Source organism: Sorex fumeus, unplaced genomic scaffold (genome assembly GCF_029834395.1).
Source record: "Sorex fumeus unplaced genomic scaffold, SorFum_2.1 ptg000041l, whole genome shotgun sequence".
Classification (NCBI taxonomy): Eukaryota; Metazoa; Chordata; class Mammalia; order Eulipotyphla; family Soricidae; genus Sorex; species Sorex fumeus.
Genome location: NW_026606098.1, coordinates 11,042,830 through 11,109,303, shown reverse-complemented (window position 1 = coordinate 11,109,303; position 66,474 = coordinate 11,042,830). Strand labels below are relative to the sequence as shown.

The 66,474-nt window shown below is 58.3% G+C and overlaps 6 protein-coding genes across 12 annotated transcripts in view; 1 reads left to right on the top strand and 5 right to left on the bottom strand.

Annotated features, from left to right (window-relative positions):
* The window catches only part of SHD (Src homology 2 domain containing transforming protein D), a 6,567-nt gene extending 409 nt beyond the window's left edge, over positions 1-6,158 (bottom strand). The window contains exons 1-5 of the mRNA XM_056119540.1: positions 5,771-6,158; positions 4,052-4,163; positions 3,777-3,965; positions 2,587-2,710; positions 1,278-1,397 (exon numbers count right to left, since the gene is read on the bottom strand). Of these exons, the coding sequence (XP_055975515.1) occupies positions 1,278-1,397; positions 2,587-2,710; positions 3,777-3,965; positions 4,052-4,163; positions 5,771-6,070 (845 nt within the window). The 5' untranslated portion in view covers positions 6,071-6,158. The remainder of the gene's footprint in view (positions 1-1,277; positions 1,398-2,586; positions 2,711-3,776; positions 3,966-4,051; positions 4,164-5,770) is intronic.
* Positions 6,159-10,515: 4,357 nt separating this feature from the next.
* On the bottom strand, positions 10,516-17,437 carry YJU2 (YJU2 splicing factor homolog). Its single transcript, XM_056119752.1, has 8 exons — positions 17,329-17,437; positions 15,071-15,171; positions 14,581-14,725; positions 13,676-13,810; positions 13,028-13,209; positions 12,759-12,882; positions 11,713-11,857; positions 10,516-10,739 (listed from the first exon to the last, which is right to left on the bottom strand). Exons 1-8 carry the CDS (start codon positions 17,350-17,352, stop codon positions 10,627-10,629), a joined length of 969 nt encoding a protein of 322 aa, XP_055975727.1. The 5' UTR covers positions 17,353-17,437; the 3' UTR covers positions 10,516-10,626.
* A 1,188-nt stretch (positions 17,438-18,625) lies between these two features.
* Positions 18,626-22,898, bottom strand: EBI3 (Epstein-Barr virus induced 3). Its single transcript, XM_056119755.1, has 5 exons — positions 22,831-22,898; positions 21,758-21,880; positions 21,129-21,307; positions 20,094-20,251; positions 18,626-18,817 (listed from the first exon to the last, which is right to left on the bottom strand). Exons 1-5 carry the CDS (start codon positions 22,896-22,898, stop codon positions 18,626-18,628), a joined length of 720 nt encoding a protein of 239 aa, XP_055975730.1.
* Positions 22,899-24,604: 1,706 nt separating this feature from the next.
* ANKRD24 (ankyrin repeat domain 24) lies at positions 24,605-41,564 on the bottom strand. Of its 4 annotated transcripts, none has more exons than XM_056119734.1 (21): positions 41,408-41,564; positions 39,795-39,884; positions 39,558-39,688; positions 39,384-39,472; positions 38,515-38,579; positions 37,762-37,819; positions 35,661-35,731; positions 35,085-35,191; positions 34,754-34,941; positions 34,148-34,176; positions 33,142-33,222; positions 32,891-32,989; positions 32,241-32,285; positions 32,050-32,148; positions 30,606-30,666; positions 30,241-30,359; positions 28,429-30,072; positions 26,540-26,707; positions 25,132-25,257; positions 24,824-24,889; positions 24,605-24,712 (listed from the first exon to the last, which is right to left on the bottom strand). In XM_056119734.1, exons 1-21 carry the CDS (start codon positions 41,444-41,446, stop codon positions 24,635-24,637), a joined length of 3,453 nt encoding a protein of 1,150 aa, XP_055975709.1. In that variant the 5' UTR covers positions 41,447-41,564; the 3' UTR covers positions 24,605-24,634. The 4 variants fall into 4 exon arrangements, with proteins under 4 accessions (XP_055975709.1, XP_055975711.1, XP_055975713.1 ...); XM_056119736.1 differs by having other exon boundaries at positions 39,795-39,881; XM_056119738.1 differs by lacking the exon at positions 32,891-32,989.
* Positions 41,565-50,087: 8,523 nt separating this feature from the next.
* SIRT6 (sirtuin 6) lies at positions 50,088-55,446 on the top strand. The gene is given in 9 exon segments (XM_056119751.1): positions 50,088-50,203; positions 50,955-51,082; positions 52,419-52,601; positions 52,974-53,033; positions 54,193-54,288; positions 54,374-54,454; positions 54,792-54,915; positions 55,037-55,156; positions 55,158-55,446. Coding segments are annotated over 9 exon segments (1,065 nt in total). The 5' UTR covers positions 50,088-50,137; the 3' UTR covers positions 55,365-55,446.
* Positions 55,447-57,178: 1,732 nt separating this feature from the next.
* The window catches only part of CREB3L3 (cAMP responsive element binding protein 3 like 3), an 11,750-nt gene continuing 2,454 nt past the window's right edge, over positions 57,179-66,474 (bottom strand). For 3 of the 4 annotated variants that reach the window (XM_056119743.1, XM_056119746.1, XM_056119747.1), the window contains exons 4-10: positions 65,386-65,498; positions 63,345-63,482; positions 61,942-62,048; positions 59,932-60,000; positions 58,525-58,609; positions 58,226-58,322; positions 57,179-57,788 (exon numbers count right to left, since the gene is read on the bottom strand). In XM_056119743.1, the coding sequence (XP_055975718.1) occupies positions 57,469-57,788; positions 58,226-58,322; positions 58,525-58,609; positions 59,932-60,000; positions 61,942-62,048; positions 63,345-63,482; positions 65,386-65,498 (929 nt within the window). In that variant the 3' untranslated portion in view covers positions 57,179-57,468. The remainder of the gene's footprint in view (positions 57,789-58,225; positions 58,323-58,524; positions 58,610-59,931; positions 60,001-61,941; positions 62,049-63,344; positions 63,483-65,385; positions 65,499-66,474) is intronic. The other variant, XM_056119748.1, reaches the window with a different exon arrangement.

Below are 66,474 nucleotides of genomic sequence, written 5' to 3'. Positions count from 1 at the left end.
AGCCCCGCCCACAACCCTGCCAGCTCCACCCATAACCCTGACCGCCCCGCCCACAACCATGGAAGCCCTGCCCTCAGCCCCAGGCTGACCCCCAAAAGCAGGGGGGTGATTCTCTCTGAATGCAGAGTGCACTTTCTCTACAAATCCCCTGGCCCTCTGCTGCCCTCTTCTGAGCTCCTCGCTATTAGCTCCCAGAAAGGAGATGCAAGAAATGCCATCTCAGGTGGGTGGAATGATCTAGAACCCAGTAATCTTTCTATCAGCCTCAACACCAGAGATGAAGGGGTGAGCACACACCTTGCACGAAGGAGGCTGGGGGCAGCCCCGGAGCACCACCTGGTATGGCCCCCAAACATAACACATGCACCTACACACACACACTAACATCGCTTAAGCACTTCCGAGTTCTTGAATATTATCCAAAATATGACTTTTCCCCCCTTGTATGGTTTTTATTTCTTTCCAGTATGCCGGGAAGTGATGGTTACCGTTTAGGATTCTCGTTTCACAGGTGGGAAAGCCCACAGGCTGGGTGACTTAGCCAAGACGGCGCAGCTTAATAAGTGCCAAACCTGCTGTCAGTGCATCGCCTCAGCCTCCTGTCTCAGGAACCCCGTGCTCAGAGGCTTTTCTATACTCAGACTCGCTGAGATGCGCACAGAACCAGGGTCCTTGACCCCCATGCTTCTGGGGCGGCTCTGAGATTCTGACCCAGGACAAATACAAAATGGTTCAACTCTGGGCTTGGGGAGGGAGCATGAAGGAACCCTTTTTCTTGCACACCCGGCGAAGCTCAGGAGTTACTCCTGGCTCTGCACTCAGAAACTGCTTCTGGTGCGTGCTCAGGGGACCATATGGGATTCCAAGGATTGAACCCGATTGGCTGCATGCAATCTGTACTACTGTACTACTGCTCCGGATCCCCCCTTAGATACATGCACACCAGTTTCCCGCACACCTCCAAGCACTGGGAGCTCACTCCCAGTCGGAAACTTGGGGAGGCCCCGCGGCAGGCAATGAGAGCTTCATACTCTGGAAATCTCCCCAAGCCTGCAAGCCGTGGAAGCCCCGCCCCTTGTCCACAGAAGCCCCGTCCCTGAGCAAAGGCCCCGCCCACCACCAACCGAAAAAACCACCCAGTCTCAGAGCCCCGCCTCTGGCCTGAAACCCCACCCACCCACCATGAGAGCCCCGCCTGGAACCCAAAGTCCCACCAATCACCTTGACCTGGATCCACCTGTCTCTGTGACCCTCAGTACCTCCAGGGGCAGTCTCACCTGAGGGACAGGGAGCAGTCCTGGGGGCTGGTCTCGCTGAGACGCACGAGGTAGCTGCCTTCCTTGCAGAGTGCCAGGAGGTTCTCGGCCTCCATCCGGCTCAGTGGGCCATGAAACCACCTTGGGGACGGGGGACAAGAGGGTTCAGAGGTCATCTGAAGGGTAACCCACCTTCAAAGGCACCCTGGGATCCACAGCAGGCTGGTACTGGTGAACACCAGGACACGCGAGCAGGAAAATTCCCCCTGGCTTGGTGAAAGGAGCCAGGTTTACTGGTGGCCAGGGCTTACCCGGTGGGCAGAGGGAGGGGCTCTCTCCAAATCAGCACCTACAGCCGATCTTAATCTTCAAAGCCTCCCTCCGTGGGGTCCTCCCTTCCTACTCCTCCAAAACCTGTTACACTGTGTCACTTTTCATGAGATACACTATTCTCCATTTAATACTTTCCCCTGTGCTCCAAGAGTGGGTTGCACGAAGTATTAAACACAGAGACAACAGTGGCTGTTTGCACTGAACGCAAACTGAAAAGTGAATCTACCTCCTTCCCCTGGTGTGTCCTCCTGTCAGTTCTGTGTCACTATGTCCCCCACACTTGTGCCCCACAGGGCTGGGGTTTGGGAAGCTCTTTCAGAAGGGACACAGAGAAGATCCAAAGCTACCCAGCTCTGCGCCTCACCCACCCAAAGTGGGACCCTTTTAAAATCCTGCTCCTCCCCAATTGCACCCAAGACTTCCTGGGCAGGAGAATGGCTTCCATCTCAGAGTTGAAGCTTATGAGTCCTAAGGGGGATTAAAAATAAGGGGGGGGGGGCTGGAGCTATAGCACAGTGAGTAGGGCGTTTGCCTTGCACGCAGCTGAACCAGGTTCTGTTCTCAGCATCCCATATGGACCCCTGAGCACCGCCAGGGGTAATTCCTGAGTGCAGAGCCAGGAGTAACCCCTGAGCATTGCCGGGTGTGACCAAAAAAGGCAAAAAAAAAAAAAAACCAACATTTTTTACATATAAAAGATCCTTTTATGAGGTTTCCTTTTGACAAGGAAACCCCCCTTTTCTCAATTTGAGGCATGCAGCCCTATTAGGACATTTGAGCATAAGGCAGAGAGAGCTGAAATGACTTGGATCCGTGGAGACTCAGAACAGGGATTTGAAGCCAGGATATGTGGTTAGAGGGAATCTGGCGCCCAGTTGAGAAAATTAATGTAGTGAATGAATGAATCAAATTTCCTCCAGCTCCCATCCCACCACATCCCTATAGCTGACATGGGACTGGGAGGGTAGATTCTCCAGCCTTCAACTTCCCTACTCACGGCTGTTTCTCTAGGGGCAGGGCTGGATCTACACGTTCTGCAGGCTGAGGGCTTCTGGGTGGGGGTCTCCGGAATTCCTTGGCAGAGCCTGAGGTCCTTTCCCACTCGGGGCTGTCAAACTGCACTGGAAAGAACACAATCAAAAAGGAAAGGTTTAAAGTATCCTATCAAGGCCGGAGCGATAGTACAGCAGGTATGGCATTTGCCTTGCACGCAGTTTACCTGGGTTCGATCCCCAGCATCCCATATGGGCTCCCCAGCACCATCAGGAGTAATTCCTGAGTGCAGAGCTAGGAGTAACCCCTGAGCATCGCTGGGTGTGCCCCAAAAAACAAAAAAAATAATAATAATTTTAAAAAATAAAGTAATCTGGGCTGGAGCGATAGCACAGCGGTAGGGCGTTTGCCTTGCACAAAGCCGGTCCAGTCAAGCCGGGTTCGATTCCTCCACCCCTCTCGGTGAGCCTGGCAAGCTACCGAGAGTATCTCACCCGCATGGCAGAGCCTGGCAAGCTACCCGTGACGAATTCAATATGCCAAACACAGTAACAAGTCTCACATTGGAGATGTTACTGGGCCCGCTTGAGCAAATCGATGAACAACGGGAGGACAGTGACAGTGACCGTGAAAGTAATCTACCTGGGATGGGGCATGGCCAAGGCGAGCCAATAGAATTTCAGGAGTAAAGGCGGGACTAGCTAGTACCAACCTATCAGAATCCAGAGGAGGTGGGTCTGGGGTGAAGGCTGGGCCAGGATTGGTACTCGTGCAACAATTAGCATTCGGGAGAAAGGGGCGTGGTTCATGTAAAACCAGTGGTTGATAGGGGTGGGGCAGGTCCACGTCTGTCGAATCAGGGGCAAGGCTAGATGTGGGCGGGATCGGGCTAGAGGACAGCTTCCCCTTGTATAAACAGGCCGAGGCACCGGAAACCCAATTCCCATTCTTTGTCCTCGGTACTGCCACTCCAGGGGAGAATATTTCTTCCTTCCAGCCACTTAACACTTGAGTTAGAATTAGCCTAGTACGGCGGATAGAGCGCCTGCACTGCACGCAGCGAAGTTCGATCCCCATCCCAGGCATTCCCATGGGGTTCCCGGCCCCTATGCCACATCGCCGGGTGCGGCCAAACACAGGAATTAACAAAATCTCCCAGGGGCAGGGGACTGAGGTTCTGCGTTGGAGACGCACCTGCAAAGGCCTTGGAGATATGCTCTTTCTTCCACTCCCAGGGCTGGTCATATTCATCTGCCGGTCGCTCATCCCCCTGGGGCAGCCGGCTCTGGCGAGGCCTCGCCGCGGACCGCGCGTCCTCTTCCGGCTCCTCGCCCTGTCCTTCGTAGGGCGTGTCATACAGGTGCACAGGTCCACCTGGGAACTCTGGGAAGCCAAGGACACGGGTCCGACCTTAACCTCCATCCCCCCGGCATCCCATCTTCTCCCTTCCGGCCTGGTGGTCCACTCACCGCTCACCACCCGCTGGGCCTCATAGGGTTCCATATAGCCGTCATCGTCGTCGGGGGCTGGTGGCGGAGGCTGAGCATCGAAAGGGTCCGAGTACTCGGCGTCCCCGTCCGACTGGAGAAAGGACAGGGAGCGGGGCATGAACTCAGGGGCGCAAACTCCTGGCGCCCCCTGCTGGGGAGTCCAGGTACCACACCTGTCCTCGGGACGCACAAGCAGTTCCTTTTTGGAGGGAGGGGGTTATTTGGGGGGCCCTCTCTGGCAATGCTCAGGGATTCCTCCCGGCTCTGGACTCAGAGACCAATCCTAGTGGTGCTCAGGGGAGTCTATGGGATGCCGGGATTGAGCCTGGGCGGGATGCAAGCAAGGCAAACTTCGTCCTATCTTCCTGGCCCTCTTTTTTGGGGGGATGAGGAAGAGAGAGGGGTATATTCTCAGCTCAGCGCAGGAGCTGTTCTTGGGTCTGTGCTCAGGAGCAATCTCTGAGGTTCTCAAGGGACCGTATAGGGTTCCAGGGATTCGGGGCAGGGTCAGCTGCGTGCCAGGCAAGTGGCCTTACTTCCCCAAGCAGTTCTGTTGGGGCTGCACGGGCGACAATGCAGGGCTCTGTCGCCCACAAGTGTTCACTGACAAATACTCGCTTAGCTCTTGCCCTCCTTTATTTTTCTTCCTTATCTTTCCAGAAACCACCACCGCCCACCTACATACAACAAAAGCACCCCCCACACACACACACCTCCAAATCCTGTGAATAATAATCAGTTTTAAGCACTGCTTTTTTTTTTTTTTTGCATGGGTGGGTGGAGACACCTGGTGATGCTCAGGATTGACACCTGGCTCTGCACTCAGGAACTATTCCTGGAGGTCCTTGGGGGACCCTGTGGGATGCATCGACCACTATTTTACAGAGGAGCAAACCAAAGCACAGAGATGGTGAGCGACCGGCTCAGGGTCACACAGCACTGAAGCAAGATGTGCACGCACTGTGATCCCCACTTTCTCGCCCACACTCCCAAGTCCTATGCCTTTCTCCACTACCCAGCACGACCTCTCATCCCCCTTCTCAAATTCTGTTCTGTGTCTTCTGAGGGGCAGGGGTCCCTGATGCCCTGGAGAGGAGGTGGGAATACCAGAAAAGCATGGGCCAGGTTCAAATTCTAGAGCAGTGCCCCTGACACTGTGAGCCTCAGTTTCTACTTCTGCAAAATGGGCACAAGAACAGGCCAGGCAGAGAGGTGAGATCAGGGTGCTCAGGGGACTGTCTGGGTTTGTGGAAGGAAGATTTGTCCAGTTTCTTATGAGAGAGGCTGCTGGAGGGGGAGGATGCGGAGCAGGAGGGAGACAAAAGAGGGTCCAGGGGGCCGGAGCAGTAGTTCAGCGGGGAGGGTGTTTGCCTCGCATGCGGCCACCTCGGGTTCGGTCCCCTGCATCCCACCGGGTCCCCGGAGCACCACCAGGAGTGATTCCTGAGTGCAGAGCCAGGAGGAACCCCTGAGCATCGCTGGATGTGACCCCAAAAGCCAACAAGTCAAAAAACAGAAAAGGGTCCAGCTACACAGTGTAGAAGGGACAGGGCCCCGGACTCAGACCTGCATGGGAGATTACCCAGTGCCTGGTTGAAGGCCCCGATGTCCCCCATGAAACAAGCTCCTCAAAGCCCAGGACTGGGGGTGGGCCCCCCACACTCCCAGGCCCCCCCAGCCTCTCATGAGCATACACACCTCGTCCCCAGGGCAGCCCAGCAGGGCCTTGGCCCTGGCGTCCGAGGCGGTTTCTACCTTGATGAGTCGGTGTTTGGGAGAATCGTACTTGACCTCTCCCGGGCTCCTGGCGTCGCCGGCGGCGCCCGCCGGGTCCGGCTCGGGGCGCAGGTCCGTGTCCTCGTAGGGGTCCTCGAAGTCCAGGTCCTTCTGCTCGCGGTACGCGCGGAGGATGTCGCTCTCCGTGTAATCCGGGGTGGGCGGCTGCGGAGGGGGCTTCCGGCCCCCGAAGCTCAGGTAGTCCCGCAGCCACTTCGCCATCGGGCTGCGTGACACCCCCCGAAGCTGGCCACTGTCGGAGTGGGGCTCACATGCCTCCTTTCCTCGGATGAGTCTGGCGGGGGGAGTGGGGGGGCGGATGTCCGGGATCTGTGCGCCCTTTGGCTGGCCTTGGGGGGGGTGTAAAAAGGGGGCGCAGAAAAAAGAGGAGGCCCTTCGGGGCCCCAAGGAGCAGACCGCACCTGAGCCCTCACCGGTTCTGGAGGGACGGCGGGTAAGGGGGCGCCCCGAGGAGGCGCGGGAGTCGTGGTTGGGGGGCGCGCGGGGACGCAGCGCAGGTCGGAAGCGCGCGGAGTTTCGCGGTCCCGGGGTGCTGCCCCGGCTCAGGGAGGGGGCGCGGAATCGGGGGCGGGCGTGGACGCGCCGAGCGGCGCCCGCCGAGGTCCCTCACCCCGGTGCCCGCCCCCCGCGTCCTAGACGGGTCTCCCGGGGGGCGCACGCGCCGGCGCGCAAAGTTGGGGCCGCGGGGCCGGTGATCCCCGGAGCCGCACCGCCTTTGTTGCGTTCCAGCCCGCGCCGAGGGGCTCCCCGAACCCGCCGCCCCCCACCGCCCGGCCCGGCCGCCACGATCTGGCACAAAGGGGAATAAAACCTCCTCCCGCCCCCCTTCCCGTTTTGGGGGAGACTTTCCTCGCCAGCAGCGGCGCGCGCCCGGCAGAGAGGAGGGGGACTGGGGGAGAGGGGGGCGCGCAGGCGGACGCCCCAGCTCCTACCCGCCCCAGGGTGGGGGGACGCGTCCTGGGCAGCGACGTCAAAGCTTCCCCGCCCCCCTGCGCTCCCCTCCGAGGTGACAGAGACCTTCAGGGTGTTCTGGGGAGGGAGAGCCCCCCCGCGGTTGCGGTGATGCGCGGTGGGAGAGGCGGAGCGAGGGCGCACCCGGAGGTCGAGCGAGCCGCTGGACACGGACCCCCCAGGACCCTGGAGTGGAGGGGGCGTGCGCCCCAGGCACGCTGACCTTGAGCGCGGGGGAACAACGGGGGAGGAGGCGGGGATTGAGGGGGGCGGGGGCGGGGGCATCTGGGGAGGGCTGGCCCTGACCCGACTAGGGTGGGTGGCAGCGATGGAGGGGCACCAGCCGCGCACCTGCCACTCGGCACAACGCAGCCCCGGGAGGTCAGCGCGAAGGAAGGGGGGCGAGCCGGGGACGCGGGGACATCTGGCTCCTCCGCCACCTTCTCAGGGGCCTCATGGCAGGGGGCGGCAGCCGGGGCTGGGGCAGCTGGCCGCGGGAGCGCGCGAGATGAGATCTGTGTCTGGGGGTGAAGGGGGGGGACCAGGACTCAGCATCTGCCGTTTGTGTGTGTCTGGCTTCTGGGGGTGGTGTGGGGGAGAGGTAGGGAGGGGTCTGGTGTGTCCAGCAGCTGTGTGTGTTTGGGGGAGACTTGGGATGGGGGGGTGTCCCTGACCACCACCATCTTTTATCTTTCCCCAGAGAGAACTGGCTGGGTTCCCCCAATGAATGGAGGAGGAAGGAAGCGGGCAGGGAGGGGCAGCCCCCCTAGTCCTGCCTCCCAGCCTGGTCACGGTGCACGCCAGGGGGTCTGGAGGGGGGCATCAGGGCTTCCTGGCTGCAAGAAATGGGAGCTGGCTGGAGACAACACCACAGATGGCTGTACCCAGGAGTGATCCCTGAGCACAGAGCCAGGAGTCAGTCCTGAGCACTGCCGAGTGTGTGTGTGGAAATAAGGGGGCCAAAAAGGAATAGCCAGAGGACCCAAAGGGACAGCCCCAGCTTTGTCATTTTGGGCGGGCCACACCCAGTGATGCTCAGAACCTATTCCTGGCTTTGTGCTCAGGAACCAGTCCTGAGGGGGCGCAGAGAATCCCAAGGGACGCCGGGATCAAACCCGGGTCAGCCGTGAGCACGGCCAGCGCCTCACCCCCCACCCTCTGCACTATCTCTTCAGCCACAGACGTCATTTTACCAAGGGGAAACTGAGGCACAGATCGGTGAGGCCGAGTCCAGGCAGCTCATTTGGACTTGACAACGGAAGATGATTTGACTAGGCACAGTCAGTACCGTTTTGCAGATGGGGAAACCGAGGCCCAGAGCTGGTGGAGGCAGGTCAGAAGCCCAATCTGAGGCGCTGCAGCTCCCTCTCTGTGGTGCCTTCCTAGGGCACCCCCGGCACTGCCCCCCGCCTTTCCGTCACAGAGAGGCAGCTGGTCCCCTGGGAGCTCCCTGGCCCGCGGGTAATTGTCCAGCTCTGTCAGCCGCCAGGCGATCCTGGCTGGGACGAGCTGTTGACAGACCTCATCAAGTCCCCAGCCTCTCCCAGCCGCCGGATAAATAGCGCGCTTCAAGGTATAAATATTTGAAAGGGACTTTCTAATTACCGCGTGTGCTGGGAATAACAATGGGGGCGCCCGCAGGCGGGATCAAACGGCGTTTGACTTCCAGGCGCTTTTGAGCTGGTTTCTCCAGAGGGTTCTGCTTCCCAGTTTCTCCAGCCCAGAGCAGAGAAGCGTGCGAGCGAGTGTGTGTATGTGTTGGGGGGGGGGGGGGGGTGTGAGGGGGGAGTGACGGGCGGAGGAAGGGAGCTGCGCTTGGGGTCTGTGAAAACCAGAGTAGCCACACATCAGTTCTTGGGGTTGAGGACACGGATGTTGGGGTAACTGCACGAAAGCCAGGAGGGGGGTAATTGGGGGAATCCAGAGTTCATGGCGGCTTTCGGACCCTCTCCTGATGTTTTTTATTAATTGGGTCACACCCGGCAATGCTCAGGGGTTCCTCCTGGCTCTGCACTCAGCAATCACTCCTGGCGGTGCTGGGGGGGGGGACAACCCTATGGGAAGCCAGGGATTGAACCCGGGTCCCCAAAGTAAAGTACCCAACCCTCTGTACTGTCCCTTGGCCCCCACCGCTGGCTTGTGAAGTGACTTTGATTCCTTTCCCACCTGTGAGAAGGGCAATGACAATGAGGGGTGACCACTGGGACAACAGGGGGTGGCCGCTGGAAGCTACAGATCACAGGTGACCTCAGGTGCTTTCTTTGCTTTTTAAAGGGGGCAGGTGGCCCTTCTGGTGTCTGTCACCCAACCTGCATGGCAGCTCAGAAAGTGGGATCCAGAGGGGCCGGAGTGACAGGACCGCGGGGGGGGGGGGGGGGGGGGAGGGAGTGGCTGCCTCGCTCAACCGGAATTCGATCCCCAGCATCCCTTCTGCCCCCCAAGCCTGCCAGGAGTGACCCCTGAGTTCAGGGCCGGGAGTCCGTGCTGAGCATCTCCTTCCTTAACTCAGAGTCTGACGGGAGAGACACAGTTTCTCTCTCAGGTGCCCATAGTCTGATGGAGGAGGCTGAATCCTCCCCTCTGAAGCACAGGCAAGACGAAGGGGAGATGTGGATCAGACCGCAGGGCTCTAGTCCAATGAAAGAGGCACGAGCTGCCACTGGAAACCTGTTTTATGGGGGATGCGGACCCTTCCGATTTGAAGTGACCTACTCTGACGGAGGGGGGGGATCCCAAAACTGCTTGCTTGCAGGGGCCCGGAGTCTGAGGGAGAGTCTGAGGGCTTCCAGGCCCCCAGTCTGACAGAGGAGGAATGGCAGACTTCAACCACCCCTAATCTAGCAGAGGAGACATAGATATAAGCTCGTAGCCTGAGTGGTGCAGGGCTAAGGATGCGAGGTGCAGCTTGGGGACTTGCGGCGCGGGAACTGGGTCCTGCCCGTCCTGCTCTGAGCCCTGGGCCCGGCTTCCCCACTCAGCTGTCCAGGGAGGCAGCGGTGAGGAAGGCGTGGGAGACCCTGTCCCTGTGAGGCGGGGTGGGGCAGGAAGGGGCTGCTGAGGTGCTCGGTGCCAGGGAGCCCCCGAGAGCCAAAAGAGGAGTCGGGAGAGGCCACCAGCTCCCAGGGAGGGTGAGAGCCCTGGGGCTCCCGAGGGGGGCCATCAGCAGGGCCTGGGGTGGGGGGCGTCCAGGCAAAGGCAGGGCAGGATGACGGGGCCGCTCCGGCTGCAGCATCCATCGGCCCCCACGCTGCCCGGGTTCAAGCACAGACATTTATTCCTGGGCCCGGAGCCACAGCACAGCGGGGAGGGAGCTTGCCTTGCACGCGGTGAACGTGGGTTCAATTCCTGGCACCCCATACGAGCCCTACCAGGAGTGATTCCCTGAGCACAGAGGCGGGAGTCAGCCCCGAGCACTGCTGGGCGTGGCCCCCAAACCAAACCAAACACCAGGTTCTCAGGGCGACGGTGCCGGGATGGGAGTGTCTGGCACGGGGCCAAGGGGCCGACACCCCTCCACCCGGCCGTGCCGTCTCCTTGACTGCCGCCGGCTCTGATGGGAAAGACCGCTGTGACCCCAAACCCGGCGACACGGGGGGATGGGAAGAAAGGCTGGGATGGCACCAACCGTGAGCTCGGACCCAAGGTCCTGGGGGGCTGGCACGTGTGTGCGGGAACAGGGGGGACAGTGGGCCGCGTCTGGGACCATCCTGCTGGCGGCCGGGCCGGAGGCTTCTGCTGGTCGGCGGCTGGCGCTGGACAGTCAGGCGGGCTGGGCGATGGGTGCCCGCGGGGGTGGGGGATCGGGCTCAGCTGCTGCCGTTGCTGTCATCACTGTCCGAATAGGCCCCCAGCTGGCTCAGGGAGGAGGACACGGGCTTCGGGGGGGCATGATCGGCCGCTGATCCGTTCTTCACACAGCCTGGGGGGGGGAGGCAAGAGCTAGTGAGGGTCTCGTCTGTCCGACCGGCCCCCTGTCAGCCGGGGGGGGGGGTGGGGGGGGCATGGTGGCGGATTCTTGGGGCACTTGGACATGGGCTGAAGTACTCAGAGGCTGGGTGGCCCAGTCCAGTCCACTTTGGGGCACGGACTTAATGAAACCCACAGGGCAAGACCAGGGCAAGAGTGAGGGCAGGGAGAAGGCGGGGCCCAGCTCCATCCCGCACCTGCCAGCTGTGTGGCTTCAGGCAAGTGTCTAGCCCTCTCGGGGCTACCCCCTGGTCTGATGATAAAGGCCCCCGGGTGCTGGTATCTCTCGCTGCATACCGGGCTGCGGTCCAGGTGCGAACCCCTGGACTGGAGCAAGCCCAGAATCTAGCTGGAGTCAAGCTGGGAACATAGCTGAGGCCCATGAAGTACGTTCATACAAGATGGGAGAGCGAGACCCAAGGAAGGGCCGCCCCCAGTGGGGGTCCACAGACATCAGCTCAGGGATGACTGAGACAAAGCTGCCCGGCCCGGTCCTGCTGGCAGTGGGGATAGAGCTCGACCCCCAACGATGCTGGAAGGAGGCGCCCGGGCAGCACAAGGCTACTGCCACCTGGTGGCCCCCTGGGGCACTGCGCTCCAGTTCTTGGGTGGGGCAAAGCAGTGGGGTGGGCTTTTGCCTCACCCATCACCTGCATGGGTTCCATCCCTTGCATCCCACAGGGTCACCCAAGCCCGCCAGGGGTGATCCCTAAGCGCACAATCAAGCCAGCCCTGAGCACTGCCAGGTGCGGCCCCCAAACCAAAACAAAAAATTCTAAACTGCACTAAAAGGAACAGACAGTGCCACTTGGTGGCCTCAGTAGGGGACTGCATGCAGGCCCAGAGCAGCCCCGGAGGGACTGAGTCAGCCCAGGGTGGCTAGCCAGGACACTGCACTCAGCTCCAAGGGCCCAGGGAGGACATACCAGTGGCAGACGCCCCCTGATCCTTCAGGGTGCTGGCATCTGGGTCGGTTTTCTTCACAATGACCAGGCCTGACATTCGGGGCTTAGTGCCAAGGGTGCCGACACTCCGCTCCCAACTCTCCGCCTTCCTCTTGGCTTTTGGGGCCTGCGGGTGACAGGGGAGGACGAGTGGGTAGTCTCAGCCCCATGTTCCCTCCATCCTCTGGCCTCTTAGGAGGTGATAAACCTCCTCTCCCCGAGCTAAGCTGATGAAGTCACCGTACTCTAAAATTCTCTGTGCCACTTCGGTCCCCCAAGCCTGATATCCAGACCCCCATCTGTGGCCCATCCCACACTCTGCATTTACAACTCCTAAACCACATATTGAGGGGCTGGAGTCACAGCACAGCAGCAGGGGGCGCTTGCCTTGCACACGGCTGATCCCTGGCATCCCACGGGGTCCCCTGAGCACTGCCAGGGGTGATCCCCGAGCATAGTGCCAGGAAAAGCAGTCTGTCACCCTAGGACTTTTTGTTGTTGTTTCTTTTTTTTTTTTTTTTTGGTCACACCTGGCTACCCGTCACGTATTTGATATGCCAAAAATAGTAACAAGTCTCACAATGGAGATGTTACTGGTACCTGCTCAAGGAGATTGATGAACAACGGGAGGACAGTGCTACAGTGAAGTGCTACCTGGCGATGCACAGGGGTTACTCCTGGCTCATGCACTCAGGAATTCCTGGCCGTGCTCGGGAGACCATCTGGGACGCTGGGAATCGAACCGGGGTCGGCCGCATGCAAGGCAAATACCCTACCTGCTGTGCTATCATTCCAGCCCCCCCTAAGACTTTCATGTGGCTGAAAAATCCACAAGTGTCCCCTGCCCCCCACCCGTGTTTGTGAATAAAGTTTTATTGGCACAGGGCATAGCCGGGCCTGGACCTGGGTGCTTTTGCATGTCGGTGCTGAGCGAGCGATGCCGACTGTCTGGCCTTTGCGGAGGCGGGAAGGTCTGGTCCTGCTTGACCTGAGATTCCATGGGTGCGACGTCCGGAGGCCCGGCTCACCTCATCGAGGATGGCGGTGGGGTTGGGCCTTAGAGCCGACCGGGGCAGGGCGGGAGCTGCCGCCTCCTCCTCTGAGTCGGAGTCTTCCAGAAGTCTCCGCTTCCGAGCTTCCTCCACCAGCACCCTGCAGGACACACGGTGACACCTGAGGACGCACCTGGGAACCGGGGGTGTGTGCACCTGCCCCCTTGCCCCTCCGACAGCCGCCACCAGGCCGCCCGTTCCCGACCCCGCAGAGGGGGACACGGCGCGGGCAGGGGGTCACTCACGCCGTCTCCCGCTCATCCTCCTCCTGCTCCTGCTTCTGTCGCTCCTCCTCTGACATGCGGTGCTGCCGGAGCATGGCCTCGAAGTCCACGTGGGCCTGCCGCTGGTTCAGGTCTTTGAGCTCCTGGAGGTTCTCCAGCACCTCCATCTCCAGCTTCGAGTCCTTGGTCCGGTTCTCCAGCACCTGGAGGGCGGGACAGTGAGGGGCTGACGCCTCTCAGTCCCACCCTGACCCTGCCTGGCCACGGCGGTCACCCAGGGGCGGGGCGGGGGCGTGAGGGGGACACAGCTCAGAGAGTCCCAGGGCCGGGTCAGCTCTGGAGCCATGCATGGTACGGCCGGGAAGGCGAGGAATGAACCCACTGGGCTCTCGGCCGCAACCAAGCGAACCCGTCCCCAGGTCAGCTGCACCTGCTCCGGGGCCACATCCCTCAGACACAGGGCATGGGGCCAGGAGGCGGGAACCGGCGTTTCTTTCGGGCTCCACAGAACACCCCCCCCAGGCCCCAAGTCCCAATCAGGGAGCCCCAGTGGGAGGGGCACCGAGAGCTCTGCTCCGCCAAGCCCTGGCCCGCGTGCACACCTGCAGGCAGGCACAGGCGCACATGCGTGCACCACACCACGTGTGCACGCGCCCATGCCCCGCACACCTTCATGGGGTTGTTCAGCTCCTCGTCCTCCCTCTCCTTCTGGATCCGCTTCTCCTCCTCCTCCAGGAGCTTCTCGGCCTGGAAGTTGCGTGTGGCCCCGTGCTCCATGGTGTAGTCGGTGTTCTCGGGGTCTGTCTGGGAGGAGGGCGGGCAGACGTCAGCCCCAGGTCCCTGCGCGTCGCCACTGGGTGCACCAAACAGGCGCCTCCCTCTGGGGAACCGCTGCTTTCTGCCTCTTCCCTCCTTCCTTCCTCCTTCCCTTTCCCCTTCCTTTCCTTCCTCCTCCCTCCGCCCCCCTTCTCCTCTCTCTCAATCTCTCCCTCTCTTTCCTTCTTTCTGGTTTCAGGGCTTACCCCTAGCTCTGCATTCATGGATAGCTTCAGGTGGCTCAGGGGGCCCTATGCAGTGCCAGAATCAAACCCCAGCGTGGCCGCGTGCAAGGCAAGTGCCTTAACCATGTCTGATCTCTCCAGTCCAGAAAGCGAGACTTGGGCATTTCTTTTTCAACATTGGCTTCGCAGAGTTTGCCTGAGCATGTCCAGTGAATCCCATTACTGGAAGTTGAGTGTATGCCGGCAGGGTGCTTGGACCCTATGAATACCGGCAGGATGAGTGACAGGGCAATCCTGGGCCACAAGGGACAGCGTCGCGTGACACTCCCAATCCCCACTTCCTTCAGCAGCTAGGAGAGTCTCCCCCAAGCCTTAGCTGATCTACTGGAGGTGTGGTGGGAAAGGAGATGGGGGGATGTTCCCTGAAGGGAGGGGGCAGGGAGATGGGCGGGGCTCCCGGGCAGACTGGGATGGGGTGGGGACAGGTGAACCAGGCGCCCAGGCAGGTTGGGGGCGGCCCACTGGGCGGGTGGGCAGGGCTTCCAGACTGACAGGTGTGAGGCCCGCCCCTACCTTGAAGGTGATCTCGGCCAGGCAGCGTGTGCACTTGATGTAGAAACGGAAGATGGGCAGGCCCAGGTAGGCCTCATTCTGCACAGTCTCCTTGCGGGCGTTGAACTTCTTGCCTTTGTAGATGTATTCGCCGCACGTCTTGCATCTGTGCGGGGTGGGAGTTGGTGAGAGACTCAAGTTCCTTCCGAGCCCCAGGGGGTCCCGCTGGAGAGATGTCGGGGCCCTTTGGCACCACCGCAAGGGTTCTCGTATTTGTCTCCCCTTCCCTCTGTGGCATATCCCTGCGGCACCCCATCGTGGCAAGCTCTTCCAATAGCTAACAGGTAACGACTGAGTCTTAATGGTTCCCCAAATCCATTTTTCAAAAAGATGCTCTGCCACCAGATGGCAGCTGGGGGCACTAAGGGGCCCAGGAGGTAACTTACTTGGCTCGGGGTGGGGCGCTGGGTCTCTCTGCCCGAAGGGTGAGGGTGGGGGCGGGTCTGCTCACCTCATGTTGAAGGGCGCCATCAGCCGCACCACATACTGCCGGTCTTTGGGGAGCTTGAGTTTGGGGATCTTCGAAGGGTCAAAGTCGGGCGGGTAGTATTTCTGTCGGGGAGGTCGGGGCGGGGAGAGAGTTAGGGGAGCTGCTTCTGCACAGGCTCGGGGACGCCCTGCCCCAGCCTCAGGACTGGACCTTCGAGTCCCTAGCCGTGGTGGAGACATTTAATCTTATTTTGGGGTTTGAGGTCACACCTGGCGGTTCTCAGGACTGACTGCCCGGCTCTGGACTCAGGGATCACTCCGAGGGGAGCTTGTGGGGGACCATATGTGGTGGTGCTGGGGATCAAACCCAGGTTAGCCACATACAAAGACACAAGGTAAGCACCCTTCACAGAGGTAACTCTTTTTTGTTTTTTGAGTCACAACCAGCAATACTCAGGGGTTACTCCTGGCAGTGCTTGGGGGAACATACGGGATACCGGGGATTGGACCCAGTTCAGCTGCATGCAAGGCAAACTATACTCTGCTATATTATCGCTCCGGCCCAGGGGTAACTCTTTCCTGTTTTTTTTTTTTCTTTTTTGGGTCACACCTGGCAATGCTCAGGGGTCACTCCTGGCTCTGCACTCAGGAATCATTCCTGGAGGTGCTCAGGGGATCCTATGGGATGCTGGGAATTGAACCTGAGTTGGCCATGTGCAAGCCCTACCCGCTGTGCTATCGCTCCAGCCCCCCAGGGGTAACTCTTTAAGGCAGAAAATGGAAGACAAGGAAAATGAGTAAAGCAAAGGGGAAAACCACAGAAGAAGGAACCAGGGAGAACACCCACAAGTATCCAGAGTTTTCTCTCAATGGTGTCCCACAGGATGGCACCCAAATCCCCCAGCAAGCAAATAACAAAGGGGGGGGGGGCGCTGGGAGATACCGGGCCTGGAGTTTTCAGTGTTGGCCTGACTTCTGGGACACACTGCCGGGTATGTCCCAGAAACCAGCCTGCAGTGGCTGCAGTGGTCACCTCACTGGCCTCGCTGCCCACTCCGAGCTCCCTGGCCAAGGCGTGACTCTTAGAAAACGGATAACCCACCCACCCACCCACCCACAAGGATCCGACAAGCTTGGAACGTGCAGAATCTTCTAAAGTCATGGAAACCGGGTGGGCCACCGCACTGCAGAGATGCTGCATTCTTTACACACAGTGCTGGCCATGACCCTTCCAGATAAATCTAATGGACTTCACCTGATTCTAGGTCACCCTGACATCAGGGGTGTGCTTTAGGGCTCCAGTGCCGCCTGGCGAACTAGAGCAGACACATTAATTTTTTTTTCTTTTTGGGTCACACCCAGCCATTCTCCGGGGTTACTCCTGGCTCTGCACATAGGAATTACTCCTGGCGGTGCTCAGGGGACCATACGGGATGCTGGGAGTCGAAGCCAGGTCGGCTGCAAACACCCTCCCTGCCGTGCTATGGCTCCAGCCCCCCGCACATAACTTTTTCACGTGCCCCGGGAAACAAGAACTTTGGTTTCACAGCCGTGCGGAGGTGGGGACCCCAGGCCGCAGCATCTCCCAGGGACTCGCGGAAGGTTCCCCCAAGGATCCTGGGAATGGATGGAGGTTCATGGACAGAAGTCCAGATCACTGGACGGAAACTTGGGAGCATTGAGGGGCTGGACTCTTACTAGAGAAACTTAAGGATGAGGCTGCTAAGCCACATAAGCCGACCCCGTGGAACTGAGGGCTCTTGAAATCTCGGATGGCACACTCCCACCTTGGCCAGCTCAGTCCGTTCTTGGGGTCACACACCCTCCCGGACTGAACATTCTCTACCAGTGAAAGTCTATCTTCCTAAATCCTCTCCATCCCCACAACAGATCTAACAGGGATAAACGGAAGCAACTGGTAAAACCCTTTAATGAGTCGAGCGGAACAATTTAGCAAAACCTAAAACCCTCCAGGGCGAGCGCCCCCTCAGGGGTGTGGCTTCACGGGGCCACGCCCCTGGAACTTTACCTTTAAAGGCCACGCCCCCAAGGAGATAATTGGATAGTTCCCGTCTTGGACTCCCAATCAGGGAGAGCAATTAGCTAAGACCCACCCCTTCCCAAAGGTGATTGGGAGGGGTTTGGGAAGCCCAGCCCCGCGGAAGGCCGTTATGGAGGAAGAAAGCCCGTCCCGTAGGGACTAGTTTAAGGCAGCCCACCACGTCCCGCGCTCCAAGATGTCCCGCGCCAGCCAGAAAGTTCCAGTCCCCGAACACTTACGTTTAAAACTTTTCGCTCCGACATCTTGCGTCCTACTCTTCTCACAAGCGCGAGAGACCTGGAAAGGTCCGGTATTTACCAAGATTCCCGGACCGTCCCTTCCACTTCCGTCGACCTCATTTCCTTGGATAGCGATGATTGGTTGTAAGGTACCCCGCTTACTCTTTTGATTGGCTGCCATCCCCGTCCATCAAAAGCCTTGCTGGTCGTTGCTTTATTTTAAACTTCCGAGTTGCCACTTCGGTAGCGCGCAACAACGGTTCCGCGATCCTTCGGAACTGAGGGTGTGCAAGCGGGAGGCGCTGCGCCCCCTTGAGGGCGGCGGCTCGTGAAACATTTCGAGGGGCGCGAAGTGGCTGCTGGTAGCGTTCATTCATTCGTGATCCTTGCTCGTTCATTCGTTCACCCCACAAACAGCGCTGTGTGGAGCGCTCGCCCTTTGTGCTGGGCTCTTTGAATCACGTTGGCGAGTTGATTTTCTGTGTCGCTGCCGCTGATGTGGGGGATGGGCTGGGACATGGCAGTTCCCAAAGCAGTTTATGGGGGCTTAGGCGGAGACTCAAAGACTAGGCTCCAAACCCATCCTGCAGCGAAGCATCCCCCCAACAACTGCCCACCCCATTTCTTCCTCAAACCCTTCGTTGTATGAATGCTTGTTCTGTGTCTATGAGGACACTTCAGGCATTGATCCTACTGGGACAAGTGACTGTATTTTGTAGTTCTGGTCCTTGTCTCCTCAAGAGAGAATTCACTCGGAAGGGCTCACGAAGAGTAGTGGAAGATTTTATTAAGGAATTAAAAAATAAAGGGGGGGGGGTGAGAGAAAAGAAAACAGGACCCTTCTCAAGACATTCGCGTTGGGCTGGCCCAAGAAGGGATAGGTAGCTTTATTTTTCAGTTGATTTTTGGGCCACACCCAGCAGTACCAAGGGCTGACTCCTTGTTAGTTAGAGTGAGCCCTGTGTTCAGGAACACGCCTCGTGGGGCCCCAGGGACCATACGGGATGCCAGGGATCAAACCTGGGTCTGCCACATGCAAGGCAATGCCACCTGCTGTTGCTACGGCCCCCAAGGTATTTGCCCCCAAGGATTATGGAGCCTGGAGGGAGCCCCCAGCACAAGTGTGGCCCCAAAACAACAAAATTAAGAGCTACTTTTTTTCATTCATTCACTCATCCAGACCTCTCGTTGATGCAGAGACAAGCCCCTACCCCAATTGTAGAGGCAAGTAGCAAGGCCACCAACCCTGTCGGGGTGCCGCCCTTGAATGAGTGATCAGAAGCAGAAAGCCTAGAACTCAGGGACACAGCTCTTCTTTGGGGGTGCTGCCTCTGCGCTCCCCAACCAGGGTCCCAGATGTGATGGCAGACACACTCCAGTCACTTGGCTGCCCGGAACCGGTGAGTTCCTGGGCTGACACCTGGACGCAGTACCTGCCGTGGGGCCTCACAGCACTGAGGACAAACGATGTGGCTTCCGTGGGGCCAACCTGTGAGCCAAAAGATTAGGGTCAAGGGGTGGAGGGTGGGAGGGGCCACCATGTCCCCCCGCCCACCCCCTACGCTGAGCTCCACAGCCTGTAGGAGTCTAAGGCGAGGACTGAATAACATCCAGTGCATTTGCAAAGCTGCCAAGCACCAGCTCGGTCGAGTTCTAGAACATTCCATTGCACCTCTTGCCAGACAGTGGAGACCCTTGGACAATGGGCTTCACAGTCACCATAGACCCTTTACTCTTTTTAGGGGCCACACCCAGCAGTGCTCAAGGCTGACTCCTGGCTCTGTGCTCAGGGATCACTCCTGGCGGTCTCAAGGAACTATGTGCCAGGGATTGAATCCAGGTCAGCCAGGAGCTTGGCCGGCGGTTTTCCTGCTGTGCTTGGACCCCAGACATGTTTCCTGTCTGCAGAGGGGCCACTTGTAGACACCCCCTGCCCCAGCTGCTCTTCACAGCCAAACACATTTCCAATGGTAGAACAGCCCCTCCCCCCCATCCCCCGTGTGATTCTGTGGCTGGTCCTCGGGGCTCTGCCCTCGGGCTGTCGTGAACATGTTTGCAAGCATCTATTGAGTCCCTGGTCCCTGTTTTCAATCCTTCAATTTTTTTTTTGACCCGGAGTGGGGGAAGAGTCTCGGGGACTAAACTCAGGGCCTCATACCTCAAAGTACCTCAAAGTACCTCAAAACTTCATTGCAGAGTCCCAATCCAGCTCCTTTTTTTTTTTTTTTTTTTGCTTTTTGGGTCACACCTGGCGATGCACAGGAGTTACTCCTGGTTTGTGTACTCAGGAATTCCTCCTGGCGGTGCTCGGGGGACCATATGGGATGCTGGGAATCGAACCTAGGTCGGCTGTGTGCAAGGCAAATGCCCTACCCGCTGTGCTATTGCTCCAGCTCCCCCAACCCAGCTCCTTAATTCCAATTTTCTAGGTTAGGGGTTGGAGAGATCGTACAGGGCTTGAGGCAAACGCCTTAACCTTGCATGTGGCTGAGCTGGGTTTTATTCCCAGCTATCCCCAGTCACGTGAGCCCCGCAGGGAGGGATTCCTGAGTGCAGAGCCAGGAGGAAGCCCCGAGCTCAGCCAGATGTGTCCCCCAAACAAACATGCTTCTGGTTCAGCACCGGAAATAGAATTGCCGGGCTCCCTTCCATGCTCACTAGCATCCCAAATAGTAATGTGGTGGTTGGGGGTGGCGGGGGGCTCACAGCTTTGCACCTGCTGTTCCTTTTGTTGCATCTGCCCTCCCCACCCGCCTGGCCCTCACCTGGCGGAAGTGAACAGCTCCATGATGCTTGTAGCGAATCCAGTACTTAAGGGAGAAGATCTCTGGGAAGGGCCAGGAGCTGGGTGGTTTCCACTGCACCCCCAGCCGACGCCCAGGAAGGGGGCTCAGCGTCACACTTTCTGGAGGATCTGGTTTAACTAAAGGGCAAGAGAGAGGCAGAAGCGTTCACTCCTCCAACAAATTATTGGCAAGAGTCTACAGGAGGGGAGGCCGCTGGTCTTTGGTCTTTTTTTTTCTTTTTAGGTCACATCCCACTATGCTCAGGGGTAACTCCTGGCTCTGCACTCAGGAATTACTCCTGTCGATGCTCAGGGGACCATATGGGATGGTGGGAATCGAACCCGGGTCAGCCGCGTGCGAGGCAAACGCCCTACCCACTGTGCTATAGCTCCAGCCCATTGAATTCTTTTAGGGGAAACACGTGGCTGTACTCAGGGCCAGTTCCTGGCAGGGCTCAGGAGACCGAATGTGAGGTCAGGGATCAATCCTGAATCAGTCACATGAGAGGCCTGCACCCTGCCTTCTGTCCTATCGCTCCAGCACCCCCCAACCCTTTTTTTTTTCTTTTTAGGTCACACTTGATGTTCAGGGCTTACTCCTGGCTCTGCACTCAGGAATTACTCCTGGCAGTGCTCGGGGGACCATACGGGATGCCGGGAATCGAACCCAGGTCGGCCGCGTGCAAGGCAGACTCCCTCCCTGCAGTATTATTGTTCCAACCTGGAGGGTGCTGGTCTTGCCCGAGGCTGACCTGAATTTGATCCTCAGCACCCAAGCCCTGCCAGGAGTAATACCTGAGCACAGAGTCAGGAGCAAGCCAGGAGCACGGCGAGGTTTGCCCCCGCCACCAAAAAAAAAGTCTACAAGGAAGAACAGGGAGATAGTGCAGTGGGGAAGGCCCTTGCTGGGCATGCGGATGACCAGGGTTTGAGCCCAAGCTGGGCAGACAGGAGGAGAGGGGGGAGGACCAGCTTCCGGCAGGGGGAGCCCCCAGCCCTACCACCACATACTCACTGATGTGCTCGGGGACGAAGGGCAGGAAGGTGCTGCTGACGCCCGCGGGGTGGACGGCCGTGACGTTGAGCACGTATGGCAGCATGGAGAAGAGCAGGACTTCAGGGATGGTGCAGTGATTGGACTCGGGCGCGGGGCGCAGGCAGGGCCGGCTCTCCCCGTGGGCTGCCACTCCGAGCCTGGAGAGGGGGTGGGCACTGTGATGGCCGGGGGCCCCTGACCGCCCCAGCGGGACCCCCTGGGCTTGCACTCTGAGCTGGCTGTGTGACCCTGGAGGCGACAGCTCCCCGGGAGCCCAGAGCAAGGGGACAGCGGGGAGGGTCCCCCGAGCACCGCCAGGAGTGATTCCTGAGGCAGAGCCAGGAGTCAGCCCTGAACATCCCGGGTGTGGCCACAAAACCAACCAACTGAACTGAAAAAACCCCAAACAATCCAAAACAGAATCTTTCAGGCTCAGACTTCACCTCAGTGAATCTTCTCTGGGGCGGGAGGGCTTTCTGGTGGTGCTCCCCACCGGGTGCTTGGGCTGCTCAGCCCTCTGAGTGCTCTCCCAGTCTGAGCTCCAGGTTCTCTCACACTAGGGGTGCTGGGCCCTGGGTAACCCCCCTCCCCACTTTCAGGCTTCTGACCTGTAGGTAGCAATGAAGGATGTGCTGTTTGCAGCCTGGGGTGCCATCCAGACGCAGTCCACGGCGATCGGGTACCTAGAGGACCAGCACTGCACCCGGGGCTGGATGGGCGCTGAGCGGGGAGCCCGCAGGGAGAGCAGTGTCACCTCGGATGACCTTAACATGTGATCTACCTGGGAGTAGCAGGGTCTGACCCTGCGCTCTGCCCCCCACCCCACGATATGTCTGCAGTCAAGGTGGGGGGAAGAACCCAGACGGGAGGCTAGGAATTCCCACCCGCCACAACATCCAGAGACCATCAGCCCATTCTTCAGAGGGGAAAACTGAGGCTCCTCAGTCATGGTGGCCCAGATCTTGGTATGAAGTTCTCTGGCCAAGCTTTGAAGCGGGAATGGAAGTATTTTATATCCGTCTGCTCCCTCTCCCTCCCTCCCCGCTTCTCTCCCCCTCCTCCTCTTTCCCTCCTCCCCATGTCTCTTTCTTCTCCCTGCCTTTCTCTCCCTCTCTCTTTCCCTCCTTCTCTCTCCTTTCTCTTCTTTCTTCTTTTCTCTCCCTTCCCCTCCTTCCTTCTTTCTCTCTCTTTTTTTTTTTTGCTTTTTGGGTCACACTCAGGATGCTCAGGGGTTCCTCCTGGCTCTACACTCAGGAATCATTCCTAACGGTGCTGTCGGGGGACCATATGGGATGCTGGGAATCGAACCCAGGTCGGCCGCGTGCAAGGCAAACACACTCCCCACTGTGCTATCTCTCCAGCCCCCTCCTTCCTTCCTTCTCTCCCTTCCCCTTCTCTCCTGTTCTCTCTCCACCTGGATTTCCTCCCGCCCCTTCTTGCTCCCACCGTCTCCCTCCTCCTCTCTTTCCCTCGGTCCGCTTTTCTCTTCGTCTCTCCCCGTTCCTCTCTCCCTCTCTTTCTGCTCCCCCGGCCCCAGCTGTGACCACAGGGAGATTCTTTGTCCTCAGTTTCTCCCACACAGCCAGAGACCCCTCCCCGTAGAGGGCACACAGAGGGGAAGTGAACTCCCACCTCACCCCAGAATTTTCACGGCAAAGTTCCCCACCCAGGCCCCCCCTTACCTTCTTCCCCACGGCAAGGCAAACGGGTGGCACAGAGGACAAAGACCAGGAGAAGTCTCGGGGCCATGGTGAAGGCTCCACGTCCCCTTCCCGGCAGCTGTGACTTAGGGGGCGGGTAGCAGAGGGTGGAGCGGGTGGACAGTACCCACGGGTCTTTCACTGTCCACTGGGATGAGGAAGTGAGAAGTCCGGGGTTCCCCAGCACACGGGTCCTCACTTCCGCTGATGGAGGGGGAAGCCCAGGAGGGGACAGTGTCGTGGAGAAAGCAGAGAGGGACAGAGACTCCCACAGGAGACGGGGCACACTGGCCCAGGGACCCAGGAAACGCTTGAGAGAGGGGCAGAGACCAGGGAGAGACACAGCGAGATACAAATACAGAGAGGATGGGAGTGAGGGGGAGCGGGGAGGGCATTTGTCTTGCACGCAGCCCACCCAGGTTCAATCTCCGGCACCCCATAGGGTCCTCCTGGAACCACTAGGAGTGATTCGTGAGTGCCAGAGCCAGGAGTCACCCCTGGGCATCGCCAGGCATGGTTCAAAAAGCAAAAGCCAAAATAAAACCAAAAAGAGAGGGACAAGGGTGAAGGCGCTGGTCATGCCTGCCGCTGACCCTGGTTTGAATCCCAACACTGCATGAGGTCCCCTGAGCCCCATCAGGAGTGATGACTGAGCAGGGAGCCAGGGATAGACCCTGGGCACTGCTGGACATGGCCCCACAACCAAACCAAACCAACAAACAAGAACTAGAGTCAAAGACAGGGGATGCAGGGGTTGGAGTGATAGCATAGTGGGTAGGGCATTTGCCTTGCACGCGGTGGACCTGGGTTCGAGTCCCAGCATCCCATATGGTCCCCTGAGCACCGCTAGGAGTGATTCCTGAGTGCAGAGCCAGGAGGCACCCCTGAGCATCACTGGGTGTGACCCAAAAAGCAAAAAAAAAAATAGGGGATGCAGAGACAGGAGAGCGACACCCCTCCCCAGGGCTGAGACCCAGATCATGAGGAAAAGCAACACAGGGAGATTCGTGCAGGGGTTAAGGTGCTACCTGGCCTGCGGCTGACCCAGGTCCCATCAGGACCACATAGCCCCTCCAGAAGTGACCTCTAAGCACAGACAGGGGAACCCGAAGCCATGACAAACTCACTTCTCAGAGAGACATCTGCACCCCTCACCAGCCCTGCGCTAGGCCAAAGAGACACAAACCAGGTCCGGGGGACACGCCGGCGGGGAACAGGACATGGCACAGCCGGGGATGCCCCAGGAAAACCCAGCAGAGGATGGATGTCGGTGGAGGTTACCACACTCAAAGGTTACTTCCACCTCCTCAGTTGCAGAGTTAAGCAACCCCCTCAACCCCAGGGGATTTTAGGGGGTGTTCCCAGAGATGCTAAGGAAATTCTCCTAGAGGTGCACTTTCTTTCAGGGGCTCTTCGCGTGGCTCAAAGAAATTTCCGCGGGGATGCCCAAATTCCTACTTCCAGCTCTGGTCACACGCCCCCGACCCACCTCTCCCGCCACCCCAAGTCCCTTTTCCTGGCCATTAGGAGCCCAGCAATCAGACCACAAGCTTTCGTCCCGTGCTCTGGGCGCTTTTATTCCTGGGGTGGCGTCCAGGTGGCCCGAACACGTGGGGCGGGGAACACACAGCTTTTCCGGTGGGGTGGGGGTGGGGGCAGCTGTCACGGTCAAGGCCAAAACCGAGGCTGATCAGAACCCGCTAACACCCCGTGGGCGTGGCCAGGACGCTGGGTGGCTCAGCGGTGTGGGCGTGGCTTGGGTGGTGGGCGAGGCCGAGGCGGGGCTCAGCGACCCTGAGCTTGAAGCCTTTGCATTTGCAGAATCTGGCTCAGGATTCTCTGCACGTCTTCGTCCATCTGGCCCTGGGGTGAGGGCGAACCCGGATGCTCCCGCCTCGATGTCTCCAGAACCCCTCCCTCCACACCTCTTACCCACTTGGAGAAACTGAGACCCACAGCCTGTCCAAGACTGACCTGGATGGCGTAGAGCAGGTGGCTTCGATACAAGGCGACCACCGCGCTGTGCTCCTTGGCAGCCTCCTGGAATTACAGGCAGGGGCGCTCGGGCAAAAGAAGCAGGAAGTGCCCCATCCACCTCCATCTCCGCAAAGCATCCCCAAGCCGCCTTTGCATCCCAGCCCTTCCTGTCAGCTTTTTTTTTTGGTTTGCTTTTGCCATGAGGATTGAATCTCCGAATCTCCGTCAGAGTCTCATGCATGCCCCTGCCCCTCTTGTGAGAGGCTTGCACCAGCCTGACATCTTGATGGTCTGGGGATTCTCACCTCCAGCTGCTCCTGTAAAGCTTTCACTTGACTGCGGAGTGCCTCCACCTCCGTGCTGGCCGGCGCTGCCGGCTGTTCCTTCAGAGCCTCTTTAAGACTAAAGACTTCCTTTGACAATTCTGTGATCTGGGGCGGCAGGAGCAGTGTCTGAGATCACAATGAACCTGGGGTTCTTTACACACACACACACACACACACACACACACACACACACACACACACACAGTCAGTCAGTCAGTCAGCAGTCAGGGGCCAAGGCCGGAAGTTTTTTCAGAGAAATTCCTATCTGAGGGCCAGAGCGATGGCACAGCAGGTAAGGTGTTTGCCTTGCATGCAGTCAACCTGGGTATAACTTCTGGCATCTCGTATGATACTCTGAGTGTTTCCAGGAGAAATTCCTGAGTGCAGAGTCAGGAGGAAGCCCTGAGCATCTCTGGGTGTGACCCAAACACACACACGCACACATCACAACACATGCTAGGGTGTCAGAGAGATAATACAGTGGGTAGGACACGTGCCTTGCCTGAGGCTGACCCAAGTTCCATCCCCAGCGCCCTTATGGCTTTTGAGCCCTGCCAGAAGTGATCCCTGAGCACAGAGCCAGGAGTCAGCCCTGAGCACTGCCAGGATGTGGCCAAAAAATAAACAAAAAAAAAATTCACATCCTAGGGGGATCCTGGGTATAGATGAAGGGAGTAGAGTAGATGCTTCGCACGTGGGAAGCCCAGATCGATTTCTAATACCTCAGAGTCCCCCGAGCACTGCTGGGAATGACCTGTGAGTACAAAGCTTAGAAAAGCCCCAAAGCACAGCCAGGGGTGGCCCCCAAAAAACGTGAGGGCAAAACAAAACTAAAAAGAATTTGTGAAGGGGCCGGAGCAATAGTACAGTGGGTAGGGTGTTTGCCTTGCAGGCAGCCAACCCAGGTTCAATCCCCGGCATCCCATAGGGTCCCCCAAGTGCCACCAGGAGTGATTCCTGAATGCAGAGCCAGGAGTAACCCCTGAGCATCGCTAGGTGTGACCCCAAAAAACAAACAAAAAAGAATTTGGGGGCTGGAGCAACAGCACAGTGGATAGGGCATTTGCCTTGCACACGGCCGACCCAGGTTCAATTCCCAGCATCCCACATGGTCCCCTGAGCACTGCCAGGGGTAATTCCTGAATGTAGAGTGTAATTCCTGTGCATGGCCGGGTGTGACCGCCCCCCCAAAAGAAAGAATTTGGGGACTGGGGGAGAAACTGTGTGGCTGTGTGTCCTTCGATCAGTGGCTTTACCTCTCTGTGCCTGGGGCTGTTTCCCAGCTGATTGTTCCAGAGCTTCTCTGTGGAGATATTCTTAAGATTTCTCCCCCAAACCTCTGTGGAGTTGAGGACCCCAGTTAGAGCCCAGAGAAAGGGGGTCGCACCTTCTTGTCTTTCTCCTTGGCTCTGTCCAGGGCCTCCTGCACGCGGCTCTGGGCCTGGCGTGCCTGCTCCGCCTCGGTCCGCAGCCCCCGCAGCTGCTGCTCCGCCGTGGCCAGCTGGGCCTCAGCTGCGTGCCGCTCGCTCTTCATGAATAGCGCCTCTCTCTGCACCTACGGGGTCCCTCGTGTGAGCCTGAACCCCAAAACTCCCCGAAACCTTCTGGTTTTCATTTGGGTGCCACTTGGCAGTGCTCAGGGCTCTACTCCCGGCTCTATGCTCAGGGATCGCTCCTGGCAGGCTCCGGAGATCCTATGGGATACTGGGACTCGAACCCAGGTCGAGAGCCTTACCAACTGTACTACCACGAGGGCTGTATATTAAATTTAGACGCTGATTTGCATAGCTGTTCACAATCGAGTTTTAGGAGTCTGCTTGTAGTCTCTTATGCACAAATTTCTTCCAACAGCTACTTAGTTTATGTAGCTGCTGTTGGTTTTGCCCCAAGACAGAGCCAAGGGACTAAAGCGATAGTACAGGGGAGGGCATTTGCCTTGCATGTGACCAACCCGGTTTGACTCCCGGCATCTTCTATGGTCCCCTGAGCCCCACCAGAAATGATTCCTTGAGCGTCAAGCCCAGAGTAACTCCTGAGTATGCTGGGTATGGCCCAAAAGCAAAAGAGAAAAAAAAGAAAAAGAGAAATAGCAGGAGAGGGGCTGGAGTGATAGCACAGCGGGTAGGGCTTTTGCCTTGCACGTGGCCGACCCGGGTTCGATTCCCAGCATCCCATATGGTCCCCCGAGAACCGCCAGGAGTAATTCATGAGTGCATCATCAGTTGTGACCCAAAAAGAAAAAAACAAGTAGAAATAGCAGGAGAAGGTGCTTGTCTTGCATACAGTTGACTCAGGTTCCTACCCAGCACCCCCTAGTGATCCAAGTCCAGAGCCAAGAGTCAGCCCTGAGCATAGCCGGGTGGGACCCAAAACACAAAACAAAGAAAATAAAACAAGGGGCTGGAGCTATAGCGCAGTGGGTAGGGCGTCTGCCTTGCACACGGCCGACCCGGGTCTGATTCCCAGCATCCCATATGGTCCCCTGAGCACCACCAGGAGTAATTCCTGAGTGCATGAGCCAGGAATAACCCCTGAGCATCGCCAGGTGTGACACAAAAAGAAAAAAAAAACTACTTAGAATGCTAGAGCATTTGCACAGCAGTAGGGCACTTGCATTGCAAGTGGCCAGCCTGAGTTTGATCCCCAGCGGATCCCCTGGCCATGGCCAGGAGTTAGCCCTGTACGCAGAGCCAGGAGTAAGCCCTGAGTGCTGCCAGATGTGGCAAGACAGAAACAAACAAAACACCTAAAATGCCAAACAGGGCATTTGCCTTGCGTACGGCCAACCCAGGTTCAATCCCCAGTACCCCATAAGGTTCCCCAAACCCTCCAGCTATGATTCCTGCATGCAGTGCAGGAAAAAGCCCTGAGCACTGCCAGAGGTGTCCCAGAAAACAAAAACAAAACAAAACAAAAATCCAATAGGATTCAGGACTACCAAGCAGTTGAACAGAGAGAGAGAGAGAGAGAGAGAGAGAGAGAGAGTGTGGTGAGAGATGGGAGTGTTGGGGGCTGGAGCGATGGTACAGCGGGTAGGGAGTTTGCCTTGGGTTCGATTCCCAGCATTCCATATGGTCCTGGGTTTGATTCCCAGCATCCCATATGGTCCCCCGAGCGCCGCCAGGAGTAATTCCTGAGTGCAGAGCCAGGAGGAACCCCTGAGCATCGCTGGGTGTGATGCAAAAAGCAGAGAGAGAGAGAGAGAGAGAGAGAGAGGGAAGCAAAATAGAACCATGGGGTCATGTCACCCTGGGTGCGGGCTCCGTCGCCGGTCACCTGAAAGACCTCGGCGGTGGTCTTCTCGTGCCGCCGGCCCAGCTCCTCCAGCTGCCCTTGCAGCCGGGCGACATCCGCCTGCAGCGCGCCCACGATGCGGTCATGCTCCAGGCGGGCCACGCTGCCCACTCGCTCCCGCTCCAGCTCGGCCCGCAGCCGCGCCGCCTCCTTGCCAGTGGCCACCACCTCCTGCTCCAGGCTGGCCGCGCGGCCCCGCAGCTCCAGGGCTTCTTCCTGCAGCCGGTGGTGCTCGGAGGCAGGCACCGACGCCTGGCGGAGACTCTCCGAGGCCTCGCGCAGCTCTGCCAGGCCCCGCCGGGCTTCCTCACAGGCGGCGGCCAGTTCGGCCACTCTGGCCTCCGCCACATCCCGCGCGTGGCCCAGCTGTGTGGCCGCGGCAAGGTGCTGCTCCCCGGCCGCCGTGGCCGTGGCCAGCTGTTCCCGCAGCGCCTGGAGCTCCCGGCTCTGCTCCAGCCTCACTTCCTCCCGCTGGGCCAGCTCGGCCCGCAGGCCCCGGGCCTCCTCCTCGGCCAGCAGCCGGCCGGCCCGGGCTTCATCCAGACGGGTGCAGGCGGCCTCCAGTTCCCGCAGGCGCGCGTCCCGGGCTCGGAGGTCCTCCCGGGCCTGTTCTAGGGCGGCCCGCAGCTGGCCCGCGTCGCAGCTGCCGCCCCCGCCGCCCTCGGCCTCCCGCACGCGCTCCCGGAGCCGGCCGGCCTCGGCCTCCGCGGCCTTACACTTGCCCTGGGCGGCCTCCAGTTCGGAGGCTGCCTCCCGCTCCCGCTGCCGGAGCGCCTCCTCCAAATTCCGGATCCGAGTCTCCAGCTCGGCTTGCAGCTTCTCTGAGGCCTCGGCAGCGCCAGGGTGAAGGACGGGGCCAGCGGAAACAGTTGGGGCCGTGGCCTCCACTCCAGTGGCTGCCCTGCCCGTGGCCTCTGTCTCCGAGGCCTCCTTGTTTGTGGCCTCTGGACCCGGGAGCTCTGCCTTCACAGCTGCCACCCCGTTGACCCTTAGTTCAGGTTCCTCTGCTACTGTGTGAGTGCCTCCGGCATCCGTGGCTTCTGCGTCTGCGGCCTCTGCGCCCGTGGCCTCCACGTTCGTGGTCTCCACATCCGTGGCCTCTGCGTCTGTGGCTCCCGTTCCCCTGACTTCTGTCCCTGGATTTCGTCCCTCGTCTCTGCCTTTCACTTCTGTGACCTCAGCCCCATTGGTTTTGAGGCCCAAGGCCTCGGTCCCCACACCGTCGGTGTCCACGGCCTCCACGTCTGTGGCCTTTGTGGCCCTCACCTCAGCATCGGCGGGGGCCACCTCTTGGGTCCTGGCCTCTGTGGCCTCAGCTCTTGCAGCTTCCTCATCTGTGGTCTCGGCCCCGTTGATTCTGGTTTCTGGAACGGCAACGTCACTGAGCTCCGTGCCGGCCGACCCATTTCTTAGAGCCGCGGCTTCTGTGCCCTTGTCACCCCCAGGGGCTACTTCCTCTTCTCCAGGGGTCCCTCGTGCTGCTTGTTGCTCCAGCACCTTCAGTGCCTCGGTGTGCTGCCTGCGTAGCTGGTCAAACTCAGCCCGGAGGGCATCATACACGGCGAGAGGGATGACCTCCACTGAGCCGTTCATCTCCACCTCGTCCTTCTCGAAGTTCTCCAGAATCTGAAGATTGGGGGAAAGCAGGGGCTCCGGTGGTGCTTGGGGTACAGGATCACCACGCCCCCACCTCTGTCCAACATGCAGCCACCCATTCCCACCCCCCACTCCAGCCTCCAGGGAGAGGGAGAATCTTGGGATCCTCATTTCCCCCGCCTCTCTCAGTTTCCCCACCTGGACCTTCTCCATCAGTTCCTGGTTCTGTTTGGTGAGTGTGGACACTTGGTCCCGCAGTGCGGCTAAGAGGTCGTGGGATGGTGGGGTGGGCGGCTTGGAGAGCAGAGCTTCGGTCCCTGGTGGGGGGCACAGGATCAAGCCCCAAAGTCCCAAGCTATAGGAACTGGGCAGTCTGGAGGGGTGGGTCAGGGTTCCCCCAGGATCGGCACACCGAGGAAGGTGGAATGAATAGTGAGAGGAGGCTAAACTTCTTACCCCAACTTCAAATGCTCCCCATGAGTGTCTACAAGGCAGTATCATGTCTCCTGACATCCCAGGGACAAAGTGGGGGTTTGGGGGGGATGCGGCATCGGGGGGCTCACCAGGAAGGTCCTCCTCATCCTGCAGTGTGTCCACGTCGTAGCTGGTGTTTTCTCGCTCATTCTGGGGTGAGAAGGGGTCAGGATCCAGCTCAGGGTCCCCCCACCCTCCCTCCCACCCCTAGGTATTTTCCACTGGAGAATTTTATTTTATTTAGGTTTAGGGAGGGTACTCAGGGATTGAGACTCTGTGCTCAGGGATCACTCCTGGAGGTACGCAGCGGGGCTCTAAGCGGTGCCGGGGACTGAACCTAGATCAGCCGTGTGCAAGACAGACACCTTAACCCCTGCACAATCTCTCCGGTTCTCCAGGTGTCTGCAAGGCTGTCTGTGATGTGTTTGTCTGGGTGTTTGTGTACGTCTGTGTGCCTGAGTTTATGTCTACTTCCCCACGTTTGTCTGTGTGTACGCACATGAACACAGCTGCTTCTGTGCATAGCTGTGTAGATACACTGTGTGTTCTGAAAAATTATGTGTGCGCCCATGCATCTATGTGGATGTGGTTCTGTGTGTGGTAGGCACACAAGTGTTCAGGGATGTTGGCAGACGTGCAATGATGCAATTCCGGAAGATTTTTGTTGCGGTTGTGGCAAGACAGTCTTTACTGAAACTTATTTAGAAAGATGTATGGAGAGAGAGTGAGAGGGAGTGTGTGTTCAAGAAAGAAGAAGCTGGGGGGAATGGGGGTGGGGGTGGGAGGGATACTGGGAACACTGGGCACTGGTGGAGGGATGGGTACTCGATCATTGTATGACTGAAACGTAAGCACGAAAATTTGTAAGTCTGTAACTGTACCTCACGGCGATTCATTACAAAATAAATAAATAAATACATTTTAAAAGTTTTTAATAAAGAAAGAAAATAGTATGCTGAAAAAAAGGAGGAAGAAAAAGCAAGCAAAGAAACATGGAGACAGCATGCAAGAGTGCAAAGATAATTGGGGCTGGAGAGATAGCACAGCGGGTAGGGCATTTGCCTTGCACGCGGCCGACCCGGGTTCGATTCCCAGCATCCCATATGGTCCCCCGAGCACCGCCAGGAGTGATTCCTGAGTGCAGAGCCAGGAGTAACCCCTGTGCATCGCCAGGTGTGACCCAAAAAAGCAAAAAAAAAAAAAGAGTGCAAAGATATGTTCAAAGAAGAATATGGGCTTGTAGAGCAAGCCTCCCAGATCTTTTTGTGACTGTGTGTGTGCGTGCAGGTGTATATGTACCACAATTGCAGGTGTACATGTGTAATTGGGCATCTGCATGTACTGGAAATCACTAGCCTCAACCTTGATATAATCATAAGGGTGAGGCTCCGCCCGCAAGCCCCGCCCATCACGTACATCCTAGGCCCCGCCCACGGTCGCTCCTCCCTCGGCCCCGTCCAGGATACCCCTCCTTTACCTCATAGGCCCCGCCCACTGTCGCCCAACCCCCGCCCCGCCCTTTCCCTGCTGCACCTCCATCAGGGACAGGCGACTCTGCAGACTTTCCACCTCCCGCCCCAGACACTCCTTTTCCTCCTGCTTCTCGGCCAGCAGTTGCTGGAGCTCTTGCACCTGAGAAGACGGGGGTTGCACAGGGGCTCAGTCAGCTCCCGCAGGAAACACGGTGGGCCCGCGGGCACCGCTCTCTCTCCCTCTGCACGCACCTGTCTCTCCAGACTGTGCAGGGAGCTGGCCTCGGCCTCCGGCAGCTGCTGGGAAGAAGAGGCAAGGGAACCAGGCCTGCATCGGGCGTGGGGCGAGGCCCCTGCCTGCCTTCTGGACCATGCCTTCAGGCTCCTGGTCCTGCGTCTTATTGCCGCGTGACCCGCAGTCCCCACCAAAACACCAGCGTGGCTCTGTCTCACTCGCTCCGCAAGGAGACCTACCGTATGCCAGGCTCCGTTCTGTTCATTCAGCCAGTGACAACTATTGAGCGCCTACTGTGTGCCAGACCCCATCTGGAGCCACTGATTCATTCCTTCCTTCAATTCCATGATTTGTCCCCTCATTCCCTCCATAAATAGGCGCCACGCCCTCCTGAGAATCGCACACCATCACACCCTCCTCATGGGCTCATAGCCCAAACAGGTAGTTGCGAATAAATGCTAAGTTAGGTCCAATAGCTGTAAAGCACTTTAAACAAACAAAAACCGAGACTTGGGAGTGGGGAGGGGGGAACCCTACAGTTTTAAATAGGTGAGCAGGGAAGAGTGCGCAAAGGTCCTGGGGTAGAAAGAGATGGGGATGGGAAGAGAGAGTGGCAGGAGGGAGAGAGCAGAGTCCTCGCCCTCTACTTGCACCCCAGCTCCCTCACCTCCTGCTTTCGGTGCTGCTCCAGGCCCCGGATCTTCTGCAGCAAACGGCCCTTCTCCTGCCTCAGCCTCACAATCTCCTCATAGGCATCTCGATCATCCTGGTTCCCCAGCCCCACCCCAGGGACCCCCCCACATACACCTTTAGATGAGGCCCAAAGATGGTCCCTTCTCATCCCCCCCAACCAGATGTTCCTTCCCGGATTCCCTTGAATGCCCCCCCACTCCACCCCAGGGCTGGGGCTGCTCTCACCGGCACTGGGATGCTGGCGGGGGGCGGCGGTGCCTTCCGCTTCTTGGGACCCCCTCGTTTTTCGTGGCTGGATACAGAGTTCTGGGGAAGGGGCGCAAGAGGCGTGCCAGGCTCCCATTCACAGAAGCCACCCCTGCCCCCTCTCTCTTGGTCCTCCGCTGCAACATCATCCCCCTTTCTGGGGTGTTCCTGGACTAGGCCCCCTTTCTCTCTCTCTCTGCTCCTTGCCTCTTCCAGGCCTGAGGGTTCCAGATCTGATGGGGGGGGGGTTATTTTGGCTTTTTGGGTCACACTGGACGATGCTCAGGGGTTCCTCTTGGTTCTGCACTTAGGAATGGAATTACTCCTGGTGGTGTTCAAGGGACCCTAGGAGATGCCGGGAATTGAACCCGGATCTGCTGCATGCAAGGCAAACGCCCTCCCTGCTCTCCTATTGCTATCTGGATCTATTTTGTACCATTTTCTTGTTTGCTTCTTCATTGGCTCTTAGAACAAAGAGGTGTTTGGGTTCAACCTCTCTCAACACCTTAGCTTTTTCCCAGCTGTCCCCAACCCGTCTCCCCGGCTCTAGCCCCCCTGCCCCCATCTGTCCTCTCCCCACAGTGCCTCTCCGTGCTGGGTCCCACATTTTTATTTTTTTTGCTTTTTGGGTCACACCCAGCAATACACAGGGGTTACTCCTGGCTCTGAACTCAGGAATTACTCCTGGCGGTGCTCAGGGAACCCTATGGGATGCTGGGAATCGAACCCGGGTTGGCCGCGTGCAAGGCAAATGCCCTACCCGCTGTGCTATTGCTCCAGCCCCTGGATCCCACTTCTGAGAGTCACTTCTGTGACTGCCCCTCACCCCTCAGTGACCATGCAATCCGCGAGGATGCATTCACCCAAACACATCCTGACCCTGGACTGGGGCTCACCCCTTCTTTCTCTCCCCCAGGAACTTGGGGTGAGGGGGAAGGCAGCCAGGAACAAGGGCTCTGCTCACTCACTGCTGGCGGTTTCATACCTGAGATGAAGCTTCTCCGGAGTCATCCTCTGGCGGTGGGGGAGGGGGAGGGAGGGAAGCAGGGTCAGGCTTCCCATCCCCTGAGAGCAGGAGAACTAGAAAGCCCAGGACACCTTCGCAGGGACACCTCGATTCCCCAGGGACCAGCACCTTTTTTTTCTTTTTTTGGGTCACACCCGGAGATGCACAGGGATTACCCCTGGCGGTGCTCGGGGGACCTGATGGAATGCTGGGAATCGAACCCGGGTCGGCTGCCTGCAAGGCAAACGCCCTACCCCCTGTGCTATCGCTCCAGCCCCCAGACCATTCTTTTCTTGTCTTTTTCTTTTCGGCTTTTGGGTCACACTCGGGGATGCTCAGGGCTGACTTGTGGCTCTGAGCTCGGGGAACACTCCTGGTGGGGCTGGGGGGACCCTATGGGATGGAGCAAGGTCAAGAGACCTAGGGGACCTTGAGCAAGGTCCGTGGGGGGGGGGGGCGCCATAAACCGTCCCAAAATGCCACCCCGGGGCATCCTGGAAGCATCCCCAGCAGAGGCGATGAGGGGTGAGGGGTGGAAACGTGGGGGCGGGTCCCTGAGACGGCCAGGGCGCGGGGCTTGCCTACCGCTGGGCAGTGAGGGCCGCTGGGCCGCCTCCTGAAGCAGGTGAAGGATGAGCTTGTCCCCCGCCGCGGCGCCGTAGTGAGCCGCGTCCTGGCCCAGCGCGTCGGTGACGCCCGGCCGCGCCCCGCCCTGCAGCAGCACCTCCACGGTCTCGGGGCTGGCGCCCTCGCAGGCCAGCATCAGCGCCGTCCTGCCGGCAGAGGGCGCTGCTGAGGGCGCCAGGCCGGCTTCCAGCCCACCCGCCCAGGGCTGACACTCCAGCCCAGAGGGGCTCCAGCCCTGCCCAAGATCACACAGCAATCTGGCCGGGGTTCGGGAGGAGGAAAGCCTCACCTGCCGTGTAGGTCCTGCTCATTGGGCGCCGCCCCCCGCTGCAGAAGGAGGCGGCAGAGATCCGTGTGACACATCTGAGCTGCTATGAGGAGGGGTGTCGTACCTGACTGGGGTGGGGTGGGGGGACAGGGACGAGGAAGGGACGGCTGAGAGGCTGACCTGGGGAGGTCCCACCACCTCTCAGGCCGCCCCTAAGTCTTACGCAGCCACACTTGTCAGAGCCTGGAGTGCTGGCCCTTGCTGCCCCTGAAAAGATCCTGCACACACACACACACACACACACACACACACACACACACACACACACACACACACAAACCCCCTGCCAGAGCAATAGCACAGCGGGAAGGGCGTTGGCCTGCATTCAGCCAATCTGGGTTCGATTCCCGGCATCCCATATGGTCTCCTGAGTACCACCAGGAGTAATTCCTGAGTGCAGAACCAGGAGAAACCACTGAGCATCTCCAAGTGTGACCAATAGTCAGAAAACAAAAAAAAAAAAAAAAAAGAAAAGAAAAAGAAAGAAAGAAAAGGAAAGGAAGGAAAAGAAAAGAAAACCTCCTGGCCCTGACTCACCCGATCTCGAGGATTCAGTTGTGCCTTGAAGGAGCAGAGCATTTCGCAGCACTGGAGGCAGCCACCAGCAGCTGGAGAAAGAGAAACCGGGGTCAGACAGACAGACAGACAGACAGACAGAGGAGGAAAACTCAGTGGCACGTGGGGGGTGGGGAGAGGAACAGGCAGCAGAAATAGCTGTTGGGGCTGAAGCAACAGGACAGTGGGATGGGGCCAGAGTGATAGCACAGCACAGAAGGTGTTTGCCTTGCATGCGGCTGACCCGGGTTCGATCCCCGGCATTGCAGAGGGTTTCCTGAGCCCCGCCAGGAGTAATTCTTGAGTGCAGAGCTGGGAGTCAGCTTCGAGAATTGCTAGGTGTGACAGAAGGAGGAAGAGGAGGAGGAGGAGAAGGGGGGGGAGAAGGAAGAAAAAGAATGGGCAAAAATTGAAAGTTCCCCCCAAGGGGGCCAGAGAGACAGCACAGTGGTCAAGCGTTTGCCTTGAACACGAGGCTGACCAGCTTCAGTCTCTGGTTAGTGATCCAGGTGTGACCCGGAACCCACAGGGCTAGAGAGCCCAGCGGACTGAAATATCTGCTCTGAATGTTGGATATCTGGGTTCCATGGGGACCACGGGGACCCCGAGCCACCTAGCTAATAAGAGCAGCCCAAACCCTGCAGGACGTGACCCCAAAAAAAGAAAAAAGGAATGACAGGGGGATTTGGAAAGGAGTAAGGATGTGAGTAGCCCTGTTATCCTAGCAGGATTGATTTCTTTTTATTCTTTTTTGGGTTTGGGGGTTATACCCTGCAGTGCTCTGAGGTTACTCCTGGCTCTGAGGTCAGGGATCACTCCTAGCAGTGCTCAGGGGACGCTAGAGGAGGCTGGGGACTGAACCCAGGGCGGCACAAGCAAGTGCCCTCCCGCTGTCCTATCTACTCTGGCCCCAACAACAGTTACTTTTTTTTGTTTTGTTGTTTTGTTTTTGAGCCACACCCAACATGCTCAGGGCTGACTCCTGGTTCTGCACTCAGGAATCACTTCTGGAGATGCTCAGGGAACCCTGTGGGACGCTGGGGATCAAATCTGGGTCAGCTGTGTGCAAGGCAACCTCCCCTCCCCGCTCTACTATCATCCCAGTTCTTTTTTTTTTTTTTTGATGCAAACATAGTAAATCTTCCTACAGAGGGTGCTAAAATGTTGATGAAGGAATCAAATTCAGCGAAAGTCAAACTAGTTCCTTTTTCTTTTCTTTTTTTCCTCTTTTTGGTCACACCCTGCAGTGCTCAGGAATTACTCTGGGCTCCGCACACAGGAATTACTCCCGGTGGTGCACGGGGAACCCTAAGGGGCGCCGGGGATCAAACCTGGGTGGGCCACATGCAAAGGAAGGGCCCCCCGATGTGCAATCTCTCCAGCCCCCAAAAGTCGGGCTATTTTCTTGGGTCCTGGCTGAGTTCCTGTGCTCCTGCGTGCAAAGCCTCTGAGCATCTCCCCTGCCCCTGAGCTCTGGAGGGGATAAAGGCGGGAGGTGAGCAAGAACCTTGAGGTGGGAAAGAGCTTTGTCAGGCCAAGGAGGGGGAGTCGGCAGGGACGTTCAGGACAGGGAGAAGGAAGACCTTTAGGGCAGGGTCTGGGACAGCGCAGCCGTCTGTGTGTCCCCGTGCTGTGGCACAGCGCGAGGGTTTGCTGTGGGAACCTCCACGGTCTCTGCAGCTTCGCCCTTCCTAGGGCAAAGGAAGATACAACCCAGAGGCGGTCAGCGTGTGACGGTCAGTCCCGCCGCTAGGTGGCAGCACAGCCCAACTGCAGAGACGCTCTGAACCGCCGGGAAAAACTCCCAGCCCAGCCCGTTTTTTTCTCTGTACCCCAGAAGGCTGACGTTGCTTGAGTCATCCGGGAAACCCAAGGGCACAGCGGGCAGACGCTGGGGCTGGGTAGGAGACCCGTTCGCCCCTCCTTGGGGCGTTAGGTCAGGTGGATAATATCTGAGCGCTTCCAGCAAAATAAAGGATGCTTCAAGGATCCCCACATCCTAGTCTCACTCCAGAAGAGAAGAACCCCCGGACCTGGCAGTTTAGGGGTCACGATCGGTTAAGCAGGGAAGGGCAACACATACCTGCATGGTGCAGAGCGGTCCAGCCACTGCTGTCCATGACGTCCACCACACAGGAAGCCTGGGGATAGAGCAGGAGGGTCGCTTGAAGCAGGACCACTTGCCTCAAGTTTCCCTTGCCCTCCCTGGGCTCCTTTTTTTCTTTTTTTTTCTTTTTTGGTCACACCCAGCAATGCTCAGGGGTTCCTCCTGGCTCTGCAGTCAGGAATCACTCCTGGTCGCTCAGGCGACCCTATGGGATGCCGAGGATTGAACCCAGGTCGACATGTGCAAAGCAAACGCCCTCCCCATTGGACTATGGCTGTCCTGTCACTGTGGCCCCTCTTTTATATTTTTGGCATCCTGTCTCACCCCAGCTTTTCTCTCTGCGTTTATGAAAATGAGGGAGAGTAGCTATGAGCTTGGGAGAAGGTGGGGCACTAGGAAGAACCACCGTGGGTAAGAATGTATTTGGGGCACCCTGGGGAGATGCTGGGGCTCAGAAACTATCTGGCATGGTTCCCCAAGCACACCGGAAGCGATCTCTGAGTACAGGAAGTATCTGGCATCGGGAGTATATGGTGGACATGGGGGCTAGCTGGATATTTGGGGAGTATCTGGTCATCCAGGGAGAAGGAGCTGAAGGCCATGAGAAAAAGGGGATCATGATCCCCAGGATGGAAGATGGGGGTTCCGGTGACCACTGGCACTCAGTGGTAGTCAAGGCAAGGATTGGCTGTTTCGGGGAGTCACAGAGGCACACGACGTCAAACTCACCTGGAGCAATGGCTTCAAGCACTCGGGGTGCCTGTACTTGGCGGCCAGGTGGAGGGCGTTGTAACCTGAAAAGGGGGGAAGAGGCCGAGGGCTCCAGACACCCCGGGAGCTGCCAGCGGCTCCCCAAAGCTCCATCAGCCATACTGGGTTCCCCCAACCTCACCCCACTCCAGGGATTTCTCAAAACGGTGCTGCTACCACCCCACCCCTCCCCGGGGCAGATTTCCCCGACAGACACTTGCTAGTCTGAGTCCAACAAGCTCATTTCAGCCACCCTCACCCCGGCCCTCCTCCTGCCCTGCTGCTCCAGCTACTCCCCACACCCAGGAACTCCCGACACCGCTTCACTCTCTATACCTACTTAATCCCCCTACTCCCTACATCCCAGCTACTCCCAAACCCCAACTATTCTCCATATCCCCAGCTACTCCCCACCCCCACCTACTTCCCAAATCCCCGGCTATTCCCCACAGCCAGCAACTCCCAGCCACCGCCATCACTCTCAGTCATCCCCGCCACTAGGAACACCCCAGCATTTAAGCCCATCGTGGTCCTACAGACTGGGACCGGCTCCCCTCTTGCCTGGTCCGACCCCTGCACCGAGACCCGGGAGCACAAACACCCCTCTGCATCAACTGCTCCCCCCCATCCAGCTTCTCCTGTGAGTCCCACAATGCCCCAACCACCAGGCGTGGGCACCACAGTCTGCCACTGAAGGCGCCCCCCCGCCAGCACCGCCAGCAGCAACAGACCCCCACATCATGTGCTGCCTCCCTGGAAAGCCGTGAGGAAGCAGCAGGACCTCTCCGGCCCTCGGGCTGGGCCCAGAGCGTGGAGTCCTCCTCCATCCTGGGACCCACAGGCGGTACCTGCCCCGTCAGTGCTCATGACGTCAGCGCCGTGGCTCAGCATCACCTCCAGACAGCTGGCCGCGCCCCTCATGGCTGCCAGGTGGAACCTGGAGGCAGAAGTGAGGGTCCAGGGTGAGCCCCGGGGCCGTTCCTCGGCCCCTCCCACCTGACTCCCAGAGCAGGGGCACTCACGCGGACTTGCCCTCGGGATCCAGCTTGGTGGACACCAGCCCCTTGCGCGCGATGAGGGCGGCCACACGGGTGGGGTCATTGTTCTCCACGGCCTGCAGCAGCCGCTCGTCACTCTTGCTCCACTCCTGGCTCTGCAGGGCACACCCAGAGCAGGGCATGGGGCCGGGGCAGCCGCTGCCCCCTCCCCGCGCCCCCTGCAGGGGCTCGGAGCCTCTCCGCCCGCCCCTGGGCACTTGCCTGGCGCCTGCCTCTGGCTGCCGGTTTCGGGATGGGGCAGGGGCCGCAGGGCGGGCAGGAACCAAGGTCGGTGGGGCCGAGCCGCAGCTGCTGGGGGTGGGGGGTGGGAGGTGGGCGGGGGCCTGCGACAGTGTCCCCAAACCTGCAACTCTCCCAGTACCTGCCCCCCGCCCCCGCCCACCTTCCCAGCTCTCCATCCCCCACCCAACTCCCCAAACTTCCAACACCCTGCCAGCATCTCTCAGTGGAAGCGGGGAGTTCGGACAGCGGAGAGGGCATTTCCCTTGCAAGTAGCAAACCTGGGCTCGGTCCCTGGCACCCCAGAGGTTCCCACAATCTCCCTCAGGAGTGATCCCTGAGCACAGAGCCAGAAGTAAAAAGCCCTGAGCACCCTCAGATATAAGCCAAAAGCTCGGGTGGTGCCTGGGGAAGGGGGTACACTGGTGGAGGCTGTGGTGCTGAAACATTCTCTGCATGGAACTCGGAGTCACAGTAGAACAAATTTTAAAATCTATTTAAGATGCCAACGCGGGCCGGAGCAATAGTAGAGCCTGTAGGGCATTTGCCTTGCATGCAGCCAACCCAGGTTCGATCTCCGTCATCCCATAAAGTCCCTCGAGCACTGCCAGAGGGAACCCCTGAGCACTGCCAGGGTGTGACCCCCCCCAAAAAAGGAAAAAAAAAAGATGCCAACAAACACAAACTTGTGCTCAGGCTATGGGGATGGCTCTGGGGCTGAGCGCAGCTGTGAGTGCAGGAACCCCACCACTGATCAGACCCCAGACTACCACTGGGAGCAGCCCCAGAGAACCAAGTTGGGAGAAGTTCCTGAGCACCACCAGGTGTGGCTCCAAAACAAACTGGTGGGGCCAGAGTGATAATGCAACAAACAAATGCGGGCCGGAGCAACAGTAGAGCCGGTAGGGCATTTGCCTTGTATGCGGCCAACCTGGGTTCGATTCCCAGCATCCCATATGGTCCCCCGAGCACCGCCATGAGTAATTCCTGAGTGCGGAGGCAGGAGGATGAGCATGGCTGGGTGTGACCCAAAAAGAAGAAAGAAAACTTGTCCCCTTTGCTAGGTCTCCTTAGTACCCACACACAACCGACACCCTAAACTACCCTCCCAAGAGGTCTTCCCAGCAGAAGGGTCCTTCGAAGTGTCTCCCGGAACCATCCTCAATCATCTCTTCTATGTCTACCCCCAAAGGACCTCAACTGTCTCCCCCAAACGTCCTAAGATCTGTTTCACCCCAAATTGCTTCAGAAACGTCTTCACGCAGTCCCTGAAGAATGCTCCCAAGTCATCTCCCCAAAGACCCTCTCCGCTGTCCCCTCCCCCCAAAACGATCCCCCACGGTCATCGTCAAAAGGTCCAAGTGACTCCTTCCAAAACTGTTCCCCCCAAATGTCCGTCCCGGTGCCCTCTACGTTTCTCCCGAGTGTCCCTCTCTGCGCACCAAGCTGTCTCTCCAAATGCCCATCCAGCGTGCCCCACCTCTGTCGCCCTCTGCCCGCCACTACGCGAGCATCCTTCCGGGGTCTCGGGGCGGGGCGGGGCGAGGAAGAAGCAGCGCCCAGCCCGTCCCCCCGCACCCCTTTCCGGACCCTACCGCTAACGAGGCTGCGGAGCAAAGGCACAGCTGCTTCATGGCATCCAGGGCGCCGAGAGCTGGAGGCCAGCGGCCGCGGGACTTGGGGACCCAGGAGGGTCGATGCTGGGGGCCGCCGATGCAGAGCTCTGCCGCCCCGCCCGCGCGCTCCCACCAGGCCCCGCCCCCCGCTCCCGCCCCGCCCCCTCCGCGCGTTCCCGCCCGGCCAGGCTACGCCTCGCCCCGCCCCGCGCGCGTTCCCGCCTGGTCAGGCCCCGCCCCCTCACAGCCCAGGCCCCGCCCCTCCCGCGCTCCCTCCAGGCCCCGCCCCCTGCACACGCCCCGTCCCTCCCCAGGCCACGCCCCTGCCAGCGCTTCCACCAGGCCACGTCCCCTCCGCACGCCACGCCCCTCCTGGCCACGCCCCCAAGCCTGGGGTCCCGACGCCGCCCCCTCCCCTCATGCCCAAGCTGCATCATCAGGCACCTGCCGCAGGGCCTAGTAAGCAGTGAGCGCTCGACCAAAGTGTGCGAGAGCCAGCGCAAGCAATGGAGGCACTGGGGCCGAGCATCTGACTTGTAGGCAGCAGCCGCGAGTTCCATCGCCAGCACTGACTCCGCCCCCAGCACGGCCAGGTGTGGACACCCCAAGTCTGAGCTCGCAGAGTCTGATGCTGTGTTGTCCCCGGCCCCCCTGCCTGCCTGCTGCTGGGGAGACGGCCTCCCCCAAATACAATGTGTTTGCGAATAAAGCAGAACAACTAGAGGGCCGAAGGCAGCAGCGTCTCGCTGGGGGGAGGGAGGCCCTGGTATTCCTTCCTGGCACCTCCCCTTTATTGTCTGGGATGGGAGCGCTGGGGATTCCAGTTGCGTGAGTCTCTGAAACCCCCAATCTGAGGCGAGGGAGAGAACTCAAAAGGCTGGAGCCCACACAGGAGCCCCCTGTTCAATCCCAGCACCGCACGGTCCACCCAACTGCCAGGAGTGATTTCTCCCCCGCTCCCAGAAAAAAAAAAAACAGTTTTTTTTTTCTGGCCCACACTCAGTGGTGCTCAGGGATCATTCCTGGCGGGGCATGTGGGAGACCCTCAGAGGTGCTGGGGATTGAACCTGGACCGTCCACACGCAAGGCACACAGTGTGGAGCCTGCTGCACTAATTGCTGTTGAGATTCTTCTTTCTTTTTTGGGGGGGGATAGACGTGGGGGGGCACACCTGGAGGTGCTCGGGGCTGATTCCTGGCTCTGTGTTTAGGGATCCCTCCTTGGCAGGCTCGGGGAATGCTGTGGAATGCCAGGAATTGAACCCAGGGCAGGCAAGCACTTCATTCGCTACTGGCTGCAGTCGCATATGATATTGTCCCCCTAAATTCTGAACCTTCCCCTTTGGACGCATCCACAAAAGCCCCCCATATCCCATGGCTCCATGGCACTCTGGGATGTATCGGAACCACAGGAAAAAGCCGTGAGTGTACACGGCAGAGCGACTTGTCCGTGCGGGTGACAGGGAGGGGACAGAAGGTCTCTGTGACCGGCGGCTCTGAACAGTCACGGGTATTGCCTTTCCTCCCTTGGGGAAGCTGAACAAAAGCCGCATTGGACTATGCTGCCAGCGCAGAAATTGGAGCTGTGGGCAGGTGTGGGTGGGGGCAGCAGGCTGTGACGGGGCGGGGGGGCAGGGTGGGCAGATGGAGGATGCTGGGCACAAACCCTGCCCCCAACACCCCAGGTGGTCCACTTCTGAGCCCCCCAGCACACTCCCCCCTCCCCAACTCTCTACCAAGCACTTTTCAAACCACATGCTCAGGGCCTGGGAGGAGAGCACAGTGGGGAGGGCGGGGAGGGCGCTTGCCTTACATACTGCAGGCCTGGGTCGATCCCTGGCATCCCATTGCGTCTCTCGAACCCCACCAGGAGAAATTTCTGAGTGCAGAGGCAGGAGGATTCCCTGAGCACCGCTGAGTGTGCCCCCACAACAACTGAAGACAGTCACACACTCAAAGGACTGAGCCCTAGCACCACACGGTCACCAGAGCACCTCCAAGCACAGACCCGGGAGCCAGCCCTGAGCACAGCTGGGTATGGCCTCCACCCCGAAAGCAAAAGAAGCGGGGCTGGAGTGGTAGCACAGTGGGGAGGGTATTTGCTTTGCACATGGCTGACCCGGGTTCGATCCACACCGTCCCAGAGGGTCCCCTGAGCACCTCCGGGACTCATTCTTGAGGAATAAGCCCTGAACATCGTCACATGTGCCCCCAAAACAGAGGGGGAAGGAAAAGAAGTAAACGATATCAAACAGGCTTCTAAATTCCCCCTGAATACCATTGGGTGCTCCCTCCCCCCACCATCAAAAAAAGAAAAGAAATCAAAAATCGAAGGTCTCTGAGCCAGAGAAAGAAGTTCAAGGATTGGAGCTCATCCTTTAGCATGCAGCAGCCCCACTTGGATTTCCACCATCACAAGGTCCCCGTGTACCGCTGGGTGCTGTGCCAGCAAAGGAAAGAAAACTGTGTTTCTAGGGGAGAGATGGACTCAAAGGTAAACATTATGCGGGACACGCAGGAGACCTGGGTTCGGTCCCCGGCACCACAAAATAAATTCGATGACACCCCAATTCTCTCTGTCCTTTCCACCACGCTCTTCCTCTGCGTCCTGTGGCACTGCAAACAAGTCTCGGTGGAGTCCCTGCTCAAAAGCTCGACCTGGGGGCCCCCAGGGGAAAGGGAGTCCATGGAGAGGAGCTGGTCATGGCAGGGGAGGACAGCTTGGGTTATCTGGGTGAACAATGGCAGGTTTCCAACTGCAGAGGGAAAAGAGGGGTGGTCCCAGGGGAGGGAACAGCCACTGCCCCCTCCCCGCGCTGTAGAGTGGCTGGGAAGCAGTGGGATAGGGAGCAGTAAGCAGGTCGTCTGTGCAGTAGGGGGCAGTAGAGAGCAAAGAGCTGGACAGCAGAGGGCAGCAGGGAGCGAAGGGAAAGGTGGGGGTGTGGGGTAGGGGTGGGGATTGGGCTCTGCCCGGCGTGAGCTCTGGACGGGAATTCTGAGGGTCAGAAAACCTGAGTCCGGAAGCCCAGTGGGTGTCCAGCCAGACTCCAGCCTGGGAGTGGGCAGTAGCTTGCGGTTGGAGACCTCTGAGTCTATCTAACAGTGCTCTCAGACTCACCTCTGTCTTCCTGAACCGTGCTCGGAGTGTCTTCATGGCCAGCGTGGGGTTTCTCCTTTCTCTCGGCCTCCTGGGAAAGGGGGCTGACGGTCATCGACTCTGAGGGTCCCATTCTTCTGTCTTTAAACGGGCCATTTCCCCCTCCCAGGTCATCCGGGTCCTCCATCCCCTAAACGCTGAGGATTCCTGCACAGTCACCGATCCTCCCTGAGTACCAGTCACTTCTCTCATTCTATCTCTTCTGTTTTTTTTTTTTTGGAGGGTCACACTCAGCAATGCTCAGGGCTTACTCCTGTCTCTGCACTCAGGAATCACTCCTCGTGGTGCTGGGGCTGGGGACGTTATAGAGTTCCAGGAGTCAAACCCAGGTCAGCCAAGTGCAAGGCAAGTGCCCTCCTCCTCACCATTGCTCCACCCCTACACTTTCCTTATTCTTTTAATACTTCCACCATCTCGATCAACTTTTTTTTTTTGCGTCACACCTGGTGATGCACAGGGGTTACTCCTGGTTTTGCACTCAGGAATTATTCCTGGCAGTGCTCAGGGGACCATATGGGATGCTGGGAATCGAACGCGGGTCGGCCGTTTGCAAGGCAAACGTCCTACCCGCTGGAGTATCACTCCAGCCCCCACTCTCCTGATCAACTTGATTGGATTTTTAGTGATGTCTGTAGAAAGGAGCATGGTAAACAGCAGATGCTCAATAAATGTGCCTTGGTAGATTCCCTGGAGCCCAATTCAAACACTTTCTCATCTTCAACTTTTATTTCCTTTTGCCTGCACCCAGCTGTGTTCAGAGGTTACTCCCAGCATGATGCCCCGGGGTCACTCCTAATGGTGCTTTGGGAAACATGTCATGCCAGGTTCGAACCAGGGGCTCTTGCATGCAAAGGATATACAGCATCTGTTTTGCCGTTTCTCCAGTCCCGGATCTTTTATCTCTGCAGTTGTTTCTGCCCCTAATGCCTGCCTGCCTTCTTTGCTTCCTTCCTTCTGTCCCTGTCTCTCTCTTTTTCTTTCTTTCTTTCTTTCTTTCTTTCTTTCTTTCTTTCTTTTCTCTCGCCCTCCCTCCCTGTTCCTTCTTTTTTTAAATTTTATTTGTATTGAATCATGGTGAGATAGACTATTACAAACCTGTTCATGATTCTCAGTCATACAGTGCTCCAACACCCATCCTTCCACCATTTCCCAGCACTAGTGTCCCGTTTCCCTCTCACCAGTTTCCCGCCCACCACTTCCCAACTCCTCTCCCCTAGCCTGCCTCTATGACAGGTACTTTTCTTCTCTCTCTCTCTCTCTCTCTCTCTCTCTCTCTCTCTCTCTCTCTCTCTCCCTCTCTCTCTCTCTCTCGTTCTCGCTCTCCTCTCACTCTCCCCACCCCCCGCACTGTTTCTTCTTCTTTGGTGAACTCGTATTCATCCTTCACAGCCCCATTCCAAAATCCCTATTCTGATTCACTTAGTCTTTCAAGTCTTTCACCTGCAGTTAGAGCTCTCTAATGTCCCAGAGTGCATTCACCCAGCTTCCTGCTGTCTCTCCTCGGTCGCAGACCTTGCTCCACAGGCTGGGACTGGGATGCCTCTATCTCCTGAGCATCCCAGGACTCTGTGCGGCCCGGACCTGAGCCTGAGCAATACCCTGCCACCCAATTCCCTTCTACCAGCCTGGATTCCATGGGAGTGACAGGAGTGGCGAGCAACCTCAGGGACCAAGAAGACAGGCAGCTGTGTCCCTACACAGGGTGTGTCGGAACTCCCACCCCCGGTCTCGTCTATGTCCTGTGCAGTTAGGCAGCCAGCAGGGATGTTCTGAGGGGGTGCTTGCCAAGTTTGTGGTTAGCAAATCCTTCTCACATCTGAGGGGATTTCTGTGAAGGTGGTCTTCACCCGACTGCCTGCCCCTTCTCGGAGCCATCCTTCTACCCACTACTCACTCCTGCTTTCACAGTCCACATTCATCCTCCCCTCCCCCATCTACTCACCTCTGCGTTCATCCTCCCACCCAAGCCGTTGCACATTCATGCTCTGGCCACTCCATGCCACCCACCTCACCTTCTCTTGGTTCTTCAAACACGCTTCACCTACTAGTACCTGCCACCCACCATCCACCCACTACACTGTCCATCTATCCGTACACTCAGTCACCCACTTACTCACCCATCTGTCCATGTACCCTCCACCTACCACCTCCTCATCTACCAGCCAACAGACCAACCACCCTCAATCCATTCATTCATTAGTCCATCCATTAATCCATCTGTCCACCCACCCAGTCGCTTACCAACCAGCTCTCGACTTAGCACTTCGCTCGCCAAACAGACCCACCTACTTTCCATCCGTTCACTTGTCCACTTGATCACCTATCCATCCGTCACCCACTCGTCCATCCATTCATTCCCTACCCACTTGTACTTGTCCATCCTTCCATCCATACCTCACCCATGTGTCCATCCATCCATCCATCACCCACCCACTCACCCACCCCTCCATGAATATACCCGATCACCCACCGCCCACCTCACCCTTTCTCCTGATCTAAAGAACTTGATCAGATCCAGAACCAGGTGGAGTAAGACCCCAGAGAAGAGTCCCCGGGTTTCTTGGGCATGAGGCACTCGGTGGCTGGGGCTGGGGAGCAGGAGTCAGAGAGCACTTCCCTAGGGAGCTGCTTCCTGGAAGAGGCAACAGGAAGGAAGAAAAACCTGACCTTTGGGGAGGTGTGGCAGGAAAGAGGGGCAGAGGCTGGGATGGGGGAGGTGTGTGTGCGAATATGTGTGAGTGTATGTGTGCACAAAAGCACGTATGAATGTGTGTGCATGACCTTGTGTGTAAGGTAAAGTGTGTGTGAATGTGTGCATGAATGTATGAACACGGGCACAAATGTGTATGTGTCCATGAGTGTGTGCATGAACTTGTGTATAAACCGCGCATCTATGTGTGTATAGATGTGCATGAACATGTGTCCATGAGTGTGTGGTTGTGACTGTGTGTTCATGAGCATGTGAATGAATGAGTGTGTGCGTGTGAAAGCGCCTGGTGGCACCTCAGTGTGGACCAGGGAGTTCCTCCAGCCCCTTCCAGTTTCCTCCAGGCCAGACGGCAGGGGCAGGGGGCCGGGAAGTCAGCGTCTCTCCCGGCCTCCCTCACCTTCCTCTCTTACCTCCTCCAGCTGCAGTGACTTCAGCCTCAGGCCACTGTGCCCAGAGCAGCTCCTGTTACCGCTCTCTCGGCCAGCCACCAGCAACTCCCTGTGCACTCAGACACCCGATCAGCTCTGAGCCCTGGGGCCGGGGATGAGCAGAGGGAGGGGACAGGCTCACAGCAGGGCTGCCCGTTGGCCAGCAGGCGCAGGTGGGAAGACGCCCAGGCCCTTCTCCATGGTCTCTGCCAAACCCACTGCAGTTTCAGGGGCCCGGCCCTCATCAGTTCTCTGCAGCCTCAGCGCTCAGGGCTCCTGGGCCTGGGAACCCGCTCGCAAGACTGCCCTCCCCGCCCCTTCATTTCCCGCCTCTCCTCGGAGTCCAGATTTTGTTTGTTTGGGGAGGCCACATCCTGGGGTACTCTGGATGAAACCCAGCCAGAGATTGATAATAAACAAGGAAGATCATCCTTGCCCCCCACCATAGGGCTGAGGCTTTGCTTTGCTTAGGTTTCAGACAAGACAGTGCATCTCAGGAAGCCAGCCACCCCACCCCCACTTAGTTTTTCATTTATTAAAATACAGACATATTTTGTTTGTTTGTTTTTTTGGCTTCCCCTCACCCCCACCCCAGTAGTGCTCAGGGTTTACTCCTGGCTCTGCCCTGGGATCACTCCTGGCGGTGCTCAGGGGAACCCCTAATCTGGTGCTGGGGATGGCACTGGGTTGGCCATGGGCAAGCCAGTATCTCAGTATCTTAACCCTGGACTGTCTCTCTGACCCTCTGACCCAAAAGCTCTTTTTTTTTTTTTTTTTTTTTTTGCTTTTTGGGTCACACCTGGCGATGCACAGGGATTATTCCTGGCGGTGCTCAGGGGACTATATGGGATGCTGGGAATGGAACCCGACTCGGCCGCGTGCAAGGCAAATGCCCTACCAACTGTGCTATCTCCCCAGCCCCCCAAAAGCTCTTTCTTGAATTCATTCAGCCCCTCAGCTGCAGGGAATAGAAGTGTGTAGTTTGCAAGGGTGCTGTCACCCGGGAAACACGTGGTTACACAGCATTGAACCTGGGCCTCCTACATGCAAAGCAAACCTGTTGAGTTATCTCTCTGGCACTGTTCAGAGGTTGGCTGAGATACCTCCTCCTCCAGAAAGCCTTCCCAGATGCCCCAGACTGGACTGGGTACCTTCTCTGACTCCCCTTACCTGGTCATCTGTTTATATCTTCACTTCCCTCAGGGTCTCCCCTGCACACAGTAGGTGCTTAGCATGTGTTTTTTCTTTTCTTTTTGGGTCACACCCAGCGACATGCAGGGGTTACTCCTGGCTCTGCACTCAAGAAATACTCCTGGCGATGCTCAGAGAACCAGACGGGATGCTGAGAATCAAACCCGGGTCGGTCGCCCTCCCCGCTGTGCTATCGCTCCAGCCCCCAAGTATGCGTTTCTTTTTCTCATTTGTTCTGGGGCCTTATTTAGCAGTGCTCCAGGCTCAGGGCTGGTATGTGAACTGCGGTGCTTATGGCTCAGGGCTTCGAACACAGCATTCAAAGCAAGTGCTCCAGGGGTCGGAGCCACACTATAGCGAGGAGGGCATCTATCTGCGTTGCAGGCGGCCCACCCAAGTCCCATCCCAGGCACCGCTTCGGGTGCCCCGAGCACCGCCAGTAGTGAACCCTGACCACAGAGCTAGCAGTAAGCCCTGAGCATCCCTAGATGTGGACCCCAAACAGAACAACAAAAAGGAACAAGGTCCTTCCTGGTGGGGCGCTCCAGGCCCCACATCAAACACGGGTAAACTGCATCTGTAATCTCATAACCTTTAGAACTGCACTGGGAAAGAGCCTGGCCCAGAAACTGGTCTGGGAGCAGGAGGGGCAGGGTGAAGTAGGAGGGGGTTCTTCTGGTCTCCTGGTGGTGCTCAGTTTATTCATTTGTTAAGGAAAACTTTGTAAAAAAAAAAGCGCGCCACGGGGCTGGAGTGATAGCACAGCGGGTAGGGCATTTGCCTTGCACGCGGCCGACCAGGGCCAACGCGGGTTCGATTCCCAGCATCCCATATGGTCCCCTGAGCACTGCCAGGGGTAAATTCCTGAGTGCAGAGCCAGGAGTAACCCCTGTGCATCGCTGAGTGTGACCCCAAAACCAAAAAAAAAAAGTGCCCCTCATTTGAATGGTGCCGGTAGAATGAACACGGGGACAGCCAACCCAGATTCAAGACGCGTGGAGGGCACCTCTGCCGCCCCACACACGAGAGAACGACGGACAGCGGGCAGCCCCTTGCCAGCAGTTAAGACGGCACCCGCGGCATCAGCGCATGCGCTTTGGGCGGGGCCACCGAGCGCGTGAGCGCGGAACGCGCGGCTCCGCCTTTCTCTCTGTCCCGGCCCCTTTTCCGGCGGAAGCGACCGCAACAAGGGAAACTTTATTGTTCCCGGCAGGGCGGCGAAGGATGTCGGTGAACTACGCGGCGGGGCTTTCGCCGTACGCGGACAAGGGCAAGTGCGGACTCCCCGAGGTGAGCGCGGACAGGAACCGGGGTGGGGGTGGGGCCCCACTGGCGCCCCTCCCCCACCCCAGCGGCCCGCGGGTGGGCGGGGCCGAGCGGCCCTGGGGCATTGTGGGAATCTCAAGAGGCTCAAAGGCTAGACAATGGGAGGGACTTCCCGGCCCGCACCCTGGGACAGCTGGGCTGGGACCCAGGGTAGGACCCGGTGTGTGTGTTGGGGGGGGGGGTTGTGCACGTGTTGAGATCCCGAGTGGGGCCCAATTAGAGGGGTGGCATTAGCCCACCACTCTCTGTGCCACTGTGGGTCTCCCCTGTCAACGCAGGCGAACTGGTGGGGACCAGACTCCATATCATCTAGTTCTGATTCGTGCATTTGTCAACTTCTAGACCGGGTGACTAGTGAGCGCTCGCTGGATACTGGCTCTAATAAGTGTGTGCGGGCGGGGTAGCCGACAGCTGGATGCGCACATCGCAGTGGGGAGACGACTCCCGATCGTTTCCTTTTCCCCCCGTTTATTGTGCTAATGTCCTCCTACTGAGCCGTCTACTTCCCTGCCTCGGGGGGCGGCGACAAGATTGGAGTCCTCCGCCCATCCCTATGCCCCTCCTTCGCCTACATTTCTCTGGGGCTTCCCCTCCTTGGAGGCGAAGCTCAGGTTGCTCCCTCCCCTTACAGTGCCCCCCTAGGCCCTGCACTGAGGCCACACGCTTGCCATCCCTCCCCACCTTCTGCATCCTCATCCCTCCCCCACCCCCGCAGATCTTCGACCCTCCGGAGGAGTTGGAGAGGAAAGTGTGGGAGCTGGCGCAGCTGGTCTGGCAGTCCACCAACGTGGTATTCCACACAGGCGCGGGCATCAGCACTGCCTCAGGCATCCCCGACTTCAGGTCCAGGGGCATGAGGGATCCCTCGGGGATTAGGGACTGGTCAGGACCCGTCCAGGTCAGGCGGCCCCTTTAAGGCGCACCCGACACTCCAGGCACATCCTATTGGCCAGAACCGGGTCGGTCACGTTACTGCCACTTACCCAATCGTTTAGTTTTCCTTTTTCTCTTTGGAGCCTTCCAAGTTTTCGGAGGCCTTTCTGGGAGTTGGTGATTCTGGACGAGGGCGTTGGCCACGTCTGGGACCCTACCTGCTGGCCCCCAGGAACCGGAGATGTTTTTCTTTCTTTTTCTTTTGCTGGGGTCACACCCAGCTTGTGCGCAGGGCTGTCTCCTGGCTCCGGCCTCAGGGATCACTCCTGGCGGGGCTGAGGGTCCCCTATGGGATACCAGGGAGTGAACCCAACCAAGTCAGACACGTGCAAGGCAAAGCGAGCGAGCGCCTCGCCCGCTGGACTATGTCTCTCTTCCCTCCCCAGATACTTTTTTCTCTATTACTTATCACAAACAGTTTAACCATCTGAACCTGTCTCATCTCTTGTAAAAGAGTGTGAAAACCAGCAATACCCCAAGTGCCCTCAGCTTCGAACTGATGGGCCCCAGAGAGGCCTTTCTGAGTGCTGAGTTGCCAGCCCTGGGTCCCAGCTGCCACAGTGGGGCGCTCCAGGACCTTCCTGGTCACACACACACACACACACACACACCCCTGTATCAAATTCAAGGACCTTTTTGGTCACACACACACACACCTGTATCACATTCAAGGACCTTTCTGGTCTCCCCTCCTCCCATACACACACCCTGTATCAAATTGAAGGACCTTTCTGGTCACACACACACACACACACACACACACACACACACACACACACACACACACACCCCTACCCCTGTATCAAATTCAAGGACCTTTCTGGTCTCTCTCTCTCTCTCTCTCTCTTTCTCTCTCTCTCTCTCTCTCTCTCTCTCTCTCTCTCTCTCTCTCTCTCACACACACACACACACATCTGTATCAAATTCAAAGATACTGCCTTGCTCTCCCAGCGGCTGTCAGCCCCACAGAGCATGACCTCCTAGGGTGTCCTTGCCCCTCCATAATCAGGGACTGTCCTGAGGCAAAGTGTGGGTACACCAGGGACCCCAGTATCCCCCAGCATGTGGCTCTGCCTGCTGTAAGTGGGGGTGGCTTTGCCTGTGCACCCCATTTTCTCTCCTTCCACCCATGACCCACTTCTCCCTCCCCCCCACCCCCCTCTCACTTTCTCTCCTCACTGCCCTCCCCGTCTGTCTGCCCACCCCTCGTCTCCCACCGTCTCCCCCACATACCTGCTGCCTTCAGGGGCCCCCATGGCGTGTGGACGATGGAGGAGCGGGGCCTGACCCCCACTTTCGACACCACCTTCGAGAGCGCCCGGCCCAGCCTGACGCACATGGCACTGGTGCAGCTGCAGCGCGTGGGGCTGCTGCAGTTCCTGGTCAGCCAGAATGTGGACGGGCTGCACGTCCGCTCCGGCTTCCCCAGGTCAGTCTGCCGGGGGGTGTGACCCCCTGCCCACCTGTGCAGTGGACGCCAGGGCAGCCCCGCCCATTCTGTGGCACCATGTGGTGAGCGAAGGCGCGCAGAAGCGGACAAACACCCTCCTGCGCACAGACACCCTCAACCCCCGCCCTTTGCAGACCTTCCCAAGCCAGCTGTGGGATTTCAAATCCCAGTTGCAGTTTAGGATTTCCTTCCTCCGGGTCACGCCTGGAAACAGATACTGTGCACCCTGCAGGAGGGCAGACCCAGAAGCTGGAGGAATCTCCAAGAGGGAATCTGAGAAGGCTCCCTGGAGGAGGAGGGCTTGACGCACACTCCATCATCCCTCACCCCTTTCTCCTCCTCCTCCTCCAGGGACAAGTTGGCGGAGCTTCATGGCAACATGTTCATAGAGGAGTGTGCCAAGTGTAAGACGTGAGTGCGGGCCCTGCTGGAGGGCGGGGCTGGGCCCTTCTCTGTCCCTCCCCTCGCTGGACTCTCTGGTAGACCCTGTGATGTGCCAGGCCTGGGCCCTGGGCTGCCTCTTGGAGGACACGGTGCTTCACCAGGCACCGGTTTTGCAAGGACCCTCTTTCCAGACAAGTTCCTCTGGGGTCCTGCAGGGGTATCCAGACTGAGCTGCGTTGGCCAGTGCTATGAGGGAGCCTGACCCCGTCTTTGTGAAGACTGAACCCTAGTCCCTTCTGAAATACTGGGGTGTGAGACCCCTTCCTGGGGGCCAGACTGTCTGGGTCCTTGGGGTGCTGCCCCAGTAGCAGGAAAGCGTGCACCCCCATGTCCACACACAGCGGGTACCAATAAAACTTTATTGACAAAGGCAGGGGGCGAGGCCAAGGAGATCGCGCAGGAATCAGAAGAGCATGCTCTCTGCGCATGTGTGCAGCCCTAGTTTCACCCCAGCGTGGCATAGCCCCTGAACATCACCGCTGTGACCCTGTCCCCTGACACTGCTTGGGAACTCTACCCCGCCCCCAATAAGAAAAGGAGGGAGGGGGCTGGAGCAATAGCACAGCGGATAGGGCGTCTGCCTTGCACACGGCCGACCCGGGTTCGATTCCCAGCATCCCATATGGTCCCCTGAGCACGGCCAGGAGTGATTCCTGAGTGCAGAGCCAGGAGTAACCCCTGTGCATCGCCGGGTGTGACCCAAAAAGAAAAGAAAAGGAGGGAGAAGTCTGTATTTGGCCCAGGGGACCATTTCCATGGTTTGCTTTTCCTTCTTCCTTCTCTGTTTTGTTGGTGGACGCCTTGAGGGGGGTTGGGGCATCTGTGGAGGATGCAGAGGAATACAGAGACCGCCCCTAGGGGCGGGGCTTTGGCTAATCCCGCCTCCGGGGGCAGGACACCGGCCTGTCCATCATTGCCTAGTGTCAATCATTCATCCCTCTGGAATTCTGAATGTGTGTCAGATCTGGTTCGAATTCTTCTTCTGCAACCCGCACTTCCTGGGGAGACGGCTCCCTCAACCCCTCCCCAGAGAGCAAGAGCCACACAGGTGGGACTGCAGGATGGGGACCTGGGTGCTGGGTGCGGGCTTATGGGCCTGACCCCGCCTCCCCTGCTCCTGGCACAGGCAGTACGTCCGGGACACCGTAGTGGGCAGTATGGGCCTCAAGGCCACGGGCCGGCTCTGCACTGTGGCCAAGGCCCGGGGGCTGCGGGCCTGCAGGTGAGTAAACCCCCACCCCCGCCTGCAGCTGCCCCTCCCCCACCCAGAGAGCCATGTGGACTAACTCCCCACCCTGCCAACACAGGGGTGAGCTGAGAGACACCATTCTGGACTGGGAAGATGCCCTGCCAGACCGGGACCTCACTCTCGCTGATGAGGCCAGCAGGTCCGAACTCCAGAGCAGCCCGGGGCCGGGATGATGGGGTGTGCAGGAGCACTGGAGGTTGCAGGGGAGGCTTCCTGGAGGAGGGGGCCCTCACAGAGCTCACCTTCCCATCATGGCCCTGGGCTTGGGGTTCAGACAGAGCCCAGCATGACTGCAGCCTGGGGAGGAGTCCTGCATGAACTCTACCCCTGCAGCCGGGGGAGGAGCCCTGCAGAGACCCACCCCTCCAGCCTGAGGGAGGAGCCTTGCAGAGACCACGCCCCTGCGGCCTGGGGGAGGAGCCTTGCGGAGACCCTCCCTTGGGGTGTGGCCAGGACAACTCTGCCTCTGTCCCCAGGAACGCAGACCTGTCCATCACGCTGGGCACGTCCCTGCAAATCCGGCCTAGCGGGAACCTACCCTTGGCCACTAAGCGCCGAGGTGGCCGGCTGGTCATCGTCAACCTGCAGCCCACCAAGCACGTAAGTGCTGCGGAGCCCAGCCCCGACCTCTCGGGGCCCTGCCCAGGACTCCCACGTGCCACCCCCACCCCGACAAACACACGCCCCTGCGTCCGCTAAAGGCCTCCCCCACGCCTTGTAGGACCGCCAGGCCGATCTGCGGATCCACGGCTACGTGGACGAGGTCATGAGCCGGCTCATGAAGCACCTGGGCCTGGAAATCCCCGCGTGGGACGGGCCCCACGTGGTGGAGCGCGCGCTGCCCCCCGCTGCCCCGCCCGCCGGCCCCCAAACTGGAGCCCAAGGACGAAGCTCCCGCCTCCGCCGCCAGCCCCAAGCAAGAACCCCAGGCTGCGCCCTGCGCGCATCAGAACGGCTCGGGGCCCACCAGCCCCAAAAGGGAGCGACCGGACAGCCCCGCCCCCCAGAGGTCCCCCAAAAGGGTGAAAGCTGAGGTGGACCCCAGCTGACCAGGGGCTCCGGGGAGGGTGGGACTTTGTTTTGTAAAAACCCTGAATTCTTTTTTTTTTTTTTCTTACCGCTCTCGCTCTCATTTTGTTACTTGGATCTGTCCAGGGCGCAGGGCAGGGCAATGCAGGGTGCTGAGAGCTGGGCTTCCCCCTCAGACACCACAGAAATCTGCATCTCTTTCTTTGGCTCTAAGGGTCTCCATGGGGCTGAGAAGCCTCTCTGGGAGGCTCCTCCCTCCCGGAGCTGAGACCCCAGGCCCTGCCCCTCCCCCCCAACTAGGCGCAGTGGCGGGGGAAGGTGTCACTTCCTGCCCAAGGGCTTTCACTTTCTCAGCTCCCCTGGGCCCCCACACTGCTCCCCCAAACTCCTTTCAAGGCCTGTCAGGGAGGGAAGGAAGGCAGGGCCCCCCAGACAATCCCCCTCTAGTTCAAGGATCCAGACTTCCTTTGGTGACAGACCCCCAAGGCTTGCACTGCCTTTGGCAGCCAAAGAGACAGGGACATGGGCTCAATGGCTTCCAGAAACTTCTTCAATGCAATAAAAACAACTTGCACCTGAGTCTGGTTTTAATTCGAAGCCACGATCGTCTGTGGAATTCTGGTGCCCTGAGGGGCTGGGGGAGGGGGAACCCCTGCACCCTGGAGTTACAGCCTGGGGGCTTTGAAGGGCGATGCCAGGGGCTGGAGTGATAGCACAGTGGGTAGGGCATCTGCCTTGCACGCAGCCAACCCGTGTCTGATCCCCAGCATCCCATATGGTCCCCTGAGCAACGCCAGGAGTAACTCCTGAATGCAGAGCCAGGAGCAACCTTTGAGCATCGCTGGGTGTGACCTAAAAAGCAAAAATAAGGGTGATGCCAACAGCTTGGCATCCTGGAGCCCTGTTTGCCATGGCATGCCTATTTGCAAGGGATTTTTTTTTTTTGGTTGGTTGGTTTGGTTTTGGGGCCACACCTTGCAATGCTCAAGGATTACTCCGGGTTACTCAGGAATTGTTTCTGGCAGGGCTTGGGTGACCCTATAGACTGCCGGGCATCAAACCCAGGTCGGCTGCCTGCAAGGTTGACTACCTGGCCCTCCGTGCTATCTCTCCATCCCCATGTGCTGGCTTTATAGCATCTGCCTTCCTGCCGGGCTGGAGCAATAGCACAGCTGTAGGGGTAGGGCGTTTGCATTGCAAGCCGCCAGACCGGCCCAGTAGGGTTCAATTCCTCCGCCCTTGCCTCTCTGGAAAGCCAGGCAAGCTCCCGAGAGTATCTCGCCCGCGGGGCAGAGCCTGGCAAGCTCCCCGTGACACGTATTCAATATGCCAAACACAGTAACAACAAGTCTCACAATGGAGACGTTACTGGGCCCACTGGAGCAAATCGATGAACAACGAACGGGAGGACAGTGCGACAGTGCCTTCCCTCCGGGACTGTCTGGAACTAAAAGGTCGCAAGTAGTCACAATGGAAGTTACACACAACACACTACCGCTGCCTTCCGTGGCACCTTTTTTCTCTATGATAGAAGCAGCAAGCGGGGGTCGCCCAGCGACCCCGGGAAGACAGCCGTCCCAACAGCACCCCCACCCCCTGCACAGAACAGCCCCTGAAGGGCTCCCGGCGGCCGCGGATCCTGAGCCGGCCCCGGGAGGCCCGCGCCTGCCGCTCTCCGAGGTGCTGAAGACGCGTACCGCACCCCGGCTCCAACCAGGCGGAGGGAGGAACCGCCACCCCGGGCTGTCCGGCCCGGCCGCCTCCAGATGCAGCTTCAGCCCCGCCCCACGCCCCAGCGCGCCACGTCTTTTGTGCCAAAATCCTTTTATTGGGGCGTTTTTGCAAAGGCGGCGTCTCCAGCACCAGGCCGGGAGCTCAGCGCGCGCGTGTGCCCTCGGGGTCCACCCGTTTCTCAGGCCGAGTGTCCCCCCGCCCCCAAAGCGGCTGATCATCCCATAGTCCCGAACGCGGGGGGGGGGGGGGGGGCGGGGCTCGGCTCGCCATTCTGGCCTCTCCGCTGTCTGTCTGTCTGTCCGGCTCACCTCCAATGTCCAGGCCTGCTGGCCCTTCCAGCCGCAAGGCCCGAGGTGGGGGGAAGAGGAGGGCGCGTTCTAGGGGTGCTGCTCAGAGTTCCTCCCCTGCCACCGCAGCCTCCAACCCTACAAGGCCCTGGCCCAGCGCGGGCTCAGGCGAGGCCCAGCCCAGCAGAAAGGCCAGATTCAGCCTCCCCAAGAACTCAACGGCCATCAGGCTCAAGTTATTCAGCTGCTCAGTTGAGTTGCTCAGATCCAGCCAGTCCTGGGGTTCCCAGTGCGTCCTGGGACTTCCTGGGGCCCCTTCCTGGGGTGTGCTCCCCTGGGGCAGGTCTCCTGAGCCTTCTGAACCTGGCAGAGTGTCCGGGGCCACGCGGGATGCAGCGTTGTTGTTCAGAGTTCTGGAGAAAACTGGAAGGGGGTGATGAGTGATGAGCCTTGGGGAGCAAATGCACTGCCAAGAGACTAGCTTTCCTGCCCCAGGACCTTAGCAGAGGCTGTCCCTTCTGAGCCAGGGTCAGTGCTTGCTCAGGGCATGTTGTTGCTGTGTTTATTTACTCTCCTCACCTCTTCCCGTGTCATCCCCCCACCTTCTCTCCCTCCGTTCCACACCTTCACTATTTTTCTTCTCTGTGAAGTTCCAGATTTGCAGGAGCCTGTATATATACTGTTTGTTGTTTGGGGGTTTGTTTGTCTGGAATATCTTTCCCTCTGACTGGCCCGAGACACACATTCCCCTTCCCGAGACCCAGCGTGAGGGAAACAGGGGGTTTAGGATAAGGTGGACCCACAGGGTGGGGGGAAGGGGCTTTGAAGGAAAGGGGGGTGGCACCCCCCAGCTCACCTACCTCGGACCGGTGCGAAGTCCCCGGGGTTCTCGGCTTTGTGGAAAGTGAAGGGGCTGATGGAGGGGAGGACGATGAGGGCGAAAGAGAGCAGCAGGACCTGGGGGAGACGGGGTGGGGTCCCCCTCCCCTGAGCATGCCCGTCTTACAGGGAACTGAGCCCCAGGACACTGGATGATACTTCAGCTGGGGCTCAGGGCTGAGTCCCTGCCGCCACAACTTCCCCACCCGCCCACCTCCAAGGCCTACCCAGGACCCCAATTTGTTTTGGGGGCGGCGTGGAGTTGAGGTGCAAGACTTACCGCTATGCATGTCCCGGTCTGGGCTGACTTGCCGGTGGACCGGAGGACGGTGGCCTGGAGCTTTTTCAGCTGCTCCAAAAGGGACCTGGTGTGGGGCAGGAACCTTGATTGAGCCCCCCCGGAAGAGGAATCTGGCTCCCAGCCCATTTGTGGTGCCCATGCTTGGCTGCGGGCTAGATTCCTTCCTTCTATAAGCCCTGTGGCACCCCCCAGCCCAGGCTCGCCTCCTCGGCCTCCATCCCATCAACACCCCAGAGGCACAGACAGCCCATCTGGCGCCACCTTGGAGGCCGTACCCACTCCTGCATCCCGGACTCCTGAAAGCGCACATTCCTCAGCAGCCCCAGGAAGGCCTTTTCTTTCCTTTTCTTTTTGGGTCACACCCTGGGCCGGTGGCGTGGAGCGATAGCACAGCGGGTAGAGCGTTTGCCTTGCACGAGGCCAACCCGGGTTAGATTCCTCCGTCCCTCTCTCGGAGAGCCTGGCAAGCTACCGGGAGTATCCCGCCCACATGCCAGAGCCTGGCAAGCTCCTCGTGGCATATTCAATATGCCAAAAACAGTAACAAGTCTCACAATGGAGACGTTATGGGTGCCCACTCGATCAAATCGATGAATAGGAGGACGGTGCTACAGTGCTACCCAAGGGCGATGCTCAGGGGTTACTCCTGACTCTGCACTCAAGAATTAGTCCTGGTGAAGCGGGAGCGATAGCATAGCGGGGAGGGCGTTTGCCTTGCACCCGGCCGACCCAGGTTCCATTCCCAGCATCCCATATGGTCCCCTGAGCACCGCCAGGAGTGATTCCTGAGTGCAGAGCCAGGAGGAACCCCTGTGCATTGCCGGGTGTGACCCAAAAAGGAAAAAAAAAAAAGAATTAGTCCTGGTGGTGCTCAGGAGACCCTATGGGAACCTGGGTTGGCTGGGTGCAAAGAAGTGCCCTTGCTCCCCACCAGTCCCTCACTGTGAGTTTTTTTGTTGTTGTTTTTATTTTATTGTTTTTCTTTTTGAGTCACACCCGCCTATGCACAGGGGTTACTCTGGCTCATGCACTCAGGAATTACTCCGGGTGGTGCTCGGGGGACCATACGGGATGCTGGGAATTGAACCCGGGTTGACTGTGTGCAAGGCAAACAGCCTACCTGCTGTGCTAACTCTCCAGCCCCCCCCCACTATGTTTTTTTACACTCAGTATTTCTAGCCTTTGACCATTAAGAATACATTCCGCACATACCCTCCACTCCTACCCTCACTCACCCCAGTGAACTCCTCTACAACCCTGAAAGCCCCAAATCCCCTCCTCTCAGTGGAGCCCTAAGAAGCATCAGCTGAGGCTTGGCTTCCCTGCTACTAGGGCCACCAGGAGCCACCTCCTCCCATCCTCTGTCCTCAATGAGACAACACTTACAGGTTCTGCTTCTCGAGGTGTAAGACCTTCCTCTGAAGTTCCTGGTTCTGGGCCGTGCAGGCGGACATTCTGGAGGGACAAAATGCCATGAACCATCATTCATCAACCCACCAGGAGCAGGTGAAGGGTCAGGTCCCGGAAAGATGCGGAAGGAGCAGAAATTTCGGGCAGACCATGCCTCTGAATCACGTCATGCTGTCCCATCTGTGATGTCTCCATTTTACTTCTTTTTTTTTTTCTTTTTGGGTCACTCCCGGCAATGCACAGGGGTTACTCCTGGCTCTGCACTCAGGAATTATTCCTGGCGGTGCTCGGGGGGCCATATGGGATGCTGGGAATCGAACCTGGGTCAGGAGGACAGTGCTACACTGCGCAGTAGCACTGTCCTCCTGTTGTTCATCGATTTGCTAGAGCGGGCACCAGTAATGTCTCCACTGTGAGGCTCGTTGTTACTGTTTTTGGCATATCAAATATGCATGGGTAGCTTCCCAGGCTCTGCCATTTGGGTGGAATACTCTCAGTAGCTTGCCAGGCTCTCCGAGAGGGACAGAGGAATCGAACCTGGGTTGGCCGTGTGCAAGGCAAATGCCCTACCCACTGTGCTATCGCTCCAGCCCCCCAAAAAGCCAAAATTTTTTTTAAATGTTCTGTACTATCTCTTTGGCCCCATACTTCTATTTTATTTATTTATTTTTGGCTTTTTGGGTCACGCCAGCAATGCTCAGAGGTTCCTCCTGGCTCTGCTGTCAGGAATTACTCCTGGTGGTACTCAGGAAACCCTGTGGGATGCCAGAGATTGAATTGGGTTGACCGGTTGCAAAGCAAACGCCCTCCTTGCTGTGCTGTCACACCAGCTCATCTCATATTAAAAAAAAAAAAAGAGACATTAGGGGCTGGAACCATAACACAACGGGGAGGGCATTTACCTGGCACACGGCTTTGAGCCCTGGCATCCCAAAGCTTTCCCCTAAGCACTGCTAGGAGGGATCCCTGAGCACAGAGCCAGGAGTAACTTCTGAGTACCTCTGGGGTGGCCGCCAAACCAAAAATAAATCACAAAGTGAAGTAAAATGGAGGGGCTGGAGTGATAGCACAGTGGGTAGGGCATTTGCCTTGCACGCGGCCAACCCAGGTTCGATTCCTCTGTCCCTCTCGGAGAGCCTGGCAAGCTACTGAGAGTATTCCACCCAAATGGCAGAGCCTGGGAAGCTACCCATGCATATTTGATATGCCAAAAACAGCAACAACAAGCCTCACAGTGGAGACATTACTGGTGCCCGCTCTAGCAAGTCGATGAACAACAGGAGGACAGTGCTACAGAGCAGTGGCTTTTTCGATCACATCCAGCGATGCTCATGGGTTCCTCCTTGCTCTGCACTCAGGAATTACTCCTGGCAGTGCTCGGGGGACCATATGGGATGCTGGGAATCAAACCCAGGTTGGCCACGTACAGGCAAGGCAAACGCCCTACCCGCTGAACATTTAAATTTTTAAAATTTATTTTGTTGCCAGACCCAGCTGTGCTCAGGGTTTACTCCTGTGTCTGTGCTCAGTGATCACTCTTGGCAGGCTGAGGGGGCCATCCGGGGTGCTGGAGTTTGAACTTGGGTCAATCGCATGCAAAGCCAGCACCCATCCAACTCTGGACTCTTGTTCTGGGCCCTCAGGCCCTAAATTCTTTAGTTTTAAATTCTCACTTTCACTCTGTGTTGTCCATCTGGAACCTTCTCAAAGATCAAGGGACCCCTCTCCTCTCTCCAAACCCTCACAGGACTTTGGGTATCTTTACACTCTTGCAATTCATGTAAAACATCTCAGAGAGTGAGACAGATAGCAAAACAAACATTTTGACAGCCCCTAAACACCCTGAGCTTAGTCACATTGCACCCCTCTCTCTGGGCTTCAAACTTCCTCACGTATGGTACTCCCCCCCCTTCGCGCGCGCGCACACACACACACACACACACACACACACACACACACACAACACTTATGGTCCACAACCCTTACCGGGTCTCCAGGCCATCAATATATTCCTTTTTCTTCTTTCGGCTCTCTTGAGCAGACTGCTTGTTCCGGATTTTCCGGCGGATTTTTTTCAGCACTCGCTCCTCATTCTGCCCAATAAAAGCGGGAGGAGGTTGGGGCCTGAGTCGGGTCCCCCAAGCCCTACCATGAGCGATTCCTGAGCAGAGCCCGGAATACCGCCAGGTATAGACACACACACACGGAGGGAGGCGGTTGAGGGCGTCTCGAAGGTCTGTCTGCTTTGTGGCCTGAACCCAAATAAGCTCAAAACATCCTCTTCCCAGGGAACCTGGGGGGCAGAGCCCTGAGGAATTAAACACCAGCTTCCCTCTGCTCGCTGACTCTGCACAATCTCTAGGAAAAGTGTGCGGTGTGTCTGGCGCAGCGGTGCCACTGCGCCCCCTCCTGGCCATCTCTTCCCCAGCACCCGCCAATATCCTAATGTCCCGCCACTGTCCAACGGCTGTTTTGCCGAAGGCGCCGCAAAGCAGGTCCGCTGGGGAGGGCCACCGTGTAGGGCGTCCACACCAACCCTCAGCCTCTGTCTGTTGTATGTGATTTGGGGGGCGCGGATGGAAACATGGGAAGGGGAAGCCCATTCTCCAAGTGGTCACAAACTAGAAAAAAATGGTAGTGCACCCGGCACTTTTCAAGAATAAAAAACCTGGACCAGGAGAGATAGTCCAGCGGGGAGGGCGCTAGTCTTGCACGTGGTCGACCAGGGTTGAATCCCCCACAGCCCCGAGAGGCGCCCAAACCCTGCCAAAACTGATCCCTGAATGCAGAGTCAAAACCCCTGAGCACGGCCAGGTGTGCCCCCCCAAACAAACAAAATCATAATAAATAATCACATGAATAAAATAACCTTTTCGACTCACTGCCGGTGGGCCCAAAGCCAATAAAAGAAAGAAGAAAAAGTAGGTGTCCCAGGTCCCTCAGCCCAGCTGAGCTCCCGGCTGGCCTGGAAAGTGCTTTTTGGGGTCTGGGGTGGGATTGGGGGCTGCACGTGGCGACGCTCAGGGCTTACTCCTGACTCTACACTCAGGGATCACTCCTGATGGTGCTCGGTGGACCCTATGGTATTTCGGGCACCGCGTGCAAGGCAAGCGCCCTCCCCGCTGTGCTATCGCTCCGGCCCGAAGGCTTTTATTTATTTTGATTATTTTAGAGATTGGTGCACGCCTGGCGATGCTGGTTCCGCGGCGTGCAAGTGCCTTTCCCCTGCACTACCTCGCGCTGGACGGCAGAGGGCGGTGCTCCCTACCAGGTGACCGACTTACCCAGACATACCTGAGCCCTGAAGGGAACCTCAGGGCAGCTGCGGGGAAATAGATTAAGAATTGTTGCCCTCACCCCCACCCCGTGCATCCCCCATCCCAGCTCACCTTAGTAAGGGGGAGCTGGGTGGGCAACGTGATTCCTTCTTTAGCGAGAAGCTTCTTCTCATCCTCCGTCAACACCAGCTCCTGGCTGTGTCCACTTCCGGGGCGCAGCAGGTGAGGGGCTGTGGGGTGATGCTGTTGCTGCCAGGAGAATCGGGGAGAGAGACAGCGGCGTCGGGGAGGGCAGGCGGTCCCCTGGGAAACGCTAAGGGGGCACCCGAGCTGAGAACCCCGCAATGCGACCCAGCTTCCAGCACGCAGGGCACAAGCCCTTCCCCCGACCCCAAATTCCATTCCTGGGAGGCTGAAGATCTATCTCTGGGGGCTGGGGGTCACTTCCAGGATGCCTGGGGACCTGGCCGTGCCCGGGATCGAACACAAAATCCACATCAGCACCCAGGGAAGAATCCCGGCTTCTGTAGAGGCTTAAAAGGGCAACAAGGGGCATCTGCCTTGCACGGAGCCAACCCTGGTTTGAGTCCCCGGCACCCCATGTGGCCACTGTGCAGAGCCAGGAGTAGCCCCTGAGCATCGCCGGGTGTGACCCAAAAATTTAAAAAAGGGGGGCAATAGGACTGTGGGGAAGGCACTTGCCTAAAATATGGCCGACCTGGGTTTTGATCTTCAGCATCCTTTATGGTCCCTCAGGACCCTTCGGCACAGAACCAGGAGTAAGATCTGAGCACCACTGGGTGTGGACCCCCCAAAAAAATTGGGGGTGGAGGGCGGAGCAATAATACAGCAGGGAGGGAGCTTATCTTGCACGCAGCCAACTCAGGTTCAATCTCCTGCTTCCCACAGGGTTTCCCAGCACTGCCAGGAGTGATCCCTGAGTGCAGAGCCAAGAGTGACGCTGAGCACTGTTGGGCGTGCCCCCCAAAAAAGTTTTTTTGAGGTGCCAGAGATATATTACAATAGAAAAGGGGCTTGCCTGGTACACGGCTCACCAGGTTTAATCTCCAGCATCTCAGATGGTCCCCTAAACACTGCCATGAGTGGGCCCAAAACAAAATGAAACAAACGAACAACAACAAATATATATATATATATGTATTTGTTAACTTTTATCTGGTCCCTGGCCACATCCTCTTGCTCTCTCCCCTCCTGCTGGACGGTAACCCATTCTCATTCCCCGGGTGGACCATGGGGGCCGGAACAACAGCGCAGTGGAGAGGCTGTTTGCCTGGCAAGCGTCTAGCACAGGTGCCAGCCCCAGCACTAACAAATGGAACCCTGAGCTCCACCAGGAGTGATTCCTGAGTGCAGAAGCGGGAGTAAGTCCTGAGCACAGCAGAGTGCGGCTCTCCCAAACGAACAAAAACCCCAAAGTTGACCCCACCTCCTCTAGAATTCCAGGCCTGCTGAAGTTTCACCTCCTCCAGGAAGCCTGCCTGGCTCTGCCATGACATCCCACCCCCTCCAGCCTGTCTTCCCCTGCATTCCCAGGGGTCTACACCAATCACGGTCTTCCTGTTGGGGAGAGCACTTCAGTCCTGCCTGGAGCTTGCCAGGTCAGACAAACTGGACTTCGAGTCGCAATGAAAGAGTGGGAGAAAATGCCCAGAGGTCAGCCTTTGCATGTGGGAGCCCATGTCTGACGTCTGGCACCACAGGGTCCCCCAGAGCACTGAGCAGGGAGTTGCTCCAGAGCACCCTGAGTGTGATCCTCAAACAAAATTGCTGGCTGTGTGACATTGGGTTGGTGGATCAACTTCTCTGAGGCACACATTTCTTGTTGCTTTGTTTTGGGGGGCCGTGCCAAGTGTCGCTGCTCAAAACGGACTCCTGACTGTGCTCAGGGGATGACAGGGCGCTCTGGGGATCCAACTCAGGTCAGTCACGTGCAAGGCAAACGCCCTCCCTGCAGTTCCCCCTCGTGGAACTTCCTAAACCCCAGCCCACGAGAACAGGGAGCTCAGGGCTTGGCCTCACTGACCCCCCCAGCCCCCTGTGTGATTCAACTGTCCAAGTCTCGCGGGATGAGACTCTTTGGAGCCCCAGCTCTGGGGTATGTGTGTGGGGTGCACAGGGTCCCCCCGCTCACCGGGTCCCCGCCACTGCCAGAGAGGAGAAGGTCCTTCACAGTGAGATTATAGCGTGGGGATGCATCTGCCAGCTCTGCGTGCTCCTCGGGGTACACTTCCGGGCTCCACATTTCTGACCAGGGCCGGCGGGGATGGAGACGGGAACAGGGAGGGTCAGGAGGGCAACCCTGACCTCCCTGCTACTGCCGCCTCCTCCAGGCAGCCTCCCCGTTGGACTCCAAGTGCTCAAGAGGCATAGCCTAGAGCCCCCGGAGGCCTGGTTTGAAAGTGGATAGCCGTGGCGGGGACGTTGGTGTCCCCTCTGCTGGAAGATGGGAACCCAGACGTATCAGGAAGTGGACAAGGGAGCCGCTGTCCACTCGGCAGGGAGAATGTTACCCCCCTGGGACAGGGCAGTGGAGAGAAGGGGGCGGCATCTGAGGAGGGAGGTGAGGTCCAGGGCAGCCCGGAATGGGGTACCCAGAATTCTCATCCTGACTCTGGGGAGGGAGGCAGGGCTGTGTGGCCTCGAGTGAGTGACTCCTCGTAGCACATCCTCTGGAGTTTACAGACATCCCAGGACCTGGCTGTGCAGGCAGCAGACCCGGCTCCATCCCCGGCACCTCACAGGGCCCCCAGAGATCTCAGGAGTCATCCCTGAGCACAGAGCCAGGAGTCATCCCTGAGCACAGAGCCTGGAGTATCCCTGAGCACCATAAGATATGATCCCCCTTGGCAAGCTCAAAGGTCCTGCTGGGATGTGTTCTTTTTTTCTGTTTTGGGGCCACAGTCAGTGATACTCTCGGCTCACTTTTGCTCTGTACACAGGGGTAACTCCTGGCGGGGATCGGGGGACCCTCTGGGACGCTGGGGAGCGAACCCGGCTTAGCACGTGAAAGGCCAGGACCCTCTCTGCGGTCCTGGCACTCCGGCCCCATCTGTGACCCTTTTTACTTCATTTGTGGCGCCTTTTATTTTTATTTACTTTCTTTTTTTTAAGTTCGGGCCACACCTGGTGGTGCTCAGGGCTGACTCCTGGCTCTGCACTCAGGAATTGTTCCTGGCTCGGAGACCCTGTGGGCCGGCGGGGATCGAACTTGGGTCAGTCA

Bases quoted from the DNA above. Each gene is read 5' to 3' on its own strand.
- EBI3 (XM_056119755.1), bottom strand. From the start codon at position 22,898: ATGGCCCCGAGACTTCTCCTGGTCTTTGTCCTCTGTGCCACCCGTTTG. The intron at 21,308-21,757 runs GTCAGAAGCCTG...CCCCCTCTCCAG, and splicing joins TCCTTCATTGCTACCTACAG to GCTCGGAGTGGCAGCCCACG. The intron at 18,818-20,093 runs GTGAGGGCCAGG...TTTGGCTCACAG, and splicing joins GAGCTGTTCACTTCCGCCAG to GTTGGCCCCACGGAAGCCAC.
- YJU2 (XM_056119752.1), bottom strand. From the start codon at position 17,352: ATGTCGGAGCGAAAAGTTTTAAAC. The intron at 13,210-13,675 runs GTGTGCGGGGCA...CCCGCCCTCCAG, and splicing joins AGCTGAACAACCCCATGAAG to GTGCTGGAGAACCGGACCAA. The intron at 10,740-11,712 runs GTATGTCCTCCC...TCCCCCCCCCAG, and splicing joins TCAGGGGGCGTCTGCCACTG to GCTGTGTGAAGAACGGATCA.
- ANKRD24 (XM_056119734.1), bottom strand. From the start codon at position 41,446: ATGAAGCAGCTGTGCCTTTGCTCCGCAGCCTCGTTAGCG. The intron at 25,258-26,539 runs GTGCGACCCCCT...CTGCCGCCCCAG, and splicing joins CCAAGGAGAAAGACAAGAAG to ATCACAGAATTGTCAAAGGA. The intron at 24,890-25,131 runs GTGAGAATCCCC...CTGTAATTCCAG, and splicing joins CTTTACAGGAGCAGCTGGAG to GAGGCTGCCAAGGAGCACAG.